The sequence below is a fragment of the Hibiscus syriacus genome, unplaced genomic scaffold (assembly GCF_006381635.1).
Source record: "Hibiscus syriacus cultivar Baekdansim isolate YM2019G1 unplaced genomic scaffold, ASM638163v2 tig00110627_pilon, whole genome shotgun sequence".
Taxonomy (NCBI): Eukaryota; Viridiplantae; Streptophyta; class Magnoliopsida; order Malvales; family Malvaceae; genus Hibiscus; species Hibiscus syriacus.
The window spans coordinates 272,342-344,430 of NW_024062804.1; the positions used below are offsets into that span (position 1 = coordinate 272,342).

Sequence of the window (72,089 nt, forward strand, 5' to 3'; positions counted from 1 at the left end):
TGTTAAGTGCATCGGTGCATGAAGCACAAAAATTTCAAAAATCCGTTTTAAATACTCAAAATGCTAAATTAATTAGCTATAGTGGTATTGACAACTCATATATTAAAAATTAATCATGTTCAATCAATCAAATTAATATTTATTTGAACATAATTAATTTTCATCAAGCAACAAAAACTCCCCCTAACTAATAGCAATGAATGCAATCAATGCAATCAAAAATTACCATTATAATCATTTTTCATTTATTCTTTAAAGTGCTAAAAACTATTTTAAACACTAAGTGAAGATAGGTCAGTTAAACCTAATTCTCTCCTAAGTGTCCAAAATCTTTCTTTGTCTAAAGGTTTTGTAAAGATATCCGCTAATTGGTGCAAAGTATCAACAAATTCTAGAACTACATCTTCCTTAGCGACATGGTCTCTAATGAAGTGATGTCTAATTTCAATATGCTAGTTCTAGAGTGTTGAATGGGATTTTTAGTGAGACAAATAGCACTAGTATTGTCACACTTGATAGGAATAGTACCTACTTTAATTCCATAATAAAAAAGTTGTTGTTTCATACATAAAACTTGTGCACAGCAACTACCGGTTGAAATGTATTCCGCTTCAGTGGTAGATAATGCAATATAATTTTGTTTCTTTCAAAACCACGAAATCACATATTTCCAAGAAATTGGCAAGTACCGGAGGTGCTTTTCCTATCTAATTTGCATCCTCCATAATACGCATCAGAAAAAGCATGCAAGCTAAAGCTAGAGTCTCTAGGATACCAAAGTCCTAAACTAGGAGTGTCCTTAAGGTATCTAAAGATTCTATTAATAGCTAGTAAATGTGATTCCTTAGGACATAATTGAAATCTAGCACATAAACAAACACTAAACATAATGTCTGGTCTACTTGCAGTTAGATAAAGCAAAGAGCCAATCATTGACCTATATACTTTAACATCTACACATTTACCTCCTTCATCTAAGTCAAGCTTTGTTGAAGAGCTCATTGGAGTGTCATGAGGTTTGCCATTTTCCAGTCCAAACTTCTTGAGCATATCTTTGACGTACTTAGCTTGATTGATGAAGATGCCATCTTTTATTTGCTTGATTTGGAGTCCCAAGAAAAATGAGAGCTCCCCCATCATGCTCATCTCAAACTCACTTTGCATTAACTTAGAAAATTATTGGCAAAGAACATCATTAGTAGAACCAAATATTATATCATCAACATAAATTTGAACTACTAATAAATCTTTACCTTTATGCTTTAAAAACAATGTAGTGTCAACCTTCCTTTTGAAAAACCTTTTTCAATTAAAAAGTTTGACAATCTTTCATACCAAGCTCTAGGAGCTTGTTTTAAACCATAAAGCACTTTTGTCAATTAAAGAACATGATCCGGAAATTTTGAATCTTCAAAACCTGGAGATTGTTCCACATACACTTCTTCTTTTATAAAACCATTTAAAAATGCACTTTTAACATCCATTTGATATAGTTTAAATTCATGAAAACATGCAAATGCTAATAACATTCTAATTACTTCCATCCTAGCTACGGGAGCATATGTTTCATCATAGTCTATGCCCTCTTCTTGAGTATACCCTTGAGCAACAAGTCTAGCCTTGTTTCTCACTATATTACCACTCTCATCAAGCTTATTCCTAAATACCCATCTAGTACCTATAGTAGATTTATTACTATGCCTTTCAACTAATGTTCATACTTTACTTCTCTCAAATTGATTTAACTCTTCTTGGATATCCATAATCCAATGTTCATCATTTAATGCTTCTTTAATATTCTTAGGCTCTATGCATGAGATAAATGCAACATAATTACAAATATTTCTAAGAAATGATCGAGTTGTTACCCCTTTGGATGGATCACCTATGATTTCACCATCCTTGACATAGTTGTACTCTCTTGGATAAGATACTTCCCTTTCTTCAATGATTGGATTCTCAAGAGGATCATGAGTTTCCTCATTTTTTGTTTCGTCCTTTGATGATGGTTCTCCAACATCATGTCTAACGTCATTTGTATTTATAACACCTACATCATCATTCACATAAGAATCCTTCCTTGGAAGGGGATTATCATCGAAAACAACATGTATAAACTCTTCTACAACTAAAGTTCTTTTATTAAATATCCGATAAGCTTTAGAATTTAAGGAATAACCCAGAAAAATTCCTTCATCACTTTTAGCATCAAATTTGCCAAGGTTTTCTTTACCGTTGTTTAAAACAAAAATATTAACATCCAAAAGGATGAAAATAGCTAATATTAGGCTTTTTATTTGTGAAAATTTCATATGGAGTTTTCTTTAAAATATGCCTAATTACTACTCGATTAATAACATAACAAGCGGTATTTGTGGCTTCCGCCCAAAAATATTTTGGCAAATTATTTTCACAAAGCATGGTTCTAGCCATTTCTTCTAAAGTTCGATTTTTCTCTCAATAACTCCATTTTGTTGAGGGGTTCTAGGTGCTGAAAAATTATGGCTAGTACCATTAGAATTACAAAACTCATTAAATCCAAGATTTTCAAATTCAGTACCATGATCACTTCTAACACTAGTGATAGAGTGACCTTTTTTCGTTTTGGATTTCTTTTGAAAATGTGTTGAAATTTTATAATGCTTCATCTTTAGTACTTAAGAAAAGAACCCAAGTATATCTAGAATAGTCATCTACCAAGACAAATGCATATTGTTTTCCACCCAAGCTAGTAGTCCTAGTTGGCCCAAAAAGATCTATATGAATCAATTGTAATACTCTACTAGTTGATACGTCATTAATGGATTTAAAATAAATTCACTTTTGTTTTCCTTTAGCACAAGCATCACAGATTTTATCATTATCAAATTTAAGCTTAGGCAACCCTCTTACTAAGTCTCCTCGAATTAGCCATTGCAAAACACTCATACTAGCATGTCCTAGTCTCCTATGCCATAACCAACTATCATGTTCATCCTTAGCAACTAGGCACAAATTAGTCATATCAATAGAATCTAAATGCACCATGTATATGTTTCCTATTCTATGACCAACAAGCATAATCCGATTAGATGCAATGTCAATGACTTTACAACCATTAATATCAAACATGACATTGAATCCCTTATCAAAAAATTGACTAATACTCAATAGATTATGCTTTAATCCATTCACATATAAAACATTCTTAATTTGTATAGAAGAGGTATTACCAATAGTACCAATACCTTCAATGTAACCTTTTGAATCATCACCAAAAGTCACTTCTCCTCCATTTTTGGCGTTAAGCTCAATGAACCGGCTTTTGTCTCCGGTCATGTGTCTTGAGCATCCACTATCAAGATACCATGAGTTTGAATTTGTTTCCCGTGCCTTGTAGCAATACTCCTTTTCCTACAAACATAGATTAATTTCTAATTTTTGGTACCCAAATCATTTTGGGTCCATATTCATTAGTTTCCAAAATCCTAGTCCCCTTAGGTATCTATTTGTGTAGGATATCCTTATCTTTAGTAGTAATGAGCTCTTTAGGAACCCATATACTTCTAACTATTTTTCCATTGGAGGTTCTTTGGGGACCTCTATAATTGTAGTTTTTAAAACTTTTTCTAACAAAGTTGGATTTTGAATTTTCTCCATTTTCAAAATGTTTTGTTCCAACTTTATCAAAAGAAGCTTTAAGATCATCAATTTTCTTTTGATGATCATCATTGACCTTTGAAAGTAAATTTTGCAAATCAAAATTTTTCTTTTCAAACTCTTCTAGTTTGATTTGCAAATCTTTGATTTTACTTTCAAGATTGTTGTTGGTTTTGGATATGAGTTTATTTTCATTTTTTCAATTTTGAAACATCATTTTTATATTTTAAAAATAATTTCTCATAATCCGAAGCCAACCCATTATATTCCTCTAATAACTCATCATAGGATAAATCATCAAAATCAGATGAGTTAGAGGTTACCTTAGAATCTTCCCCGAATGCCATCAAGCACAAGTTTGCTACTTCTTGTTCTTCTTCATCAGAACCTTCTTCATCGCTCCATGTAGCCACATGAGCCTTGTGCTTATTCTTTGATTGACCATTTCTCTTCAATTGTGGGCAATCATATTTGACATGCCCCGGCTTTTTGCATTCATAGCAAATGATCGAGTCATTCTCTTTTGGTTCAGTTTTTAGGCCTTCATTTCGTTTGAATTTTCTCCCTCGGTAAGGTCTCATCATTTTTCTGAACCGTTTGGCAAACAATGCCATTTCCTCGTCATTGTCATCTTCATCCGAATCACTTTCATTTTTTGTGGATTTGAGAGCAACTCCAATGTTTTTCTTCTTCTCCTTCTCCTTTGGTGTCTCTTCAATCTTATCAAGGTCCACCTCATCTTCAAGCATCATTTCATGAGTGAAGTGGAAACCGATTAGTTCTTTAAGAGTTAAGGACGTTAGGTCCTCAGACTCGATGATTGTCGTCTTCTTTGATTGTCATGATTTTGGAAGGGAGTAGACTAACTTCCTCACAAGCTTTTCATTTGAAATGATCTCTCCATATGATTTGAGACCATTGAGAATCGTTGAAAATTTATCTGTCATAGCTTTGATATCTTCATTTGGTTTTATCTTGAAATTTTCATAGCTATGCGTTAGAATACTAATTTTAGATTTCTTTACCTCATCGGTACCTTCATGAGTGACTTGAAGTTTGTCTCATATTTCTTTGGCGGTTGTACAAGATGAAACTCTTCCGTATTCATCTGGTCCAAGAGCACAAAATATGATATTGATGGCTTTGGAGTTTAGCTGGAACATTCTTGTCTCTCCTTCACTCCACAACCTTGGATGAGTGAGAGGCTTGATGTATCATTCTTCTACGGCATTCCATGCTCCCATGTCACTTGCTTGAATAAAGTACATCATCATATTTTTCCAATAGGCATAATTAGCTCCATTGAAGAAAGGAGGCTTGTTAACGGCATCGAATCGAGACCGGAGTCGTAATTTGAAGTGGAGGCCATTGATGACTTGATAATCGATGTAACTCTTCCCGAATTGACTCAAGAGGTGATTAAACCTTCAAATGAGTGAGGCTCTGATATGAATTGTTGAGTTAATCTATTGATGGAATTGGCCAAGAGGGGGTGAATTGGCAATAAAAATTTTGGTAGAAGCTTTTGCAGAAAATTGAAAGTAATTGCACAGCGATTTACAGTGGTTCGACTTTATCAACCAAATTCTACGTCCACTACCTTAGCTATCCACACTAAGGATTTTCCAACAAATTCACTAATTTGTTCTTTCTTTTGAGGTCAAAGAGATAACCTTACAACTCCCTCAAGAATATACCCCAATTCTTGAGAACACTCTTTTCTCAAAGAGAAGATTACAAATTTGCAAACTTACAAGAAAAACCTCACAAGGCAAATATGTTTGCACAATTCTAGAACAAAGAAAGAACACTCAAGAATAAATACAATTGAGCACAATAAGTGTTCTTGAAAGCAAAATGAATATTGAATGAAAAATATGCTTGAAATGCTCAAACTTGAGGTTTGATGCTTTCTCTTTGATTCTCTCTTGATTCTAGTTGCTTGATGTTTCTTGTTATTGATCAATGGCTTCTAAACTTGTTTAAATACACCTTCAATTGATTCTGAATGTTGGGGATGATTAGTGGAGTCAATAGAGCTGTTTAAGTGTGAAAACAATTAATAAATTCAGTTCGGAGTGTCTCATGCATCGATGCATACCCTAGGTGCATCAGTGTAAAATTTAAATATTTTGACCGTTGGACCCTCAATGCATCGGTGCACTAAGAGTGCATCGATGCATAAAATGCATTCGATGTTTTGAAAAAGCCTGAGTGCATCGATGCATGGTCTTGTGCATTGATGCATCAAATGCACTGAGTGCATCGATGGATGGTATGTGCATCGATGCATAAAATGCATTCGATGTTCAAGAAATTAATTGATGCATCGATGCATGGATTGGGGCATCGGTGCATGCCTTTGAAAAATTGATTTAAGGCTTGATTTTGGTTCAAAATACTTTGTGAAAATTGTTTCAAAAATAGTTTAAGTACAAATCACAATTTTACACATTTAGTAAGGATTAAAATTGATCTTGAAAGACTTGGAGTAATAATTTGATATCCATTAATTCAATCGAATATACTTAGAAAATCATTTGTAAAATCTTAAAATTTATTTAACTTAATTTGTTATATCGAAATATCAAAATGTTTTCAACACTTTTCCTAGCACTTCAGAGGTGCTAGAGTTCCTCATGTACACACGTTCACCTACGTTATCATCCTCGAATTCAGTGAAAAACTCATTCCTTGCGCATAAATGCTTTGAAGCGCCAGTGTCAAAAACCCATTCCAAATTTTTTTCCACCAGATTGACTTCTGAGACCACCACAACAATGATCTCATCATCTTATTCTATAACGTGCATCTGTGGCTTGTTGTCATTCTGGCGGTCTGAGCGGTGTTGGCATTGGTAAGCTTTGTGGCCGGGTAAACCGCAGACATAACACTTGAGCGTCTTTTCTTCAGGTTTGGCCTTTCCTGACTTCTTGAAGTTGGTAGCCTTATGAGGTTTCATCTTCTTGACTTGATTCCCACGTTTCATGATCTTCTTAAATTTAGACTCAACCAAGTTAGCTCTAAAAGATAAATTACTCATAGAATTAGTAAAGCTTATCTTTTAAACGGTTGTCTTCTTCAATCTTCATATGGTCCACGAGCTCTTCAAGCGAAATTTCTCTCTTCTTATGCTTAAGAGAGTTGCGGTAGTCGGACCATGACTTGGGCAGCTTATCAATGAGAACATTAGCTTGCAGCACCTCGCACATTTGCATTCCTTCGGTGATGATGTCAGCAACTAGGTTCTCATAGTCATGGACTTTATCCATTATCGGCTTGTCATCAGTCATCTGGAATTTGAACCATTCGCCGACAACGTACTTCTTGATGCCAACATCGTCCGCACCATACTTTTTATCGAAAGTATCCCATATTGTCTTGGCACTCCTTTCTCTAAGAAACATATCAAATAATTTATTTGACATGTGACTGAGCAGATGTCCTCGCACCGTTTTGTTGTCTTTCTCGTACCTCTCGTAGATAGCGAGTGCAGCAGCATCAGTTGCTAAGGCATCATCATTGAGGACCGCATCAGCATCATTACCGGTAGCTGGGGTTGGCGGCATGATAGGTTGTGGCTTGAGCAGCACGTAGTCAAGATCAAGTTGCTCGAAGAATATCAGGATTCTTTGGGACCACCTTGTATAATTCTTTCCATCAAGTGCATCGAGCTTGGAAAGATCGGGTATCAGTTTGCTCAAAGGTGTTGACATGATTACAGTATATAGAATTCGTGCACTGACTGAAAATATAAACAGTAATTAAAGGGAACATATTCGTAAACCGTGTTGTGGTATAACCATTACCTTAGAAACGAATTTGCCCCGATGTGTGTAATCGCTGCAGTAGTTGGACGTCCCCCGAGGTTAACACGGTCACTCTGAATTCCGTACACCCGAAATCGGAGTTGACTACCGGTGGTATTGCTCTTCTTATCGGAAAGCACACAGAGAGAATATTTAGAAAACACTTGGAGAGTGAATTCTGAATGTTGAGAGTGAGTTGAGAAGCTGAATATAGCCCTCTATTTATAGGCTAGAAATAGGGTTTACAAGCTTAACGCATTACCACGACCACGACCACGACCGAGCCGAGCCGAGACGATCGAACGGTAACAGTGGAGCGCGAGAGTCCCCTTGTTCTCTTTCACTCAACAAGAAGTGGGAAATCCAAACCATAAATACCCATTCCTAATAGTATTTCCAATACTATGTGGGATTGAGCATTACCAACAATAGTTTAATTATTTTTTCCTTTAAAAAATTTAAGACTTTCGACACCCTTATATAAAAAATAAATATACAAATGATTATAGATGTAACAGTAAAAGTTACTTATATAAAATTTATTAGTTATACGTTCAATTATAAAGAAATTATTTTTATTTAAATATTTATAAAAAATATTTATTAGAATTTGAGGTAAAAATATATTTATATTTTTCAACTAAGTTAATATCTTGTTTAACTCATGACATTAAACATAGTTAGAATATTTATAAATAATATAGATATAAATTGTTAACCGTAGCTATTAGACATTTGTTGCGATAGTTTATATAAAAAGTTTAAAATTGAAATTGTTTGTTAAGAAATATATTCTTTATCGTTTTAAATTCAAAAATGTATGCTCAAAATACTAAAAGAAGAAATGATTAAATAATTTTAGTGCACGTAGGCCCCAAATTAATTTGACCTATATGTATGAATATTTATCGTGATGGTAGTTGTACAAGGGTGAAACTAGAAAATCTTTTGAAATCAAAATTAGATTATAAATTTTAAGAGAAATGAAATATAATTTTAGTTTTATATTGAAATATTATTTTATAAATCCCATAATGATAAAATAATGGTATTGGTGCATCTACCTCCTAAATAATGATAAAATCAATGATGGATCTAAAAATATTTTTAGAGTGGATATATATATATATTAATAACATATTTTTTTAATATAGTATGTGTACAAATAAAATCTCAAGGGTGGACATTATCAATAAAATAAATCACTAGTCGAATTAGGGTGGACACGTGTCATACTCTTGACTACATATATATCTGCCACCGGACAAAATCCGAATTTCACATTAGTAGTCAAAATAAGATTAAAATTTTGGGAGAAAGATATAAATTTTGTATTGAAAAAAATAGAATTATAAGTTTTTGCAATGAGCATAACAACAATTGAATACAGGTAGCAAGGGTCTGAACTGTATATATGTTATGTTGTAAATTATGATGTCGAAAACATAGCATGACATCAGTATTGCTGGGGTTGGATAAGTCTGGGTGATCAATAGCTTGACAGCTTATCCATCACACTTAATTTTGGGTGTTTCCATTGTAAAATACAAAGCCTGCAATACAAACACAACAGCATAATTGTTGAAAGTCAAGCAATGCATCAAATTAAAAGTTCAAAGTTTGGTAATCAACTTTGTATAAATGGTTTTCAAAATTTGATAAATGTTTATTTGAAAATGGTTTTCAAAGTTTGGTAAATGTTTATTTGAAAAATAGTTTTTCAAAGTTTGGTAGATGTTTGTTGAAATATTGTAATCGGATAATCATAATTAGTCACTAGACTTTAGGGTATTTACATGATTAAGTCCTTAAGTTTCAACTATAAATACCCTAGCTCATTTAGCTTCAAAATCATCCCAAATCATTTCTTTCTCCCAATACTAGAGAGTTTTCTTGTGAGTAGTGAGTGTTTTGTAAACACCTGTAAAGTTTATCTCTTAGTAAAAGATCTGCAGCAGTCCGGAGACGTAAGCAAATTGACTGAACTCTGTTATCAATTTCGGGTATTATTTTTTCGTTATTATTTCACATTCTCACTAATCTGGTTATAGGAAATTACTCGGTACTCGGTTTATTTCCCAACAATAATTATATATGTTTTATTGAAAAGAAGAAGAAAAGGTTGAAAATTTGTGGAAGTTTGCATGGAAAGCAATGTCGATGAAATTGTTTTTTTTTTTGTGGTTATGGTTAAATAAGAGTTGTCATGGTATTAGTCGCAGGGATACTCATTAACATTTCCATTTCTTTGTGAGAAGACTGCCTCCAAACAATGTTTAAATTTTATTATTAAGTTTCAGGCTGCTAATCATATATCACACAAAGTGTATTTATTTGTTCCAATGAGAATGGAGCTCACCCGTTTTTGAATGGAGGTCGGTGAAGTCAGTATTATACTATTATTTGACTTCCAAACATATTAAATTATTAATTTGCTCATTTACGATACATATATATCCCATCACCGGAGACGCCTTAAAGCATTTCCTCCGCCGGCCTCACACTGATTTTCTTTTTCTGGATGCTTTTGAATTCATTCTTAGTTACAGCAATTTGTTTTTCACAATAAAGCTTTAGATTAAACCTTAACCTTTCGTTTTGTTACTTTTTTACATTGGGTTTGACTAGTTTGATAAGAATTAAAAATACAAGGGTTAAATAATGCGTAAAAACTTGTTAAGGACCAAAATGACAAAAATTATAAAGTTTAAGGGTGAAAAAACATTATACCTTATTGGTAGAAGATGGAACTGCTTGGATTCTCAAAGCTTGTTAATTTTTATGCTCCGACAGAGTCACATGAGGTTGTTGGTGAGATTTTTTTTATTTTTTTTATTATTAGATTAGAGAATCAGATCCGAACCCTAGATAACAAGTATTCATATTTTTTGTTCTTTTCAAAATGTCAATCAGTCAGTCCGTCGTACCAACCATGAGGATGAACCCTAGATAATTGGTTAATTAAACCAAAATCATAAAAGCGTTCGTTTGAGGTTTATATGCTTCAATTTTCATGCCGTATCCAGCAGTTCATGTCTTCTGATACTGTAATAACATACAATATGTGAAACTACTCATATATCTTCCCAACGATGTATTAATGGCATCTCCTGGCCATTAAAAACTGTGATGTCAGTACACGTAATAAAATAACCATGATTTGTTTGAAACAACTTTAGCTTCATGGTCACTTCAAAAAAAAAAAAAAACTTTAGCTTCATGGTATTAGGACTAATAAGATATTGTATCTCATGGTTTGTGCTGTGATTTTATATATGTAGTTTATTACATAAAAAAAAAAGATGTGTCGTAGCTTTTGCGAGAAAAGCCACTGATGCTGGGGCACCTTTTAAGGAATTATTAGTTGAATAGTGAGATTCTGGGTGTTGGTCGACTCCATGACATGCGCTCCCCGGTAAAATTCTGCAATTTTTTTCTTCAGAAGAGAAGGCACTGTAAAGCATATTCATTGTTTGTGCGAGATGGGAATTCAGAGGACCCTTTCAATTCCTTTTTTGAGTTTTATATTGAACATGAATTCCCGTGATGAAATTGTCGTTAAAGAATATTGTCAAAGCTATGTTTCTGGGTAAAAAAAGATTCTCATCCGACCCTATAACTGCTTGAAACTGAGTAATTGAAGATAGTGGAGAATATTTCCCCATTCAAGGGGACCGGATCAGACCAAACCAGTGCCTAAAAAAAAGAACGAAAAGAAGGTGAAATGAGAGAAGATGCCTTCGGGATTGCCGATAAAGCCTTGTTTTTTTCTTCTTCTTCTTTATTTCGAAAACTGGAACGCAATAATTCACGAGCATACATAGTTCAAGTTTATAAACTGGAACACGAATCCAAGTGTGCAAGGAGATTTGGCCTAACTACTTGCACACAAAAAAAAACTTTTTGTTAGATGAAAGATTATTTGTTACTGAAACAATTGTATTGTCGTTATCGAATATCGTTCCAGTGCATGGCTCTTTTCCGCCTGTATATTCCTGGCCGAGGGTTTCATCAAGTTAATTTACTTTGTTTTTGGCTTGCAGGCCGGTCCGCGATATGCCTCATACCTTATTTAATTAAGGATGGATATCTTTTTCTAATATAGAGCCTTTATATATATATATATATATATAAAGCAACAACAACATGCAGAATACACAATGTATCCATTTCATACTAAAGAGATGTGACATGAAATAAATAAAAAAGAAGAAGAAAAACCCTACTCTATCATTTTATCACCATTTATTAATTTTAACTGTCTGTTTTAAAAAATCATTTTTTTAGTAATGAAATTAATTTGCTCCAAAGCTTATACAGTATACGGATGCACTTATTAATTAATTGATGATTAAATTTATTTAAGCATTAATTCTTATGAGATTATTTACTCTTAGAGATCTTTATTTTTATAATGAATTTATATTTATTTCATCCGTAAAAACAGACAAAACTAAAACACGTTTAATCTCAACTTTTACATCAGCCTTATTATCTTATAATTTTTTCCCTGTTTCTTACTTCCATAACAAGATAAAAAAGTAAGAAAGATGGCAACAAGCCAACTTAGCTCCTTCGAACAACGTGAATATCAAATGTAGCAATTCATATCAATGCCATAATCATAAGTCTCATAAATTAAACATGATTCATGGAAGAAACATGTACACGAAATGTGAAATTCGTGTTTTGTTTCTAATAATGCCTTTTGAAAAAGGATATAAAAGCTACAACTCCTTTTGTTTTATATAGGTATGTGGATTGAGATTCTTGATTCAAATTAATATCTTAACTGATATTTTTTTCAAATTATTATTTATATATTTTTTAACCAATTTAAATAAAAATAAAGTTTAAAATATTAATTTAAATCAAAATAAAAATAAAAATTAAATCCAAGTACCCAAATATATATCACAAAAGTAACTTCTCCATCATTCATACGCTATAACACTCTTAAACAAATTGCATAACTTTTTATTGGGGGCGGAATGAAATATAAAAACAAATTTATTCATTAGCAATAATCAAGGTTACTATCTTAATTTGAATAGGCTTCACGATGAATCTCTTAACGCTAAATACGGGCCGTAATAACCATTGGATCAGGTCAAGGTTCTGTTGATATTGGGGCTTTGATTGGACCAAATGCCCAGCTGAGCGTTTAGCCGATTAACTTATTCGAGCAAGATCCTGTCCTAATAAGACACCTCCAAGATCTGTCAGTTTGGAACATACATATCTCACTAAATTAAATATATAAATTCTGAAAAAAGTTGTCTTTGATTGTTATGAGTGAATGTTTTTAACTTTGTACAAAATAAATATTATATATATATAAAGTTATGATTTGATACATTAGTAGAAAACATAGTTCTATAAATGATACTAATATGATGATAAGTGTTGGGATAGATATGTGTCTGATTAGATTTTGGTCCATTCTAATTCAGTTTGAGTATGACATTATTATACTTGTCACTTAATTTGATTAAAGTTTAAGAAAATTTATTTGATTTGAAACTCGATATGATGTTTTAAGTAAAAATTTGTATCATACACATATACTATTAGATCGAATCGAAATAAAACTCGTAAAATTTAGGTCAAACATATATCTTAAATAAGTGGCATATTTATTCTTTTACATTTTAAAAAATAATTTTAAAATACTTATAATTATCTTAAAACTTTTTATAATTTTTTCACCAACAATATTCCGATAATAATCCATATATATACACAATCTCACTAATCAGAATGGGTATATAATGATTTTTTTCCTTTTTTTTTATTTATTATCAGAATATTTTGCTCTCAGCCAAAAATGATTAATTTTAACAACCTAAGATAGAGGCTAAGAAGCTAAAATATAGTAAATAACCGAAAGTAAAAAGTAAAAAAAATCAGACTCAGATTCCATTTGGCTAAGCAAGTTGCACGAGCCGCAATTTTGTCGCTCACTAACAATAAACCAAGCACGAGAGAAGTTAAGAAAGCAAAGGCGACAAGTCAAGTATCTTTTGTGCCGGTGGTTAAGAAAGTAACTTTTTTAGAATGCTAGCTACACGATCATCTCAAGCCTCCATTTACAGCTCAATTTTATTTTATTCAAAGTAATGATGAATCCCTACCATAATTATAGTTGGAGAAATCACTGAAAATGAATTATGATAACACACCATTGATCAGATATTCTAGTTCTACACCTAACACATCATTACAAATTCACAAAAGCAGATATTAATTTCATCTCTTTCTACAATCATTACAGATAAACATATCAGCATGTTTTCATTTTTACCATAGACCTTTCCAACTGCTAGAAACGCTCAACTGATCGGAATTAGCCACCGACGACGACACTCCGTTCCCACACTTAGCCACCGTCCTCACGCTCTCTATCAGCGCCTCCGTTCTCGACTCATGCGCCAAGATTTCCGCTAACTGGTCCGGACTTATCACCAGCTTCACCTTCCATACACCGCTGCTGTTATACCTAGGTAACACCTCCGCCGCCTCGGCTCTCTTCAACACACTTTGCTGATCGAATGACATCCGATACGGTGTATTCATTGAAGAAGACGTTGGCGTAACATGGTTTGGATCGTTCCGTTTGGTGAAGCTGTTGTTGATAGGGAGGAGATAGTAGAGGTGGCCTGCATGGAGCTCCTCGTTGTGAAGGAGAGGCTGAGAGAGCAAACCAGGTGTTCGGTATATGGCGTGGCCCGGGAACTCGTTGGTTATGCACTCGGCGGTGATGGGTGCGAATAGCTCCATGATGCCACCACTGGATGTCACCACTCTCACCATGTCTTCGACTTGTGCGAATCCTTTGAAAACACAATTACCCATGTCTGGTCTTGGAGCTGCTGTTGTTTTTACTTATGGGATGGAATGTTGAAAAGTGTGGTGAAATATAAGAAGGATGAGGGAATGGGGTTTTTTCAGGATTTCGTTTCGTGGGTTGTAGCAGACACGAAGTATCCTTTCCTTTGCCATCCCCAAATCTAAAATTCCGCTGCCTTTTATTTTATACTGGAATGGCCCCACTTCGCTTTGCTTGTATGGTGAGAGAAAATATGCACCGTTGATATAGGAAAATTAAAATACCAAAATGTCTTATTGATATTATTATTAAATATATTATATAAAATTGTATGATTAAATGTATTATATTTAAATATTCAATATTCAATATTTATTGATTTATGATAAAAAATATAAAAAATATAAATATTGTATGAAAAAATTACATCTAATTATTATATGTTTTATATTCTAATTCTCACTTTACTTTATATATATTATTATTTTAATTTAGTACTTCATTATCATTATTTTAAAAAACTAAATATAATTTGAACATTAAATTATAATTTATAATTATTAAAGGGAAATATAAGTATTCGAGTAATTATATATGTAATTACGTATATAATTTTTTTTTATAAAAGCGACTAATTTATTAAAAATTAAAATATTTAAATTATAATAAAATTTTACAACCCTAGCTGTAAACCAAATAATAAGAATATTTTTTTATAATCATTAATACAAAAAAAACTAGTCACTTAAGATCACACAATGATCATTTAAGGAAATATTAAAAAATCTAACCAAATAATCTTAAACAAAAGGTAAATATGAACATATTTGATCACATCGATAAAATAAACCACAAAAAGTGATTAAACTATTGAAAGACTACTGGTAAACTACAAATTAGAGTCGAACGACGTGAAAAAAATTATTCACAAAAAAAAAACATGTATCCAAATCTAATCCGATGGTCTAAAGATAAAAAGATCAACATGATAACAAACTAATCCTAATAAAAATGATAAATAAAAACAACAATCAAACAACTAAAAACATTTAATAATGATAGTAAAAAATGTATCATAAAAACAGAGAAAAACATGACACAAAAATAGAGTTATTAATAATTAAAAACAAGAAAAAGAAAAGATACAATATTATAAAATAAAATAAAATAATAAATACCGGCAATAGAGTATTAACACCGAGACTAATGCCACCTTTACCCGTAAAAATGAAGAGTACCTAATAAAAAAAGGTAAAAGCACTGGACTCAAACGTGTTTCACTTTGAACGCCGTCATATAATTATTCTAACCAAACGTATATATATAGTATTGTAATTCTTAAAATGTAATTACTGTCTAAATACTAGCGTGAATAATATCAAAGTTTGGGTGCATATTAGTTTGAGTGTTAAGTAGAATATTAAGTCAAGCGTTGGGGATCATCATGATGGAAGGATTCATGGTCAAAAGCACCATCAACTGTGTTAATTCCTTTTGCCGCTTGCTTTTTAACATGAAAAGAAGAGAAGCGTTTGACTTATTAAACTCTGCTGAATCTTGAGAAATCATCAACATACACTCCTGCGTTTCCAACACAAGAAAAATAACCTTGTTATCGGTTTCATGTAAATTACATGGTTTGATATATTTGCTTAAGCCAAGTTGTTTTTTTAATAAGCCAACCCACCCCAGATTTTATATATTACTTAGGTCAAGGACAGGCGGGGACAGGCAGATTCTGATCGTTCTCACTGACAACGAAAGCTGATCTCAATCCTAATTTCCACGAGTTGCGCAATTAAACTCACCTCGCCTTTAATTAATATCTCTGCGTGTAACATTGTATTGCTAACGATTTAGCTTCCGAGGCTAACGTATATATCATAAAGGCTATTGATTAGATGAATCATTAAGGACGCCATAGCATTTACATGTTTACAGCTTTCGGCAAATGTCACACTCTTTGAACTTTATCTCAAGCCGGGGAAGTCTAAATATAAACCCCGATTTAAGGATAAATAACGGTAAAAATGAACGTAACTTAAGATGTTAGAAAAAAAAACATAATATTTTAAGTTGAATTAAACTTAAAATGTCATAAAAAAATGTAATATTTTTTATTGTACTTACTACCACCACTTTTTAGCCGCATTCTAACCCTACAACAAAATTCCCCCCCCCCATCATAGCGTCTAGGATCGTTGCTTCTTATTATTTCTCATTTTTGGTTCACATATGAACCCTACAACAAAACTTCCCCCTCAATCCTGGGTCTAGGATCGCCACTTATTATTTTCTCATTTTTGGTTCACACACAATGGCAATTAATATCGGGGTTAGTCACTGCCTGTCTATATTTTTTTTATCTCGTAATTTTATTTTTATTTTGTTTTTAATAACTCTATAATTATGATATATTTTTCTCTACCTTTTAGTACATTTTCAGTTTTCTTTTATCATTTGTTTGGTCATTCTTGTCGTTTATTTTTCTTATGATTGGATTTGACGTCGCATAACTGATCAATATGATATTCATTTGTTATCATGATGATCTTTCTAACTTTGGACTTTCAAATTAGATTTGGATACGTAATTTGTGTTCGTAGATAGTTTTCTCAATATGTTTGGTTTTGATTTGTATTTGTCGGTGGTATTTCAATTGTTTAATCTTTTGTTGTGGTTCATTTGTCGTTGCAAACAAATATGTTTGTATTTATCTTTTGTTCGAGTTTTTTTGAGTGAAATTTTCACCTTTTTATTGTATGATCTTAATATAATCTCAAATGACTAATTTCTTATAGTCATGATTACAAGAGAACATCTTAATTATGTATTTGATTTACTATTTTGGTTCTAATTTTTATTATAATTTTAGATTTTTTTAATGAAATTAATAACTTCTAATTCTGTGAAAGAAAAAATGTTTAGGGCTTAGAAAGTTTCTCATCTTAGGTACAAAACTACAATATACAACTTCAAAAAAAATAAACAGTTATGAGGTTGATATATTGATATCAAAACCATTGGTTAAAGCAATAATTCAACTTAAGTCCAAAAGATTTACCAGTAGAATTATACTTAACTCTAGAGTAATTTTTTGTTTTTTACTTTTTAAACTTCATTGGGGGTTTCAAACAGAATGATATTGTGGCAAAATTACTCAAAATTTGAAGCTAGGCAGGTAATATGAGCGGAGAAATGAAACACAAAATCATTATGCCGTACGTCAAGTCGTGAAAACTAATTATAACCAACGGTTCAAGCTTTCAACTTTGGGCATCAATTATAGTGACAACATTTTCGAACATTCAATTCACCTCTGGCCTTGGTTCTTTGATAATCTGTGCTTTGCAATCACTGTCAAAATACCTAATCTGGGTGGCTGACCTCATAAAATGGACAGTTCAGAATTCAATGCCATCGCAACAATCATTGCATGCTTCAACCTCAATAAATTCTCACTTCATGTAGTTTCATTTTGGGCTGCTTTGAGTGAACCAGTTTTAGTATGGGCCAAAATCATTGAGATAGCTCTGTCAAACATTGTGTTGGACCATCAATCCAAAGAGAAAGGGAGAAGCAATGTGTTGGGTGCAAATATTGATGTCGGCTCTCTGATTCTTTGATGAAGGGAAAAATCCGTGTTCATTAATCAAACATGATGGTATGAATTATGGGGGAAAATAAGGTATTTCATATTTAGGGGGTTTTACCTTAAGTGAAGAGATGTTTGAGACTTGGTGTGTCCATCACTTGCCACTGCCAACCCAGAGCGGCCTACCCTACTTCTTAGTGATTAGGAAATCACAGAGAATCTTCCAGGGAAATCTGGGTATAAGTCAGCTGGTTCTTTTAGGGTAGACTACCTTATTCATCGCTAAATTATGATTTTACTCTATTTTGGTACTAAAAAAATCAATTAAGTTTGAAAAATTATTGACCTTGTTGATGATAACAATGTGTATTATGTCAACTATAGATGATTCGTCTCTTTTGAATTTTAGAGAATCATAATCGATTACTTTATGGCGTATTCAAAAGATTTATCTTTCTTGAAAGGATAAAGAGTCCTAGAAAAGAAGAAAATAGAGGAAGTATATAGCCTTCTCTTAATGTTATCAACAACAACAACAACAAAACCCTATTCCCATATGTAATGGAGTTAGGGGGAGGTAGGGTAGTAGGCTGTCCCCAACGCCAGGTTGAGAGCAACTTCCGTGGAAGACCTCCGGCAGTCAGAAAAATTTAAAAATAAAGATAAAATACAATGCATGTATAAAAAGAAATAATAAATAATACATAGTTGAACAGTCTTCATATGCAGTTTTCATATGCGCGTCTGTAATGGGAAGTTATCCCTGCATACAAATCTCTGAATATAGACAAAAAAAAACGTGAGTCCCGAAATAAATTTAAAAGACGAAACATGATAAGGATATACAGAAGTCAGTTGTTGCAAGCTACGATAAAAGAAAAATATCAAATGGGTTAAAACCTAAACTATGCAACACTACTCCGCTATCCTAGTTTTAATCCTTCAAAATTCCCATGACAGAAGATCTCAAGCAGTCTACCCACTTCCTCCTTGGTCGTCCTCTCCTTCTGGCACCGTCGACTATAATCGACTCTACCCTCCTGACCGTATCCGACTGTTGTCTCCTAAGGACATGCCCAAACCACCGTAGTCTTCCCTCCCTCAATTTTCGGATACAGGCATCTCCTAAGGACATGCCCAAACCACCGTAGTCTTCCCTCCTCAATTTTTCGGATACAGGCATCACCCCCAAGGACATTCTAATTGCAGAGTTTGGAGTCATTTCCCACAGAGTCTTACCACATGTCCATCGAAGCATCCATCGAAGCATTCTTATTTCTACAGCTTTCATCCTCCTTACGTGATCTTTCTTGATTGCCCAACATTCTGATCCATACATTAGCGCTGGTCTTATTGCAACTCTATAAAATTTTCCCTTAAGTTTAGAGGCACCTTCTTGTCACAAAACTCCTAGCTGCCCTCCACTTTAGCCATCCCGCCTTTATACGGTGCGTTACATCATCATCTACACCCCCATCTTTATGTATCATAGACCCTAGATACTTGAAACAATCCTTAGAGGGGAGAACGTGTCCTTCGATGCATACGTCTACATCTTCATCGTTTTGGTTCCCACTGAAGTTTGAACATAAATACTCTGTCTTTTCAATATTGATCCTTAGACCTTTTTCTTCCAAAGCTTTCTTCCAGTTATCCAGTCTACTATTCAGCTTAGTTTTTGTTTCAGCAACTAGGACAATGTCGTCAGCGAAAAGCATACATCATGGAACACCGTCTGGTGCGCACAATAGATGTCGTTCATAATCAAGGCGAAGATGTAAGGGCTCAGAGCCGACCCCTGATGGAGTCTGATTTCTACTGGGAAAGCCTCTATGTCCCCAACTGTAGTCCTAACATATGTAGTAGATCGACAGTACATATCACGAATCGCCTAGATATAAGCAGTTGGGATCTGTCTCGTTTCCAAGGTCTTCCAGATCATATTGCGGGGAACGCTATCATACGCATTCTCTAGGTCAATGAACGCCATGTGAAGATCTCTATTTTTTTCCCTATATTTCTCCATAAGTCGTCGAAGTAGATGATCGCCTCCGTAGTAGACCTACCTGGCATAAAGCCAAATTGATTTTCCGAAACCGTAGTAACATGTCTCAACCTAGCCACTATCACCCTTTCCCATAGCTTCATGGTATGACTGAGTAGTTTAATACCTCTATAATTAACACAATGTTGGGGATCTCCTTTATTCTTATAGATTGGTATCACCGTAGACTCTCTCAACTCCTCTGGCATCTTGGTAGTCTCTAAAATAATATTAAAGATATTGATCGACCACTTTACTCCCTCTTCTCCTAGGGCTAGCCACACAGTGATGAGAATTTGATCTGGACCAACAGCTTTGTCCCTCCCCATCTTTCTAAGAGCCATTTTGACTTCCTTACTCCCAACCGTACAAGTAGGGCAGTTATTGGCCGTAGTATGATGATCGACTGACCCATCAACGGTACTATCTGTACAGGGAGAGGCACCGTCATTAAATAAGCCATAGATGTAACTACTCCAAACCCTTCTCTTAAGAGGTTTTTATATTGACTCTTAGTACGTAAGAACCTCATAATTCAATGGTAAATAAAGTAATTTAGGTTTGTTTATAGGTCTGTACAAATAGAGCGCTGCATTGCGGGATTGCGAATGGCATGGATTATAAGGATTGGCAGGTAGGACACGGTATTAGGTCCCTGATATTTTGTTATAGAGGTGACCGACTCGAAGGATGTTGGCGTTCGTCAAAAGCGTAATTTGAGGGCCTTTCCCACTTCGCAGGTTCTAACAGCTGGACCCCCAATTCCTCGCTGTTCACATTCTTGGTCGGCGCCTTATCCTTACATATTCATATTTTTGTGTATCCACAAATAACATAACATCATTTAAAAATCGTTTTTACTTTTATTACTTTTGACTAACAATACATTAATAGATAAAGTTGCATATATATTTCTGTTCATTTAGATTAACGGATCATGTTTCACTGCTTTTACGCATCCCAGTCCCCCAACAGTTTCAGCAATGAAACCATTCTTCTCTATCGACCCTACGATTTCCCCCATCCACGGTGTGTAATAATAAAAGAAAACGATGAAGCAAAAATCGAAGATCATAATAATGAAAGGTCTGGCCAGTTACATGTGCGAGACTCTGACTCTTGACCGCCTGCCGGTTTTTTTATAATCTATTTATTTTCGCAGCCTTCATGTGTGGATGGATAGTACGACAGTCTCCACTTGTTTTAGCTTATATTTTTTTACCAAATGTCGCAGCTCGGCTTCCTTGTTATTACACGATTCCTACGACTCGAATTTTTATGTTACTTTTTTATTTCTACTTTATGAACATAAAGGCTTTTTCTTTCGGAGAATCATTTACGAACCAGATCAGCCATTATTATGAAAATTAATTTGCCTTTGAGATTATATTAGCCCATCCATCCCATTTGCATGCTTTGTGTCACAGAAAGTGTTTCTTTACATAAAGTTCCAAATTTTGTATTTAAACATTTAAATTTAATTATTAATATTAAAATAAGAATACAAAACGAAAACCAATACAATCATTAAAGTATGTAGAAATTAGAGTACCGAAGATAAAAGTGGATTAAGCCTACAAGTTTATCTAAAATTGTCTTCATATACGGTTCTATAGTAGGGTTTTATTATCAGTCAATTCCCAACACTACTAGCCGCCGAGAGATTGGTCCACTGACAAAATTAAATATAGAATCAAATAAAATAAATCTCTTAAAAGAGAAAGATGGTGCTCAATAATATACAATATCTAGTTTTTTAACCTTAAAAAAATAATAAGAGATTCGACCAACCCCTACGGTAGTCCAAAGCAGTTAGTATGGGATCCACAGAAGAGTTTTATTTATACTTCTTAATGGTATTTTTACATTTGCTATTTTGGCCAGGTTAATTATTTACTTCTAATAAGATTTGGTCCATTTTATTTACATTTTTTTTATAACTTTTAGATTATTATAATATAAAAACTAGATTATTTAATATTCCCATTTTGCGTGTACACCATTCAATAGATATAATATTTTATATTTAGACCGTGGATTTTTAAAAATATTATATTAAAAATACAAAATGTTAAATTTTAAAAATATAAAAATTATTTAAATTATATAAAAATTTAAAATTCTTAACAAATATAATTATTCTAATAATCATTTTAGTTAAGAATGTATAAATACGCTACAAATATAATTACTTAAACTCAATAACTCATGGAAGAACAATATTTTTTAAACAATTCCTACATAAAAGAGGGGAAGATGATTTTTTATCTTAGTAAGTATTGAATCTACAACCTATAACTTATAAGAGAGAGAAAGTGTTAACTAAGAACTTTTAGTCACTTACTCTAAATATTATTAAAAAAAATAACACTCCCGTTAATAATTGAGATTACTTAATGAAATTTTCATCACATTATTTTAAATAACGTTTTACAGTATATTTTTATTTAAATTTTATGGTACATTTTAAAAAACAATCCCTAATTATAAGTTAAATCCAACGAATTTAATTACCTTATATTACACACAAATTAAATGATTCCGTAATAAATAAATTATCGTTATTTATTGAAAATATGAATTTAACCATCATAAATACTAAAGTTGTGAACGTTTAACGGCTAGAGGGAGAGTTATCTTTGAACTAAAAAAAATTACCTTATATTACTCTTCTATTTCTCGCTCCTCGCTTGGAACCCATAATTATCCTTTCCTTTTACCATTATAAACGCCGCTGACCACGCTTTGACGCTCACCATAGTTTTCTCTGTCTTCAACTCTGTTATTTAATTTTTAAATTTAAAATTTAAACAAAAAAATAGTATTTTAGACGAAATTATTATTATTTTATTGTTGAATTATACAGCAAAGCAAAGGGCAAATTTGGGAGTTTCATTCTGTTTATATAAAAGAAAAACAAATGGGTGGCCAAGGTGGTTAACCGTTTAACTGCTCCCCCTCAATAATTTATCCAAAATAATAAATTAAAGAAAAATAATAAGATTGAGGTAGAAAGTTTTGGCCCATCTATCAATACCTGTGCTGTTTTTTCGGTTAAGGGGAAAATAGCTGCAGACGAAGGCAAAGATGAACAGAAACAACAAGGGGAAAAAACCCAGAATTTCTCAGGGTTGTATGAATTAACGAATGGCATCTCAAATGGTTGAAACAGAACATGCAAATACTCGAGAAAGAGAGTGAAAATAATAAACTGATGGTTGGATACAGCGAAGCAGATGATAAAGAGTCCCCCACCCTTCTCCTCTTCAAGCGCGCTGATTTATAATAATAAATAATAATAATATATGTAAGTAAATGTTCGAGACAGAGAGAGAGTATTGAAAAAGAAAAGTTGGGTCTTTGATTTTTCATTGGACAACCTTGCCTACTACTGCCGTGGGCACCCACTAGCAGCTTTTTTGTTTTCCTTTTCTCATTCTGCAATTCATATTAATCATCCTTCTTTCCTTTTTCTCTCGCTCGGTTCTGTTATAGCTTGGCATAGGTAGGTGTATAATATATATTTATATGTAAAGTTTATTTTTTTTTTAAAAAAAAATCAGCTTTCTCAACAGTAATGATTTTCTCGTTAGGGGTATCGTTGCTGAGGAATCTGAGGCGTTTTGGTTGTGAAAAAGTGGCAGTTATCATTATTATAGCATTAGAAAAACAACAACAGCTAGAAGAAGAAGAAGAAGGTCATCACCAAAAGAACAAAAAGAGGATACACGCTATTGCTGCTGCACGAGTGCTTGAGTAAGAAGGGCAGAGACAAACAAGCCTTGGCCTTTGATTGATTTGATCACCTATCTTTTTCCCCGTTTTATTTGGAAGTCTGTGTCTGTATATTTTCTTCTATGTCTCAACCAAGACAATTCCATATGGTGGGCGGTAACAATCCAGGGCAGTTCAATGACACAACTTTTACGAAAATCTTTGTTGGTGGGTTGGCTTGGGAAACTCAAAGAGATACCATGAGGCGTTATTTTGAGCAATTTGGAGAGATTCTTGAGGCTGTTGTGATCACAGATAATAATACTGGGAGATCCAAGGGCTATGGCTTTGTAAGCTTATTTGATCCTTATTTTATTAACAAAGCTTTGTTTGTTTCCTTTGTTATTCATGCTATGAATTTTTCATCTTTTTTGTTTCCAGGTTACGTTTAAGGATCCAGAGGCAGCCATGAGAGCATGTCAAAACCCTTCACCTGTCATCGATGGAAGGCGAACCAACTGCAATCTTGCTGCATTGGGTGCTCAAAAGACTCGTCCACCAATTTCTCAACATGGTTTCTTTCCTCCCTTCACATTTCTTTGTTAGCAAATGTTGAAAAAAAACCATTTTGTCTTTTGCTATACTGTGGAGGCATTTTCATCTTGGTTAGGATCTAATGAAACGAAATGCAGATCTAAAACACCAGAGGTTTACAGTAAATTTAATTTAGGAAGACCAATTAAATGCAGGGGCAGGACGGTTTAGACCATCACATGGTCCTGGATTGACGGCACCACCTGGCTACCATGTTTCCTCCTCAAATTATATCCAACATCAACCTACTGGTCAATATTCAATTCCATACTCTGCTCATGGGTGAGTCACCGAGTCCAATATTGTAGAAATTGAAATTCAATAGAATTTGTTTTTAACCGGCAATATTCATTCTCCATTTGTTTACTTTCAGGTATACTGGATATTCACAAGAAGGCATTTATCCTCTGGTTAGTGTTTAAAAAATGACATCTCACCTCAGTTTCTTGACATTGCTTTAGCTGAATTTAATGTTGTTTTGTAGAACTATTATAACCTCTATGGAGGTCAACAGTTTTCACCTTACTACGCTGCCGGGGCATCGGTGACACCGGGGATGTTTCATAATTTGTACCCACTTTATGCTCAGTATGCACAAAGTAATCAAGCTCATGGTTTTGGAGCTCAATACCCGCAAATCGTACAATATCCATATTTGCCTCAGCAGTATAGCTCAACTGGTATGCTATCTCTTCCATCTTCAACGTCCATGGCAGCAACTACTACAGGTGATTGTTTTATACAACTTCTAAATACATTTATAGAGTACTTTTTTACTGTAGTTTGCAACCAGTTAAGCTTTTGGTTTATATGTGCCGATTGCAAGAAAACTTCAATGCAAAATGCGCTTATAGATGTTTATCATCAAACAATATCTGCAGCAGGTATTGCAGCAACAATTGCAGAAACCGCAGCATATTTGCCTCAGCAGTATAGCTCAACTGGTATGTTATCTGTTCCATCTTCAACGTCCATGGCAGCAACTACTACAGGTGATTGTTTTATACAACTTCTAAATACATTTATAGAGTACTTTTTTTACTGTAGTTTGCAATCAGTTAAGCTTTTGGTTTATATGTGCCTATTGCAAGAAAACTTCAATGCAAAATGCACTTATAGATGTTTATCATCAAACAATATCTGCAGCAGGTATTGCAGCAACAATTGCAGAAACCGCAGCATATTTGCCTCAGCAGTATAGCTCAACTGGTATGTTATCTGTTCCATCTTCAACGTCCATGGCAGCAACTACTACAGGTGATTGTTTTATACAACTTCTAAATACATTTATAGAGTACTTTTTTTACTGTAGTTTGCAACCAGTTAAGCTTTTGGTTTATATGTGCCGATTGCAAGAAAACTTCAATGCAAAATGCGCTTATAGATGTTTATCATCAAACAATATCTGCAGCAGGTATTGCAGCAACAATTGCAGAAACCGCAGCATATTTGCCTCAGCAGTATAGCTCAACTGGTATGTTATCTGTTCCATCTTCAACGTCCATGGCAGCAACTACTACGGGTGATTGTTTTATACAACTTCTAAATACATTTATAGAGTACTTTTTTTACTGTAGTTTGCAACCAGTTAAGCTTTTAGTTTATATGTTCCGATTTCAAGAAAACTTAAATGCAAAATGCGCTTATAGATGTTTATCATCAAACAATATCTGCAGCAGGTATTGCAGCAACAATTGCAGAAACCACAGCAGTAACAACGACAACACCTACAACAACAACAGCAACAACTGGGGTAGTGGCAGCAGTACCAGGTCCATCACAAGCTCCCGAGACACCAACCTAAAAGAAACCACCGTGTTAGTTTGCGATAGATTTTTGTTGTGTCTTTTACGAGGGAATTGATATCTTTCGAAAGGAACATAAGCAAAGAGGAAACATTTGTTGATCAACTAGCATAACAAGGAATGGAACTCAGGTAAATTCCAGACGGGATTGTTCAATCAAGGAACAGGCGTTTCATACATAAACCTAGTTCTACTAACCGTCTAGGATTCATTCTTCGTTCAAGTTCGGTAGGATTGTTCTATTACCATCATCATCATCTTCAGACATCAACTCATCACACACGTTTGGTCTTACGAGGATAGGGAGTCGTTTAATTACATTGTTTAGGTTAGGGAGAACAAAATCATATTATTCATGTATTTGCATGAGGTGGAAACCAAGTATTGGCTTTGGATTCCACCTTAGACGCTAATTACTAGATGATTCTGTCTCGGTTGCAGAGAGCATCCGATGTTCATATTCGTAGCAAAGTGGTTCAAAAGATTGAATTTTGTATCTTTGAACCCCAAGTTGATTTATTGGTCAAAGACAAAAGGGCGAGCTCGGATAGCTCACCTATTAACGTGTAATTGTTTTTCTCCTTTTTCATTATTCATGATTGGTATATTTATTGGTTTTCAAAGGCAGGGTTAGGATAATAAGACGGTATTAACACATAATCATCTATTTCGTGTTTCAACTTTCACTTTCGATGTGTTTCCTCTTTATTTGATGGATCAAATCTTTGCCTTTTCCACTTTTGGGGTTCGACGCCGTGTCATACATGCATGTGATTATGGAATCCAATGGGAATGGGATCTCTCATATGGCAAAAGGGTGTCAATGGTTCTTTCCTTCTTTGTTTCAGTCAAAACATGCATGCTGCTTGTCGGGTTCTATTCGGGTCGCTCGATAAATATCTCTGGCTATTTGTATATTTCTATGATTCTTTCTAAGATATAAACATATAACGTTTGTCAATGCACTCGATAATTATTAATATATTGATTATACATTGTATGCACACGATTTATTTTAAACGTCATTGTAAAATTTGGAACTTATTATTTGATTGCAAACATAAAATTAAATTTGTATTAATACTTGCATTGTCAATAAATTTAATAAAAGTAATTTTAATATATATATATATAAAATATAAACCAAATGAAATCAGATCAATGTTTTCCAAGATCAAAGAGGGTAATTACAATATTTAAACCAATATATGAAACCTGTATGGAATAAGATAAACCACTGTCTTATTTTACATGCCCCTCATTTTCTTTACAAATTAATTTAAATAAATAATAAAATATTAAATTTTATCATAATGACGATGAAAAATATATTTTATAATAAAATATTTCTGCAATTAAGTTTGTTTTCCTAACACTAACAAAGCTTGATATATATATAGTTTACGGTTTACCTGTGATGAACAGGCCTAATTTCCAATATTGGCCAGTTTGTTAACCGAATCTCTGAAATCTCGGGAGCGCATTTACACTTCCCCCCTTAAAATCCCATTTGAGAAGTGGAAATGAAACCCAGATTCCTAACAACCGTCGTTTTGAGACGAGCGCTGCACAGACTCAGCTTTCTGAATACCCATCGTTTCAAGTAGTAGGAAATTCTCAGGTAATTCTTTGCCATTGTTTATTTGTTCGGGGAATTTTTGCCTTGGTGAGATTTCTTGGAAATTCGTTTTCGGTCATAGTCTTGAATTATTTTTAATCTTTATATCGATTGGGTTTTAATTGTTTTATTCATTTATTTTACTGTTAGAAGTAGGAAAGATGTCGACGGCTGGCGAAGCTGCTTGCTCTTACGCTGCGTTGATTCTCTACGATGATGGCATCCCAATCACTGTATCCTTTATGCATATTTCGATTTTTATGATACGATTACGGAATGAACAAATGTTTTTTTTTTTGGAATTTGATTATTTTTATTGAATGAATGGTATATTTCTCATATGAATTGGAATAATAGGGTTGGTTTGTTTCCTTAACTGTAGCTAATATAGGCTGAGAAGATTGCAACGCTAGTTAAAGCTGCAAATGTCTCCGTTGAATCTTATTGGCCAAGTTTGTTTGCCAAGCTTTTCGAGAAATGCAACATTGGGGATTTCGTAACCAATGTTGGTTCTGCCGGTGCTGGTGCCCCGGTTGCCGTAGCTGCACCTGATGCAGCCGCTGCCGGAGGTGGTTTCGCCGCCGCCGCTCCTCCTCCTGCCGAGGAAAAGAAGAAGGTGGGACTAAAAATTACAAATTAATCAGTGAATCTTATCACATTGTCTCTACTATTCCGTTTTGATATTTGAATTCTTTGGTCATTTTGCAGGAAGAATCAGAGGAATCGAGTGATGGAGATATGGGATTCGGATTGTTCGATTAGGATGGGTTGATTACTGGTTCATTGCACTAAACTACGATAGTATCACGGTTTTGGTATATGCACTTCTGTTTCAGAGAAGTCACAATAAGCAGTTGTATAGTTGAATCTTCTTATATAAATAAGCATTAGCACTTGCGTTCTTTTATGCTATCGTTGACATCTCTTAATTTGATTCGACTGAGTCTTGAACCAACTTACAAAAAAGATAATAGATTTGCCCGGGTAATTAAAGATCAAAGTTGAGTGAAACTGCAGTAATTCTCGATCACATTGTACTGCCAAGAGAAACTACGCTTTGAAAAGGACATTGAACTCATCCATAGCCAACTCCTGCCAGGTTGGGATTGGCCTTATCAAGTTGAAACCGATGGAACATATTGAACCCTACGCCCACTTCCCAAGGGTCGTATCTCTTTATTGAATCGAATCAAATTTAACTCGTTTTACTGTTTTTTGTTTAGACGACTAATAATCCTTATTTACAAAAGCATAAAAAGCTGTCGATGTCACCAAACTGAAAATTTTACTAAGACCCATCAATGACCATGACCTTAAATTTAGAAAATCGGTTTTATTCGGATTACACTAAACGGCATCGTTTAAGGCATCAATTCCGTCCCAAAAAGAATAACAATTTTAACTGTCTTGCTTGCAGTTTAACTTTCTTTATTTCCTTCACATTCCTATTTCTTCTTCTTCCCGAGCTCTTTCCGTATCAGAACAAAAATGTCTACTGCTTTTTCTGCAGCCAAGTTCAGTACCCAACCTTTCTCCACTATATCTCACGATAGCCCCCTCGTTTTCGCCAAACCCACTTCCCAATTCTTCGGATCTACCCGCAAACTCCGCCTCACTTCGTCCTCAAAATTCAATCTCAGCCGTCGATCCGGGACCGTCGTCGCCGTCTCCGATTATGTTAAGCAGAAGACATCCAAATCCACCACCAGTCTGGTAAAATCCCATTTTTTTCACAATCAAATTAAGTCATGGTTCATATCTGTTTCCCTAACAAATCTAGATTTTTGTTAAGTTTTGCTTCTATTTCGTTTTCAGTTGATAACGAAAGAAGAAGGGTTGGAATTATACGAGGATATGGTATTTGGAAGAGCATTTGAGGATATGTGTGCTCAGATGTATTACAGAGGCAAAATGTTTGGTTTTGTTCATCTTTACAACGGCCAAGAAGCTGTTTCCACTGGTTTTATTAAGCTCTTGAAGCAGCAGGATTCTGTGGTGAGCACATACCGTGATCACGTGCACGCCTTGAGCAAAGGAGTCCCGGCACGTGCCGTCATGAGCGAACTCTTCGGTAAGACCACCGGCTGCTGCCGCGGCCAAGGTGGGTCGATGCATATGTTTTCCCGTGAACACAATCTGCTCGGTGGGTTTGCTTTTATCGGTGAAGGGATTCCCATTGCCACGGGGGCGGCTTTTACCTCCAAATACAAGAGGGAGGTTTTAAAAGAAGCTGACTGCGATCATGTTACCTTGGCGTTTTTCGGGGATGGGACTTGCAATAATGGGCAGTTCTTTGAGTGCTTGAATATGGCGGCGTTGTGGAAATTGCCCATTGTGTTTGTTGTTGAGAATAATTTGTGGGCTATTGGGATGTCCCATTCGAGGGCTACTTCTGATCCTCAGATTTATAAGAAAGGACCTGCCTTTGGGATGCCTGGCATCCATGTTGATGGAATGGATGTTTTGAAGGTCAGAGAAGTTGCTAAGGAGGCAATTGGCCGGGCTAGGCGAGGTGAAGGTCCAACATTGGTGGAATGCGAGACTTATAGGTTTAGAGGACACTCTTTGGCTGACCCTGACGAGCTTCGTGACCCTGGTAACCATTCGATTGTTTTTATAGCCTCATGCTATTATTACGTTGCAACTTTGAATGATAAAACAAGAACAATTTGCATGAATGTCTGTTGTACTGATCCTGTTATATTCTCTTAAAGTTGTAGTGATTTACTCTCTTTATGTTACAGTTTAAGCATACTAATTGAAAGATAAATGATTTGTGTTTTTAGATTCTTAGGGATGAAGTTATGAGTTTCGACTGATCCTGAGCAATATTGTACATGATTCTGTTCGTAATTAGGGTGTTCTTTTTCCCTAGAAATGTGATCTTTGTCAATGTCTTGCTACTTCTTTGGCAGCTGAAAAAGATCACTATGCTGCAAGAGATCCTATCAGAGCCCTGAAGAAGTACCTCATTGAGAACAGTCTGGCCAGTGAAGCCGAGTTAAAGGCCATAGATAAGAAGATAGATGAAGTGGTAGAGGATGCTGTTGAGTTTGCAGATGAAAGCCCCATTCCTGCTAGGAGCCAACTGCTCGAAAATGTCTTTGCCGATCCAAGAGGTTTTGGAATAGGACCTGATGGTCGATATAGATGCGAGGATCCTAAATTCACTGAAGGCACTGCTCGTGTCTAAGATTTCAAAGCAGGACAGCAATCAATCCATTTATGCACACCTTTTGTTATTGCATGATCTCTTATATTTAATTCTTGCTAGCAATCCCTTCATTTTTTTATGTTTCTCTTGAAACTGATGGAGTAGCATGTTTTGTTGTTTTTGGATAAGAGCAAATTGTGAATCCTTATCTTAGAAATAGTGGAAGTGGATGAGCAAAGCTTTTCATGCTTTAGTTATTGTGTATTTGCATGTGGACGAGTTGGCTTTCCCTGTTTGGTGTTTTGTTGTTTACCAAAGAGGCTTGCCACTTCAAAGCCAACACGTGGGAGATTTTTTTCTTCAACAAAATGGGCTTCTGTTTTGATGGTCTCTTTCAGTTTTGCTCAATGGGCTTTGCTTGAAGTAGGTGGCTTAAGTTGACCGACTGTTTTCCCCTGTCTCTTCGTTTGAGCTCGCTCCACTCCATGGAAACTAATAAATGGCTGCAGATTTCATCAATATTTAGTTTACATATTCATGCTGTACTTTATTTTTAAAATGAACAATTATTTATCCTTTAACTGAATCCAAATCAAACTCAATAATATGTTTCAAATTTGATATCAATATCTTGGATAGATTTATATTTCTTTTGAATTTGTCATATAATTATGAGATTTAAAATTAAAATTTGAAAGTACTGGAAAACAATGAACAAACACTCTTCACATCAACCAAAACGTAACTTCAAAGCCACAGTATCGCATTTTGAGCCATGAGGTCCCAATTGTGATCAAGCCGTGACACGTTGTGGAAATTTCAGAGAATATATTGCCTCGACTACCGAACCAGTCAACACGTGTCCTTTGCGGCCCCCACCTCACAGCGTGGAGGGTTACTAGATTTCACCAATCCCATCACACCAAATCATGTGAAAGAACTGTGGCTCGTGTTGCGCAATCAGCTTCACCAACCAGTAGCCAATGGCGGCCCACCTTTTGATCCAACTCCTCCCCCAACCGGTGTTTTGATCCGCATGAAAAACAAAAAATAAATCACAGTCTTCGCTTCGCTTTGCTTTCTTTTTCGTTTATTCAAAGAAGAGGAAAATATTTTATGTGGTTTTCGCGGCCATAAACGAAAGTTTGATATCAAAATACATTCAGGCTGTTTTCGATTCTCTCAAAATTTCAGATATTTCTTCACTTATATTGTTCCCCCCCCCCCTTTTATTAAGGATGAGGTTAATTGGATAATTGCACTGCTAACAAATTCCCTTTCTTCCTTTCCACTGAATAGGGTATCCGAAAATAGTTGAGATGGAAGTTGACGTGGAGGTAGGTGCGGCGGAGAAGAAGAGTAACGAAGAAAACGATGGATCCTTATGGGAAAGATTCTTACCGCGAATGGTTCTCAGAGTGCTTCTAGTCGAAGCCGATGATTCAACTCGTCAGATTATCGCCGCTCTTTTTCGTAAATGCAGTTACATAGGTTTCTTATTTACCTTTCCTTTCTTCATTTTGTTAAATCGTTATTATTCTATTTATCTAGATCTACCAATTAAATTATATTACTTGTTTGATTCCCCTTCTTTTTTTTAATGCCTAATTTTTGGTTTTTTCTCTCTCAATAGTTGCGGCTGTTCCTGATGGTTTAATGGCGTGGGAGACTTTAAAGGATCGACCTCATAGCATTGATCTTATATTGACTGAAGTAGAGTTGCCTTCAATATCTGGATACGCGCTTCTTACTTTGGTCATGGAACATGATATCTGCAAAAATATTCCAGTTATAAGTACGCAATTTCAACTAAAATTTTATTGATGCTTTACCATCTTTGATTTATGTTTGAAGTTTTATTAATTGGACTTGATTAGGAATGAAGCTAAAATCTTTTTGTTTATGTATAATTATACCAGTGATGTCATCGGAAGCTTCATTTAGCATGGTTCTGAAGTGTATGTTAAAATGTGCAGCTGACTTTCTTATCAAGCCTGTTCGGAGGAATGAGTTGAGGAATCTGTGGCAGCATGTTTGGAGAAGACATATGGTATGCACTTTGCTCACATTTTGTTACGTTGTTTCTTGGTTGAAATCAAGCATTTAACTCGGGTTGATTTTTTCCCTGGTATTTGCGTTACATTTTATCAGCTAGCTGGTGGATGTTCTCCTCATAATCTACCTGCGACAGAGCATAAAGTTGAAGCCACGGCTGAGAACAATGATGAGAGTAACCAATCCAGTGATTATGGATCATCTACAGAGAAAATCAAAGACGAAAGTGATACCCAAGTGAGCATTTTCTTATCTTTTGATATTGGGTTTAATAAGGGCATCCATGAAGTGTTCTTTGAATGTCTGACAGCCAAGGGAATGAATAATTGGTTAGATGTTTGCACTATGACAAGTATCAGTCGAGAATTGTTTGTTTTTATGAGGGGTCATAATGATACTGCAATTTACTTGACAAGTGTTGATTCTATGGGTCTGTCTATGTGAGCGAAAATTCTTTGCCAGAGTAGATTGGCTTCATGTAGTACCACATAGAGACTGCATGTGCTGCCACCACTTGTGCACAACTCCTGTAGAACACCTTACTTGGAAGCTTAGAGTACATACATGTGAAATATGCAGGGTCTTTCACAATGGAAGTGTATGAGTTCAAATATTAGCTATCCAGGCAGAGAGCAGCAAGGAAATGTTGTCAAACTGGGTCAAGAGTCACTTAAAAATGAGGGTCAAGCTGAAGGTATGATACAATATCTTTTTACCATGTTTTAATACTTCTTAATTTTTCCTTTTCTAATTTCTGCTAAAAGAAAAGCCTTTTCCTCTTCACGAGCAGGGATATCTGGCAAGCAATTTGTCTCTGAAAATTCAAAGAGATTTGTAAAGGAGGTTGCTCATTGCAGTGACACTGGTGAATCCATTGAGTCAAAATTAGAAGAAAGCTTTGTTTTCCTTGAAGGGATGACACATGATATTATTGGACTACAAAGTGAAGGAAGAACTGGGAATGTTACCATGGGAGTTGGCTGCAACCAAAAATTAATGGAATCTTCCACTGGAGCTATTGATTTTAATTGCTTCATTTGATAAACACCCCAAGGGCACCTCTGCAATAAGTGATTGTGCAAACAAGTCTGAATTTTCTCCACAGTTAGAGCTTTCTTTGAGAAGATCTTGTTTAGTGAGCAAAAAGAATCAAGGTACCGGTGAAAAGCATAAACAAGTCATTCTGATGCATAGGCTTTTTCATGGTAAACATTTTGTTTCCTTTCTTTAGGCAAAAATTAGATGCTATCTTATTGTTCACTTGCTCGTTGAATTAGCAAAAAGAGTTGTTCGATCTTATGCTTTAATAATGTTTTGTTCTTTCTCCATATTTTATTATTCTTAATGAAAGATTTCTTTGGTTATTCTTGAAAATTTTGTTTCTTGAACCACTATTTATTTGAAACATTTTCTGGAAAATTAGAGATTAGGTAAAGGTGAGGTATATATATTCAATGTAAATCTGCTGCCTTCTATTACGACATCCTGAACCTTGTTTTATAGAACTGGCGAGGTATATATATATTTCAGGGGGCTGACATCCTTCATGATCTGTAGTGAGCATTCTTTATTTTGCCTGCACCAAGTATCTGACTTAGTGGACCATAATAAAGTAATTGGATTCCATAATTTGATGTGAACGGCAATTGAATTCGGAATGAAGTAAACTTTAGGATCAAATAAATTCTATCGATATTCTCTGTACAGAATTCATTCAATTTTGAAGGAAATATGGCCGTGTGCTTAATCTCTATTTATTGAAATGCAGGTATAAGAATAGGAAGTCACTACAGCCCATTTTCCCTACCGTAGATGGCAACCATGCTGCATTGAAGGAGAATGACAATAAACCCATACGAGACCTGGAAAGTAGCAACTGTATTTCTGAACCTCATGTTATTACACCGAGTGATAGTTGGGAGATTCTTCCTAGTCCAGTGAAGGGTCAATCTGACAGAACATCTTCAAACGCTTCAATTGGGCTGTTTTCTGTTACAGGGGTGAGGCTGGATGTTGGATGTAATAATGTTTTTTCCACACGTTTATCATGCACCATCAGGTTTGCCCTCTTCATGTAGTCCCAAACAAGCAGCAAAGCAAGAACATTCTCCCCATCCTGTGAGCACCTCAGTGCATTCAGATCCTGATGTTCATGACTCAGAACAGGGTTACACAACTGGTCTGATGAAGCTACCAACTCTACTGTTGTTCAAACTGCTCGAGGGCAGGACAAGCAGGTGCCCGTTGAGGAACTAAGGTGCAGTTCTCTCGTTGATGATCAGAGTTCTTGCAGTCATTTATGCAATGATGTATCAAATCATGAAAACAGCTGCGTTCATGGAGGTGGTATGAGTAGGGGCAATGCAAGTGCTATTGCTGCAGCAATTAATGACAGCACAACCACGGATATTTCCAGTTGTCGCAATTGCTTTGTTCAAGATGATTTGAAAAGGATGGATGCTCATCACTCCAGCCAAAGAGAAGCCGCTTTGACAAAGTTCCGAAAGCAGAAAGATCAATGCTTTGGGAAAAAGGTACATTACTATTACTACTAGTATATTCTTTTTGGTAAAGTACAAGGATGAGACCTATAGTTGTATGCTTACGACGGTGTACCCTTCTTTTAACCTAAACAGGTTCAATATCAGAACCGGAAGCGACTGGCAGAGCAGCGTCCCCGAGTAAAAGGACAGTTTGCCCTTCAAGTGCAACATGACACACCTGTTTGCAATGGCAAGTAACTTAAGTCTTGTTGAAAATATGAAGCCATATTATTGCTGTTGCAAGCATCTCCAAGAAGTTTGATCTGTAAGGGGAAAAAAAAGGGTCATACGACAACCGGAATATTTTGCAAGCTCCTCAAGTAATATGGCATGTATGATGACTGGATTTTTGCGTCCAACTCAAGTAGGCAGTATTGTTGTTATACCGTGAGTAGTGAGGTAGTCTCGTTCTTTTTCCTGGTATATCACGTGTCTGAATATACATTAGACAACTGACTTATTGTAGTTAGGCAGGTTAGTTGTATATATAAAATGTAATTTGCTTCAATATACGAGTTAAAATACGCTTTACGTGTTAGAATATTTTCTTTAAAACTTAATGCTCTTTCAACCAAATGTAATTGTACATGAAATTGTTGAATGTCAGATTATTGTTTTAAATTTCCTGTGATGTAAAATAGTGGGGTGGGTCAAAGGAGAGAAACAAAGTAATTTGTGAGAGAAAGTGGGGTCCTGTTTCACGCGGAGGAAAGGACAAAAAGCATGGAACTCTAACGTGTGCATGTGCACATATGAATATGGGTCCTGTAGAGGGGGTCCAACTGCCCAGCAAGCAGCCACATATGCATGCAGTCGGGTAAAAACTAATCCATTTTGTCGGTGTTTCTTGCAAATGCTGCTGCTTCTGTTCCACCACTCATCTGCTTACCGTCCACATTAAATTTTATTTTAATATGTTTTGAGTTAAATCAAATTTATAAAATTTTGTTTGAGTTTTTGTTTAAATTTAATTATATTTATTTATAATATTATTGTATTATTTGATATCAATTTAAATAATTTTTATAACCATATATTATATATATGTATATTTATTCATATTTTTTCATATGTAATGTACATATATCTGCAGAGTTAGGATTCAATTTGAACATTAAAATCAATCTACGTATTATTATATTTTGAGTTATTTAGTTTTATTATTAAAATCAATCTACGAATTTTTTTTTAAATCAAGTCGAATTTAATTTTTTTTAAATTAAGTCGAATTTATAAAATTACAAATCAAATTAAATTGAGTTATATTTTCAACATCGAATCTAAAAAATTAACTTTTATGAATCAAATTGAGTTTTATTCATCCTTATTGGACAGAAAATCTGTTGCAAAGAAACCTCTTTCCTCCATCATTCTTGTAGACACTAAATTTTTAGCTGCAGCAGCCCTTCCACGTTGCAAATTCCAGCAGCTTCCAACTGCAGCAGCCCCTCCACGTTTCAGCTCTACTACAACACCCTTTCCAACAGCTTCCAGAAGCCAGCTGCCCTTCCACGTTGAAGCTATAGGGTGAGTCACCACCATAGTTTGGTGACTCACCGGAAAATCGCCCTATTAACTGGTCCATAGCGATCCAGCCACCAAATCTGCAAAATCAAAAAAAAAATAAAAAAAGGAACCACCACCAAAACCACGAGCAAGCAACGACGACCAACAACGAAAAGAAGAGAAGAGATAGAGGGAACTTACCTCATCGGAGCCTCCCTACACCGCGAAAAGAATCAAAATACCCGAAGGTATTTTTTAGATCTACGTAAATTAAAGGTTTTAAGGGAGAACGGGGTCGGAATCGGTCTTAGAATGGTCCGATCTATATTTTGAGAAGATTTTGTATTTTCCGGCCACCGCATACGGTGGCCGGCGGTGGTGACCGGAGCCATAGCTCCCTTCGGTCGGAGGCTCTAAAGAGAAGGGGGAGAGAAAATTTTTTATCTCTTCTAGAGAGAGAGAAGAAAATGAAAAAAAATGAAAAGAATTTGGCCTTTAGGGCCATTTAAAGAGTATTTATACCCTCACCAAAACGACGTAGTTTTGATGAGGGGCTTGCCTGTAATTTGATAAGGGTAAAACCCTTTCCGCAACACTCATACTTTTGTAACTTTGCAATTTAGTCACTAAAAGTAATTTTTGATCATTTTAATTCAGCCTTTTAATTTTATGTACTTTATAATTTAATCATTAATATGTTTATATAAATATTTTAGGTAAATTACTGATTTAATCCTTTAATTTTAAAATTAATATTTTAATCCTGAACATTATGTTCTAAGTTATTTTAATTTGATATTAAAATTTTATATAATTTTATTTTAGTCACTAAATTAATAAATGGGCAAAATAGCATGTCTAATCCCTGTAATTTTAAATAATTAATTACAAATTAGGTATTTAATTTTATTAGATTATAATTTAGTCCTTAAGTTTAATATTTTCATTTATTTTACAAGCTTTATTACTTTTTATTTTTTTCATACCATGTTTTAATTTTATTTTAAACATTATTTAATCATATGTTACTTTTATATATTTATGTTCATATATATATTTAATTATCATTATTATTACTATTATTCTTTATTAATTATGTCAATATATATAGTCTTATAAATATATATAATATTTATTTATTTATTCTATTTTCCTATTTATAAATTTAATTTTATAAATCACTTTTAAGAAAAATAATCATATTTTGATATTTATTTATTTTTAATATCGAAGAAAAGAGCTGTCTTAAGGCACCTAGAAGCCATTTTCTGATATTTTTAAATAAATAAATATCTTATTAAAATAAATTTTTATTTTAAGAAAATGTTTTGGTTATTTATTTATTTTTCAATATCAAAGAAAAGAGCTGTCTTAAGGTACCTAGAAGCTCTTTTCTGATATTTTTGAATAAATAAATATCTTACTATATTAAAATAAAATGTTTTTGATATTTATTTATTTTTTAATATCAAAGAAAAGAGCTGTCTTAAAGAACCTAGAAGCCCTTTTCTGATATTTCTAAATAAGTAAATATCTTATTTATGTATATTAATATATTTTCTTAAAATTATTTGAAATAATAGAATTATGAATTAAATATATCTTTGAATTTTTAAATTTCCAATAATAGAGACAATTTATAATTAAAAAGTACCAATTTTGGGCGTTGTAGGGGTGCTAATCCTTCCCTAAACGTAACCGACCACGAATCCCTTTTTATTATTAAAAAGAACAAATTTTTGGTTATAAACGCAGATCAGTTCATCTTTTAACTGATGTTTTCTTAAAACTCTTTTAAAAGATAATTTTTAGGTATTCGACCTACTTAACCCAAAAGGCCGATGGCGACTCCCAAATTATTTTAAAAACCATTTATTCACATCACTTTTCCCGCCAAGTAAGTACAAAATTCGTGCCCGGGCGAAAACCGGTTACGACAGCTTGGCGACTCCACTGGGGATGACTAGTCATGCTTTGAAATTAATTATAAATTGTCTCTATTAATTAGAAATTAAAAATTTATTTATTTAATTTTTAATTCTTTTTTTTTCAAAATTTTTATTACTTATGATTTTCATAATATTTTTATATTTTTTTATTTTTACTTTATTTTCAAATATTAAATTTTTCATTTAATTGTTTGTCAGAGGTTTGAACATTTCTCCTCACACACAACACTTGCATTGCATAACATAAAGCTTTCTAATCAAGCTTGTCCCTTTTTAAGTGGGAGTGAAAGCGACGTCTTCGTGAGAATTTATTCTCCGTGTCAGACCTAGCAAGTAGCTTTCGGGGTTCATATGCTCTATGTCTTCGTGAGAATTTATTCTCCGTGTCAGGCATAAAGAAATGTGTCCCCTCAAATTGAACTTGATCCGCTTAAGTCTGTGATGGACTAGGATTGAGGGTTTGACAGCCCGATCTGAAACCATGCCAAAATTTTGTCAGTAAGTATACACAAAGGAGAAATAAGTTCTAGCTTTTATTTCCTTTTCTTTTTTCTGAATAAATGTATGCAAACTAGAAATCATGCGGTTAAGCTAATTTTTCCAAACAAAGCATGGAACTAGAAAGCATGAGGTTAGGATTTATACCTTGATAAATAGATTTTTTCCATTAATTGGTACTAACTATTCTATTTTTTCTTATTTCTTTTGCTTGCATTGTATGATCATGGCATAATCAAAAGGTGTTGACTTGAAAGACTGTTCATCAAATTGGAAAGAAATCGTAAATGGACAAAAAGTTTTATGATCAAACAAAATATGATGCGGCCAAGGAAAAACATCCTGAAGAAACTACGACGATCGAGGGAAGTTTTGTACATAGAGAACCGGTTATATTAATACCAAAAGTGTTACACAAAGATCCTACCAGATTGATACCAAAAGCAGCCTATGGTAAGAACAACAGTCAGGGCATTCAGAGTAGTGGAGGTTTTTATGAAGCTCAAGCATGTTATTTAAAGGACTTGAACGACCAAAACAAGAAATTGAGCACAGAAATGAAAACCATGCATGAAGATTTTCAGAAGATCAATCAAGCCTTTCGAAATGCTGGCATAGGAAACACCCCAGAAGAGTGGATCACAGGGGTCACCAAGTTGAAAAAGAACTGCAACATATATGAAGATCTTATTCAAGAACTTCTTGGACAGAAAGGTTCTCTTACAAGGGAAAATGAGCAACTCCGAGAAGTGACACAGAAGATGAAAGAGAATGTCGTGGAAGAAGTTACAGTCCATACAAGCAATATGGTTCTTAAATGATAGATTTAGCTGACTTTACAAGGAGATGAAGCAGACTGAAGACTCAACTTTTGAGCATGAATGGAAACTATTTGGGCTTTGGAGAAGTTAGAAGTGAAAGATATCCCTATATGTAAAGTTTTGTTTGATGTACCGAAACTTTTGTGTTCAATGAAATCTGTTCTAAGATGATCACTCTTGAGTAACACCTTTCCATACATACATTTGCATTTTGTATCCTTGCATTTTTCATTTTGCATTTATACTTTTATGTTTGCTTTTGTATTGCACAATTTACATTTTTATGGTTACATTCACATTTTTATATTTGCATTTTTACGTTCGTATTCATATTTTCATTTTTTGCGTTTGCATCTTTACATATATGCATTTTGTTTAAAAATATTTTGCATACATTTAAACATGTGGAATAATTCGGGGAAGATTCCATGACAGAATTTTTGAAATCAAAGTGGAGCTAACTTGGTCTTCCTAAAGAGAGATAATAGCTATGAATGATATTTTAGCAAGGGTTGGTAGAATTGAGAAATTGCAATAGCAACTTATCAAGACTCAACAAGAGATGACTGATCATGCAAAAAAGTTTCAGGATGATTCAAAAGAGCAAATGACCAAGCTGATGAATCTGATGAATGTTGTGATCCATGGAGAGAAACCCTTGGAGGATCCTGTTGTAAAAGATTTGAATGGAATTAGGAAGTATGTAGCTGATACAATGAAAACAAATGACCAGAATTTTGTCAGGGAATGTGGAAATCCAATAAGCCACCAAAAGTCGGGTATAACCCTAGAAAATGTGACAAAGATCAAGTTGAAGAGAAGCATGGAAGAAGTTTCAGTGCCATTGAAGAAAGCTAAAGAAAGCAAAGTAAACAGTTGTAATGAGACAGTGATGTCTGGAGAAATTTTACCCAAGTTTCCTTCAGTTTCATGCAGCAAGATATATTACAAGTTGCTTCAGGCCCAAATTATTGCTACATGTCGAGCTAAGCCTTTGTTGCTTCCATATCCAAGTTGGTATAATGAGAAAGTCTTTTGTGACTATCATGCTGGAGCCCGAGGATACTCCATTGAGAATTGTGGTCGCTTCAAACGACGAGTTCAAGACCTTTTGGTTCAGGGAATCATAGAAGTGGAGGATCATTCTGTTTTGATCAAACAATCGGGAATCAAATCCCAAAATGGAGTTGGTAGTATCAAAACAAATGAAGTACATACTGCAGGGGAAGAAGAAAATGAAGTATTTGAGGCAAAGATAAAGCGTTCAATTTTCAATACCTCCCTAATTATAAATGATAAAGAAGTAAAAGGAGAGGTAATTCGAGATTGGCCTATAGGTCTAAGAATGAATGAAAAAGATACAAGTCTGAAGAAACCTCAAACACCTGTATCAGATTTTATGAGAACAAGTGAGGCAGTGTACAATACAAAGAGTCTAGTGAATACTACTCCAATTACAGCCGAAATATATAATCAGAATCAGGACAAAGCTGTCATCCTTAGTAAAAGTTGTTCTGGATCTAGAAATGAGCTCAATCTCCAGTCAGGGGAGAAAAAGATGATGATGGAAACTATTCAGGAAGAAGGAAAGAGTTGTGTATCTGAATGTTTATCCAAAGAAGTTGACACAAGAAATGATCAAGAAATGAGGGGCAAATAAGGATGAAAATCATGGACCAGTTACGGAAAATATGTGGCATAATAAATAAATAAGTGGAAGTTGTTATCTACCACTGTAGTACCTTTCTATTTTCAGCAGTCTGTTTGAACTTGTTTTTGTTCCTTTCTCCGTTTTTTACAATAAATAAATTTGTGTTGCTTTTAAGGTTATGAGCATTGAATCAATTTTGTAATCTTGCAGTTCTTTGAATATCAACTGGATTAAAAATTTTGCATGATTAGAGTCGTAATCTTTGACAAAATATCAAGATTGAAAACCAGAAAAACAAGGACCATTGATCTTACCTCAGAAGAAATACACCCAAACAATATCCTATTACAAATATGAGATAGCCTACTCCTATTGAAAGGAATTACAAAAATGCTTGGTATTTATATATAGGAGCGTACAACATGGGGCATCATTGGTGTATTACATTACAAAACTGACTAGAGTACTTTTCTATTGATGACATTCGATGATGAACATAATTTTTACAAATAGGTAAATCTAGTTTAAATAAGTTTCTTGGGAATTGAACTCTAATGAAGAGATTTTCTGACTTCCTCCAAAACACCTAGACTATAACAGGTTCTTCTTAACAAGCTTAAGAAGTTTGAGATGTATACTCATATTATTATTATATACAATAAAGCTTGAGTTATCCCCCTAAAGCAATTGGTTAATAGCCCCGGCTTTATGGATAATATTCAGCTAACCCATTATATTATTATATGCAATAAAACTGTTCCTCTAGAGCAATTGGTTAATAGCCCTGGCTTTATGGATAAGTTTCAATTAGCCTGATAAAGGTGATTATTTTACTATATACAATAAAGCTGAATTCAGCTTGCCAAAATGGCAAATGTGTTAAGAGATTGACTAAGGAAGTTGTGAAACACCTGTTATAGTCAACTTCACACAAGCACTCAGAAATTTCATTGTTAGACCGATATTTTTCGCACTAATTTGGTTAGATAAGTCTAAATGAAGGATTTCAGAGAATTGAAATGGAAACGTTCTGAAAGGTCTAGTAATTGGTAATCCTAGTTGCGTCATTTTGTATGCATCCAGTTAAAATATCAAGTCCTTAAAGTAAGGGATGTGACAAAGTTCACAGAGAGAGAGGAGTGACATCTTAAATAGATGTAAACATAGAAAATAGGAAAGCCATCCTGAAATCAAACCAAATTTTGATACTTGTCAAAGAGCTATAATTCTCAAACATTAAAGAATTGTTGATTCTTTTAATATTCTTTGAATTCATGCTTATGATTTGATTCTATTATGAACCTGAGAAGGGCATTACTTTGAAAAATTCTTTCATTCTTCGATAAAGAAAGGATAAAAAACATTTTCAAACAGGATAGTCTCAAATGAGAAAAGTCCTTGAAGCAATTGTTGCTTATTCTACCTCTGTTGTAGAAAAAGAATAAACGAGGCCAGAATGATAAAGCATTTCACTTTCTTGAAAGTAAATGGTCCAAGAAGCCGGAAAAGTCTGGAGAATGGAACTTGTAACACTCTCCTATGACATTATTAGCAATCCATCAAGAAAGATTATCGCTTATTTCATGCTAAGGTCGATAAGCATCACCAAACAAATTATTTTCCCCAGCCATCAATCCATGTTTATGGTAGATTACATCACAGAGATATAAGTCCCAGTAAGATGTATTATGGGAATGAACAAATCACTACATGCACTCTGGTTATACCGTGATGCTGGCTCAAGTCTTGATACATCATTGCTACTTCTTTTAGGCCGATCATTTTTTTTTCAAGATGATATTCATTATGTCCTTCAGAAGATTGTTGAATTCGAATTTGAGAAAATATGGCACAGAATAAGACATTGGAACAAATTCTATATTTGTATGCCTTTTATATAGGGTAACATTGGTTACAGGATTCCAAAAGTTGAAGATGACCAGTTTTACTGTCAACTAAACCGTTCCATGATTCGAAAAGAGTGGGATATATTGGAGCAGCTGAAGAGAGAGTTGTCGTAGCAGTCATTGCAAGAAAATGCACCAACAAAAAATCTTCTAGTTTATCCTGATGATGTTTATTTCTTCCAGTAAGGTTGTTACGCTTGATGCCACCGACAACAAGGTCGAGTCCGTTAAATCTACTCATCAATTGCTCCAACTGATTATCATTCAGTTCTTGCACATCTGTTTACAAAGATATGCCAAGACAGTAGAAGACGACCTTTGCATCACTGATCCCAGAAAAAAGACAGGACATTGATACCACCATGGAATATGTCTCTATACAGATCCTCGTGTATGGTTTTTAGGGAAACCTAGAAGCATTTCCACCTCATCAGGTTCAAGTGGAACCATTTTATTCTTTCCAACCCATACCAGATTCCATTTTCAGCACTCATCAAGAATATACTTCTGGACACTCGAAGGTGGCTCATTGTCATAAGCTTCAAGAGCCTTACAGATCATTTCTGTCAATTTGGCACTTCATGTACATGTTTATAAATAGTTCAACTTTATTCTTGGATCCAAGGAAAGCCATCATTTCTTTGTCAATGGAAAAATATCATGTATAGTGCGTGGAAAAAACAAGATAAGAGGAAATCTGTTCTCAATTGGCAGATTATGAATATAGCCTATTTTCAGTGTAACAGCATGAAAATGCTTCGAATCTACAAATTCTGGATCTACATCGAATAAGTATTGTGATATCCCAGTCCAAACATTAACTGGAGCAATTGTCACGTTCTCGTAGTAGAAATAAGGAGACCTAATAGCATCTTCTGGAAGTGTTCTTAAAGTTATCTGATCTGATTTGGTATGAACCCCAAAACCAATCATTAGATTTGGAAAAATGAATTTGCTCATAGTAGAAATAAGGAGACCCAATAGCATCTTCTGGAAGTGTTCTTTGAGTTATCTGATCTGGTTCGGTAGGAACCCCAGAACCAATCATTGGAATTGAAAGATGAACTGCATGATCGTCTTCATTAAGAAGCTTCTTTTCAAGCTTCCTCTGCTTCTTCCTTTTCAAAAACATAGCTCAAGTTTCGCCTTTGTTTGTAATTGGGGTCATTGTATAATGAATTCCTACCTTCTACTGGAAGAAGTACGTCAGCAACCTTAGCCATTTGATCAGCACATATAAAATCTGTCAACTCTGCAATTGATGAATCTGGACCACATCTCTCCATGGCTATTGAAGCCTCAGCCTCTGAGAATCCCATTTTTGTCAAGTATAACAATTTACTCTCCTCATTAGAATCAGAATTCAGGATTTCCTCAATATCAGAAGAACTATCAATATATGTGAAATCATCCTGAAATATTGCTTCATAATCAGATGAGTTGTTATCAGAATCAACATGTTGTATGGATGCAGATTTTTCAAAAACCTGTACCACTGTATATGTAGTCTTGCTGTTGCATCAGATTACTGTTCACATAAATTGGTTTCTCGCCCACAGAAAAGTATATTCCAGAAATAGCCTTCACTGAAAACAAGGTTCACTATGTCAGCTTGGAATAAATTACCAAGCAATTTATACTAATCTGTCTGACTAGACCCCTCCAGATACATAAAATGGTCACCTCATTCAGAAGACACATATCTCAGACGTTTTTGTCAGAATGATTGAGTACTTCTTAAATTTGTGACAACATGAAGAGAATTTCTCCAGTTACTTGAAATATACTGTTTAGTGACACCAGAATGAGAGTATTCAAGATAAACAAATTTGGGGCACGAATAAAGCTACAAGTACCTACAACAGTTCATTGTCAAAATTGGACCTCGTGGGGATCATGACATTTCAGTCAAACAGACATTGAGAGTGAATCAGACAAATCTAGAGGGACATCTTGAGGGCCCATTTCAATCAGAAATAGAATATTGGGGCATTTTGAAGGCTCACAACAATATGAATATTTGGGCATTCTTAGAGGCTCATTTCAATAAGAAGTAATGTTGAGCACACTTTTAACATCTGTATCAACAAATGTTGGGGCATTTTAAAGGTTCCTTCAGACAGATCCATGTGGGGCATTTTGAAGGCTCAGATTAACAAGAAGCAAATATTGAGGCATGCTGAAAGCCCATTTCAATCAGAATTAGGACTGTTGATGCATTTTTGAACGATCGTATCAGAAAATGCTGGGGCATGCTGAAGGCCCACATCATAATGTGCTAAAAATCATTGACTTGAGCAGATATTTCCAATGAGACAGAAAAATATGAAGAATGAAAATGGTGAAACAATAACAATCAATCTGACTACACATAATTTCTTCGTTCATCAGGCAGTTGCATTAGGGTCCTGTTGCTGAACAAATATTTATTCAGCAAGTATGGTTTCAAATACCCAATCTTCTTAAACCATGTGTCACATGACAGTGTATTCTTTGTTAAGCTACATCATGGTTGCATGAATAAAGATGGTCTTTTTGTAGACCATTCGATCCAAGGATCAGTTCCTCGAGACCTCGAAATCTAAATTTGGCCTTTTGTGTGTCGGTGATAATTGAAAATATTTCTTTGAGATTCCTGTCAGTTAGTTTTAGCCATACTGTTGAGGTTACGAATCTGTTTTTCATATCAGTTTTGTTTACTTGATGACATTGAAAAGAGAAGCTCATGTATATTGCTCTTTCCCGAAGTTATTGGGGTTATCATTGCCAGCTAGACTGAACCGAGTTTTCATCTATTTGGTTTATCATGTGCGTTTCATCCCCAGCATCAAGAATTCTACGGATATCTTTCCATACATGGCTCTTATAGTGGGTGTGTTTCTAATTCCTACAACGCTCATTATAGAAGAAAACGTGATCAGTATTACACTTGCCCTTGCCCGAGATGATATCGAGATCAATTAGTGTCTCCTATTCAATTCGACACTAGCACATTTTGTGAATTTAACCAACTTTTTGATCATACCAGTATTTCACTTGTATTCCCATTGAGTTTTGTTCTCAAGTGGTTTTGTGACATCATACAAAAACTTTGAACACCAAGCAAAGAGCTTCATTGACCAATAATTCGAGCAGAAACCACAAGAAATGATGAATGTGTTGTCAAATGTTTTACGAACTAGTTATTCCGATGCTAAACCAATGTTGTTATCATATGGTTTTCCTTTATTGATCCAAGATAAATTTTGTCTTCTTCAACCCCAAGATTAGAAATGAGATATGATGAAGATTTCTTTCCACATAAAGAGAACTGAAATTTTAAACAAGAAACTAGTGGCGCCAACTAAGGTTGAACGACAGGTTGTTGTTAAGCATCTCGGCGTGATATGGTCCAAGTTGTCGTATTCGAGATTGGATTAGATGTGGAGACATGAAAGGAATTAGGATAAATCCTCCTTGTGATATGTTTCAAGAGTCAAATCAGAACATACTCTACTCTCCTAATTAATCCCTGCTGAGTCAGGTATATCTACATCTACACTCTTCAAAGATGATAGATTCTATTTTTAAAGATGATAGATTCTCTTTTCAAAGATGAAAGCTTTATTGGATTTCTACACAAGTCCAGACAAAGAAAGCCGGTGTTACCAAAGACAAAATGGGGCATCAAAGTCATAGTTCTGACTACGGCAAGAGTTCCATAAATGAAACAATTCTTATGAGACTTAAATGAAGCAAAAAAGACACAAAGATACAAGTTGATCAGATGATTCTGCAGAAATGCAAGCTTGATAGCATAAGTTTCTACACTGATATCCAGAGGTAACCCTGGCAATAAATGATGAAGTGAAGGAAGACCAAGTTCACCACTTTGAAGTCAAATAAAGATTGCATCAATATTCATGCATTCATAAGAATATCATTTACACAATAGATAATACATTACATTGATACATATGATTGCATTCAAACATAAGGTTTTGCAGATCTTCATATGAAAAAGAAGATTCATGATGAACAATACCTTACAAGAAGAATGTAGAATTCAAAACTTCGAATGCAGGAATCACGCCAATATCTGAAGAATAGATGGACGCAATCCACAAGAATGAACATTATTTTGAGGTTGGGTCATGTTACCCAATCAACATGTTATTTTGAAAAATAATGAGAAAATGATTTCCATAGTTTCTCATTCAATCTTTTCTAAAAATAAAATTGTTGAAAAGTAAGAAAACGATTTTCATAGTTTCTTACTTAGTAAACTATTTCCCACATCTGTAAGTCCTACAGTGTATGATGTTTCCAAAAAGCCTTCGGGAGCTTTTTGATGTTTTCAAAGCCTTAGGGTCATCTATAAGTCCTACAGTGCATGATGTTTCCAAAAAGCCTTTGGGAGCTTTTTGATGTTTTCAAAACCTTCGAGTCAGCTGTAAGCCCTACAGTGCAAAATGTTTTTTTATTATTAAAACATTTCCAGGTAGAGTTCATAATGAGAAAAACTCATCTGAAGAAGGAAGAAGAAGTTCATAATGAGAAGAACTTGTTCAACTTTTCGCTTGAATTCATCATTCGATGGATCAACATTACCAGGTCGAGTTCATAATGAGAAGAACTCATCTGAAGAAGGAAGAAGAAGTTCATAATGAGAAGAACTTGTTCAACTTTTCGCTTGAATTCATCATTCGATGGATCAGCATTACCAGGTCAAGTTCATAATGAGAAGAACTCATCTGAAGAAGGAAGAAGGAGTTCATAATGAGAAGAACTCATCTGAAGAAGGAAGAAGAAGTTCATAATGAGAAGAACTTGTTCAACTTTTCGCTTGAATTCATCATTCGATGGATCAGCATTACCAGGTCGAGTTCATAATGAGAAGAACTCATCTGAAGAAGGAATAAGAAGTTCATAATGAGAAGAACTTGTTCAACTTTTCGCTTGAATTCATCATTCGATGGATCAGCATTACCAGGTCGAGTTCATAATGAGAAGAACTCATCTGAAGAAGGAAGAAGGAGTTCATAATGAGAAGAACTCATCTGAAGAAGGAAGAAGAAGTTCATAATGAGAAGAACTTGTTCAACTTTTCGCTTGAATTCATCATTCGATGGATCAGCATTACGAAGGTAAAGTTCATAATGAGAAGAACTCATCTGAAGAAGAAGAAAAAGTTCATAATGAGAAGAACTTGTTCAACCTTTTGCTTGAATTCATCATTCGATGGATCAACATTGCCAGGTAGAGTTCATAATGAGAAGAACTCATCTGAAGAAAGAAGAAGAAGTTCATAATAAGAAGAACTTGTTAAACCTTTTGCTCGACTCTATCCAGAAGGAGATAGATCAGCATCAACATTTTAGAGAAAGTTCATAATGAGAAGAACTCATCTGAAGAGGAAGAAGAAGTTCATAATGAGAAGAGCTTGTTCAACCTTTTGCTCGACTCTATCGCAAAGATAGATCAACATCAACATTTCCAGAGACAGCTCATAATGAGAAGAACTCATCTGAAGAGGAAGAAGAAGTTCATAATGAGAAGAACTTGTTCAACCTTTTGCTTGATTCTATCACATAAGGTAGATCAACATCAACTTTGCCAGAAGAAGTTCATAATGAGAAGAACTCATCTGAAGAAGAAGAAGTTCGTAATTTTTCAATATTTTATTCTCTATCGTAGAAGGATATAGAGCAATATCAATGTTCAACCTTTTGCTATTTCAGTGGAAGAAGTTCATAATGAGAAGAATTTGTTCAACATTTATGTCCTAATCAAGAGAAGTCAAATGAGCAAAAATTTATTGTCTTTTCGTCTTTGCCCTATTCTTGTTAACACAAGAATGAGCAAAGAGGGGCAGCTGTAGACACTAAATTTTTAGCTGCAGTAGCCCTTCCACGTTGCAAATTCCAGCAGCTTCTAACTGCAGCAGCCCCTCCACGTTTCAGCTCTACTACAGCACCCTTTCTAGCAGCTTCCGGAAGCCAGCTGCCCTTCCACGTTGAAGCTATAGGGTGAGTCACCACCATAGTTTGGTGACTTATCGGAAAATCGCCCTATTAACTGGTCCATAGCGAGCCTTGGTGGTGGCTATAAAGCCACCAAATCTGCAAAATCAAAAAAAAAAAAGAAAAAAAAGGAACCACCACCAAAACCACGAGCAAGCAATGAGAGCAAGCAACGACGACCAACAACGAAAAGAAGAGAAGAGATAGAGGGAACTTACCTCATCGGAGCCTCCCTACACCGCGAAAAGAATCAAAATACCCGAAGGTATTTTTTAGATCTACGTAAATTAAAGGTTTTAAGGGAGAACGGTGTCGGAATCGGTCTTAGAATGGTCTGATCTATATTTTGAGAAGATTTTGTATTTTTCGGCCACCGTATGCGATGGCCGGCGGTGGTGACTGGAGCCATAGCTCCCTTCGGTCAGAGGCTCTAGAGAGAAGGGGGAGAGAATTTTTTTTCTCTCTTCTAGAGAGAGAGAAGAAAATGAAAAAAAATGAAAAGAATTTGGCCTTTAGGGCCATTTAAAGGGTATTTATACCCTCACCAAAACGACGTAGTTTTGATGAGGGGCTTGCCTGTAATTTGATAAGGGTAAAATCCTTTCTGCAACACTCATACTTTTGTAACTTTGCAATTTAGTCACTAAAAGTAATTTTTGATCATTTTAATTCAGCCTTTTAATTTTATGTACTTTATAATTTAATCATTAATATGTTTATATAAATATTTTAGGTAAATTACTGATTTAATCCTTTAATTTTAATAATTAATATTTTAATCCTGAACATTATGTTCTAAGTTATTTTAATTTGATATTAAAATTTTATATAATTTTATTTTAGTCACTAAATTAATAAATGGGCAAATAGCATGTCTAATCCCTTAATTTTAAATAATTAATTACAAATTAGGTATTTAATTTTATTAGATTATAATTTAGTCCCTAAGTTTAATATTTTCATTTATTTTACAAGCTTTATTACTTTTTATTTTTTTTCATACCATGTTTTAAATTTATTTTAAACATTATTTAATCATATGTTACTTTTATATTTATGTTCATATATATTTAATTATCATTACTATTACTATTATTCTTTATTAATTATGTCAATATATAGTCTTATAAATATATAATATTTATTTATTTATTCTATTTTCCTATTTATAAATTTAATTTTATAAATTACTTTTAAGAAAAATAATCATATTTGATATTTATTTATTTTAATATCGAAGAAAAGAGTTGTCTTAAGGCACCTAGAAGCCATTTTCTGATATTTTTAAATAAATAAATATCTTATTAAAATAAATTTTTATTTAAGAAAATGTTTTGGTTATTTATTTATTTTTCAATATCAAAGAAAACAGCTGTCTTAAGGTACCTAGAAGCTTTTTCTGATATTTTTGAATAAATAAATAACTTACTATATTAAAATAAAATGTTTTTGATATTTATTTATTTTTTAATATCAAAGAAAAGAGCTGTCTTAAAGCACCTAGAAGCCTTTTTCTGATATTTCTAAATAAGTAAATATTATTTTATGTATATTAATATATTTTCTTAAAATTATTTGAAATAATAGAATTATGAATTAAATATATCTTTGAATTTTTAAATTTCCAATAATAGAGACAATTTATAATTAAAAAGTACCAATTTTGGGCGTTGTAGGGGTGCTAATCCTTCCCTAAACGTAACCGACCACGAATCCCTTTTTATTATTAAAAGGAACGAATTTTTGGTTATAAACGCAGATCAGTTCATCTTTTAACTGATGTTTTCTTAAAACTCTTTTAAAAGATAATTTTTAGGTATTCGACCTACTTAACCCAAAAGGCCGATGGCGACTCCCAAATTATTTTAAAAACCATTTATTCACATCACTTTTCCCGCCAAGTAAGTACAAAATTCGTGCCCGGGCGAAAACCGATTACGACAATTCTCTTACTAGGCTCTTCTCTGTTTGGAAACTCAAATTATTTTCCTGTACAAAACATTTTTTTTATATAAAATGGTCTCCAGACGATAGAGAGTTATTTTATTGAGTGTTTCGACTGTTAAAAATTACAAAATGATCATTCGACTATTCATTATGTTTCAAATTCGTTCTTATTGGTTAAAAAATTGGATGTAGTTTGAGCTAAATATTATCATTCTGACTTAGATATGATAGTCATTTGAGATTATGAGATCATATTTTATCATATCTCAATCAACGTATCAAAATTTTAACGGAAAAATACGAGTTTGAAAAATAATAAAAATCAAATGATTATTTTGTAACTTTTAATAGTCGAATGACTCAACAAATAAACTTTCTATTATAGAAGGACCATTATAACTTTTGATAATCAATAATCTGTACTTTATCATTAAAAAACTGTAATAATTAACTTTGCGATTCATAAACATTAATTTATGTTAAAAATTATATAAAATTACGAAAACCCAACGTGGTTAATGTTGGATAAGGCGAGAAATTACGAAGTTGGGACAAATAATATAACCATAATAATTTGTATTAGTAGGTTTATATTGTCCTACAACGACTCAAGCTACCACTCAGCTTCGCAGCTCTATCCAACTTTGAATAGCGTAATTTAAGATATTTATGTTTTCTATTCAACTTTCTGCATCCATATCTCATTCATGTGGATTTTTTTAAAATCTTGGTGAATCTTTTACGGGGTTTTCCTTGATCAGATGAATAATTTCTTTTATTTTTTTGGAAATAGAAGAGACGAAATCTCGAAATAAAAATTGAACATTAATATTTTAAGAGCACAGAATGGATCCATCTTTAGAGTTTGAACGCCTATTTAGTGAACAATATTTCACAAGTATCTCACCAAACTGTGAAATAAATTAAACTATTAATAATGCTATCAAGGGTGAGATTCTCTGAAATAAAATCAAAGTGCCTAATTAACTTTACAAAGGAGTCTTGGATTCGGAACTCCAGTGTGTGAATAGGAACTTACAGTCGATTTTCATTACTAAATCATGTCCTAATTTGCATTCTTTCTTTTTTCCAACCCCACTCCCTCCGTATGTGTTAGAAATGAGAAAAGCAATGGAGCTTAATATATGAGAATTGAAAAGAAAAAGCACCCACAACCGCAAGCTTGATTTGCTTTTATCAAAACACAAAGCATCATCATCATCATCCAATCCTTCCTGTTTTGTTCCATTTCTTACGCGTAACATATTATTCCTTCTTTCTTCTCAAATTTGTCATTCGGCCGACCATAACCTTTCTTTATTTTCACTTTCCATCCATTTTGCACTACAAATACCTTCGCATTTTCCATGACAGACCAAGATAACCCAAAAGACAAAATGCCAAAACAAAGTAAACCCAAACCACCACAACAAAGCCATGGAGGAGGAGGAGGAGGCGCAGGCCGCTCTTGTGGCTTATGTCTTTTCATTTCCTTCCTCTTCTTAGGAGTCACAGCACTTACTCTATGGCTCATCTACCGTCCCCACAAGCCTCGTTTCACAGTCGTAAGCGCCGCCATCTACCAGCTCAACGCTACCTCCCAACCCTTCATTTCCACCTCCATGCAATTCACCATAGTCACACGAAACCCCAACAGGAGAGTCTCCATCCTTTACGATAAGTTGCAAGCTTATGTTTTGTACAAAAACCAACAGATAACTCCCCCACTGGACTTACCACCACTGTTCCACGAGACGAAGACCACGGTGGCGTTTTCTCCGGTGCTCGGTAGCGCGACGGTGCCGGCTTCGGCGGAGGTGGTGAATGGACTGATGATGGATGAGACATACGGAGTGGTGGCGCTGAGGGTGGTGGTATTGGGGAGTTGAGATGGAAGACCGGTGCTGTAAAGACGGGAAGTACGACGTTTATGTGAAATGTGATGTTTGGGTTGGTTTGAAGAAGGGGTGACAGGACCGGTGCCTTTGGTCGGAGCTCCTCCATGTAAAGTGGATATATGAAGCATAAGTAAATGGTTTTTACTTTAAAAGCTGATTCCGGCTTCTTTCTTCTGGTTTTCTGTCATGAATTTTAGTGTAGGCTGTAGCTTTGGTGCTTGTACTTTTTCATACTTCTGTAAGCTTATTTTGTTTTTATTACTATACAATTATCTGCAGACAAAAAAAAAATCTAATTCAGGCGTAGAGGAAATGTATGGAATGTAAGCAACGTATTATGCAAACGGGGTCGGTCTTCTTCATCTTCATGTTGCTGTCTCAATTTCAGTGCAGAGTGTAATTAGTAAAGTAATAGTGAAGTAAATTGTGTTATGTCGGTGCAGTGTTTCGGAATTGGCACAAGGCGTCAGCTAAAGTCGGCCACTACCCTACCGTCTGATATTTCATTTTGGCTTTTATATCATCTGTGGTCATTGCTCCCGATCTTAAGTAACTCACTTGTTACCTTTTTCATGGCTCGGCGTCTTACTATAATATACGCTAACTACTTATTTAGTCACTTAATTATTCATGTAATTTTGTTTTGATCACTTAATTATTCTTTTAGAAAATTATATCTAATTCTACATTTTAGTTTTGTTTTAATCATCCGTAGTTAAAAAACTAATAATAATGTTGACATGTTGTCATAACATAATATCATGCCATCATTGAAAAAAATAAAAATATCATATTAACAGTTATATTAAATTTTACAATTGTGAGTAGTCAAAATATAACATTAGATATAATTTTGAAAAAAAAATAGTTGAGTGACTAAAATTAAATTGTACGAATAATTGAGTGACTAAATATAGTTTACCTTATAATATATTTCAATAAAATAGTTTGGGTAAACTATGTATTTAGTCACTCATCTATTCCTGCAGTTTCGTTTTGATCATTCAACTATTTATTTTCAAAGTTTTACCCGATGTTACATTTTGAATTCATTTTAATCATGTCGCTGGAAAATAAAAAGAGTTGCTTATGTGACAATTATTTTACTTTTTTCGATGACGACGTGATATCGTCTTATGGTGACATGTCAGCATCATTGTTAATTTTTTGACAATGGATGATCAAAATGAAACGTTGTACATGATTCTAAAAAAGAATTGTTGAATGACTAAAACGAAACCGTAAGAATAGACGGGTGACTAAATAATATGATTTATTTAAATAATTTTAATATCTTATCGTGGTTTGAAATTTTCAAATAAAATATTTTTAATATTTATTTGTATTTGTGATATTGGAATAGGAGGAAAGAAACTTCCGTCCTTTAATTTCTTCTTTTACTTTGATAGAGTAACGAGTTGAGGAGTATTGTATAGAATACAGAGTCCTTTTAAGAAAAAGGTCAGACAAAGCATGGTGTGGATACTCAGACAGACTCCTTTAACAATTTCGGTGTTGTTCCTTAATCATCACCTGCCGAACTGGACCGACCACTTCACCCACAAAATATCTCTTTAATTACATCATAGGATTTCATTTTCTTCTTTTTAATATTCTCTTTTCTTCCCTCATTAATTGCCCAATTATTTATGTGCGTTCAGCAAATATACAAGAATGTTAACGTTTTATTCACATTCAAATTATAATCTTCACTACTTATATAAGTTTGTTCATCTAATGTCGATCTAATTGCTAAATGTCTACAGGTTCAATGGGTGATGATAAAAAAGATTGATCAATAATTTGTCCTTTTAATATGTACGAAAATCATTTATCAATGGTTTATAGCTTACCTTTTATGACCTGGATGAACAATATAGATATGTGATATATTAACTGCGAACATAAGATGAACCTATTGGTCCTACCTTCTTCCGGTCATATATTAGTTTTACGGAGCATTAATTAAATTTGGACACTATCGCATAAAAAACAACCTATTAACCTTGTGAACGATGAATAATGTTGGAAGTTACAGAAAAACTTAGTTGCCGAGATAGACTGGTGGATTGTGTTTAAAGAAGTGGGCCAAATAAAGGCAAAGCCAGAAGACAATTGGCACAAAAGGATATAAGTTTGGAGGACCAAAACAACCCATTCATAGCCAATTGGCTCAGTCACCATAACTAATTTATGTCTATATATGGGTAGTTACCTATTGTTTAAAGAAACATTGTATTTACTAGTGTAATTATATAAAATTCCTACCTTTGATGAAACTTGCCTACTAACTTTGGACCAATATGCAATTATGACAGTTTTCATTCTCTCAGTAGGCCTAAAAGATTTACAAGTGCCTACATTTTCAGCTTTGCACGCTGTTGGAGGTTTATTCACAAAAAACATATCAGATAAGGATATTTAGTGATATATCCATAACTACAACACATTGTAATTTAACATATGAATTCATAAATTATTTGAATTACCATCCCAAGTTAGTCTGTGTATAGTGTTCACTGTATGGGTTTATTGTACGGGGACTAAATATGCAATTTAAAACAAAAAAATTGATTAGTTGGTGCATGACGGTTCCAACAAAGCTGAAAGGAGTGGTGTAGGGGGTAGTTCTGCGGTGCGGCGCCTAAAAAACGTTATATAACGGCGTGACCGGTTAAACAAGTGACCCGGTTAAATTTAGACCGGTTATGTTATATTATTTAACCGGAAATATTATAAAGTACATAACATACTAGGTAGCGCTTATATAATGTAATAGGTAGCGCTTATTGACCTATTTTTATAAGTAAACCGATATATTTACGATAGCATTGCAAATTTACCTATTACATTATATATGTTGAAAGTGTCTATACTTTTTTATAAAAAAGATCGTACTTTTTTAAAGTTATGTAATTTATGTTTCAATTTTTAATAGTGTTTCTGTTTTCCACCTACAATATTAATTTAATAATTTTATTTGCACAAAAAATTATTTGATTGTTTTGATATTTTATAAAATAATTTAGAATTTAAATTTAACAATATTAACCAAAGATAATAATATATAATATATATGTTTTTGTTTTTAATTTATAATAATATATATCGTAACGTAAAAAATAAATCATTAGACGCCTATAATTACTAAATTAATATCTTAAAACTCATCAAAATAACCTTAAATTAATATTTTCCACGGTGAAAAAAGTATGGACACTTTTATAAAAAGGATAAACTTTACAATATAAGCACTACCTATTACTTATATAAACTACCTATTACATTATATTAACGCTACTTATTATCATTTTTACCTATTATATTGAAAGTGTCTATACTTTTTATAAAAATGATCGATACTTTTTTTAAAGTTATGTAATTTATGTTTCAATTTTTTTAATAGTGTTTCATGTTTTTCCACCTACAATATTAATTTAATAATTTCATTTGCACAAAAAATTATTTGATTGTTTTGATATTTTTTAAAAATAATATTTAGAATTTAAATTTAACAATATTAACAAAGATAATAATAAATATAATATATATGTTTATTGTTTTTAATTTAATAATAATATATCGTAACGTAAAAATAAATCATTAGACGCCTATAATTACTAAATAATATCTTAAAACTCACTCAAAGATAACATTAAATTAATGTTTTCCACAGTGAAAAAAGTATGGACACTTTTATAAAAGGATAGATTTACAATATACTACTATTATATTACTACCTATTACATTATATAAGCGCTACCTATTACATCATATTTTACCTATTATATTGAAAGTGTTATACTTTTATAAAAATGATCGATACTTTTTTTAAAGTTATGTAATTTATGTTTCAATTTTTTTAATAGTGTTTCATGTTTTCCACCTACAATATTAATTTAATAATTTCATTTGCACAAAAAATTATTATTATTTTGATATTTTATAAAATATATTTAGAATTTAAATTTAACAATATTAACCAAAGATAATAATAAATATGTAATATATATGTTTATTGTTTTAATTTAATAATAATATACCGTAACGTAAAAAATAAATCATTAGACGCCTATAATTACTAAATTAATATCTTAAAACTCACTCAAAAGATAACCTTAAATTAATGTTTTCCACAGTGAAAAAAGTATGGACACTTTTATAAAAAGGATAGATACTTTACAATATAAGCACTACCTATTACATTATATAAACGCTACCTATTACATTATAAGCACTACCTATTACATCATATTTTACCTATTATATTGAAAGTGTCTATACTTTTTATAAAATCGATACTTTTTTTTAAAGTTATGTAATTATATTTCAATTTTTTTTATAGTGTTTCATGTTTCCACCTACAATATTAATTTAATAATTTCATTTGCACAAAAAATTATTTGATTGTTTTGATATTTTATAAAATATATTTAGATTTAAATTTAACAATATTAACCAAAGATAATAAATATGTAATATATGTTTATTGTTTTTAGTTTAATAATAATATACCGTAACGTAAAAATAAATCATTAGACGCCTATAATTACTAAATTAATATCTTAAAACTCACTCAAAAGAGTACATACCTAAATATGTAGTTATTGTACATACATAAATTTAATGATAATATATACTTGTAGTTATTGTACATACCATTACGAATTTAATGTTGTACCCCCCCTTTACTACCAACCACCATACCAATACCACATCCTATGAAAACAGCACGACTGAAAACGTGTTCAAAATGAACCTTGCTTACATCTCCATCAACCCCTGGACAAAACTTGCACAACAATTTTTGCCAGGATAATACTGATGTAGACAATGTTAAGCCAACCGAGGAATGCCATGAAGTACATAATGTTGATGAATTGACAGATTGGATTCGCACGGGAACATGGGTTTAGTGCACGTAAGGGAACAACACGGCTTGAGTGGAAGGGAATGTGAAGACACAAGATTTTTGTTGTTCCAAAGAAGGGTTTCGAGTATCAAAAGTCAATATTGTGATCGTCAACGTGCTCATACGCCAGTCACAAGAACAGGATGTAAGGCTAGAGTCGTAGTTACAGCAACAAATACAAACGATCAGTGGGTTTAAGTAAGTCTGATCAGAAACCTAATCATGCATTGTGCACACCTGCTATGGACACCATTTATGCGTTCTAATAGAGTTGTAATAAGGCTGATATCGATGAGGCAACAACATTGAAAGAGGTCGGTGTTGGCACATCACAAGTAATGAACTATTTAACGCAACAGGCAGGGGGCTATCATAATATGGATTTACACATAAAGACCTCTACAATGCACTTCAAAGAGGTTAAAGCAAAAGAAACGTCGATGGGGATGTGAATGCGCTTATTGCCTACTTTGATTATAAGAACATGATGATCCCGGGTTTTTATGACATACTCGGTAGACGAATCGGGGGCATTGTATAATATATTTGGTCGGATTCTACATCGAGATCGGATTACACATGCTTCGGTGATGTAATTGTGTTCGACACAAAGTCAAAGATAATTTGTATGGTCGACCAATTATGCTTATTGTTGGTGTCAATCATCACCATAACACAATTGTGTTTGCCACTGCATAATCGCTGACGATACGTCTCAATCTTTCGAGGGGTGCTACAGAATTTTTTAGAAGCCATGATGAATAATAACATATTTCCGTTGTAACCGATGGGGATAAGGCAATGCAGAGGGCTATCAAATATGTTATCCCTTATGCTAAGCACAGATTATGTTCTTGGCATCTTTCTCGTAATGCACAAGCTAACATTGGTGACCCAAAGTTTACAGCAGCATTCTCAAAATGCATGGCTTCCTGGTGGACAACCAAGGAATTTGATATTCAATGGCATTCGGTTGTTTCGAATTCAACGTCCAAAAGCATCCATGGGTGATTGAGAGGGAAATACACGATACTTATGGGCACAAGCATATCTAACCGGTCATTTCTTTGCCAATATTCGCTCAACACAAGGTGCGAGTCTATGAATGCTTCACTAGCTATTGCACTGAAACACAAGAAGAATATTAGATGTTGTTGTGCAATTGAAGATGGAATTAATAGAATGCGTATGAACGAGTTGAAAAGCGGATTACTTAAGTTCCCATACGAAGCCCTTCCAGATCACAAAACTGGTCGACCTTGAAAGCCATGCCGCTGCGATTTTTACCCACGAATCTTTTCGTGTGTTCCAAGATGAACTTATACGGGAGACATTGTACCGGATTGAGGCAGAGATTAAGTCTTATCAGATGATGTCAACATTATATTTTGTCAAAGTACGCAGAAAAAAATAGGAATTGAAATTAGTTTTGATTCTCGTACGAAAACTCTAATTTGCTCCTGCAAAAATTCGAGACCGTTGGACTTCCGTGTCGCCATCAACTTCACATTTTGAAGCAATTGGACTACACTATTTGCCCGGGACTTTGATTCAAAGTAGGTGGACTAATGATGCGAAGGCTTCTGCACCCAGCTATGTTGATTTGAATGTGTCTCCAGAAGTGATGCAATGGCAAGGTTCGCTGCTCTACGTTCAACGTCAAGTAGGTTAGCTACATTGCATCAAAGACATACGAGTCTTTCAAAACCGCAAGAGATGAGATGAAAAAACTAATAGAGAATTAGAAAACTCGTTTGGTTGAATAATTCAGCCATGAGATGAAAAAACTAATAGAGAATTAGAAAACTCGTTTGGTTTGAATAATTCAGCCAACCAGAGCATTGTAGTAAACAATGTTCGTGACCCTCAACGAAAACAACGCAAGCGAAAAGAAGTGCTGAAGAACAAGGTCGAGAAGAAAATTAGGAGATGTGGGTACTGCAACGGTGAGGGACATAACAAACTAACATGTCCTCAAGTCAAGCTCAGTTTGAGTACAAGCACACAGCCTACATCAACTGATTTTTTGAAGACGGAATGGAATGACAACGATCTCCATATATCGTAAGTATCAACATGACTCCTATTGATGTACATATAAATATTTTGAATGAAGGAAGAAAAAACGCGTTACTTAAAATTACCGACACAATATTAAAAAGTGTCGATATAGGTTGTAGACCTATTCGCTCATAAAACCGGTATATTTATACCGGTTATATTACAAAATTATCTATTACATTATAATTCTGGGTTCCGATGTGTAAATGTCGACACTTTTTTACAATGTATCGACACATTTTTCTTCCAATCTGGACATAAGTTCCGACAATATTAGAAAGTGTCGATATAGGTTGTAGACCTATTCGCTCATAAAACGGTATATTTATACCGGTTATATTACAAACCAAACTGGACATAAAGTTCCGACACAATATTAAAAAGTGTCATATAGGGTAGACCTATTCGCTCATAAAACGGTATATTTATACCGTTATATTACAAATTATCTATTACATTATAATTGGGTTCCGATGTTTTTTCAATCGACACTTTTTTAAATGGTATCGACACATTTTTCTTCCATTCTGGACATAAAGTACAGACACAATATTAAAAAGTGTGAAAACTTTTTTGTGGATATCATCGAAAACAATGCTATAGTCATGTGTTTCGATACATTTGCAAGCAGATGTAAAATAATTATAACTAGTATTGATATTTCAACAATCCTCAAATGTATATGTATACATAGCAAATATGGAATAATTAATGAAAATATACACACAATATAATCACAACCAAAATAAATACACAAGAATGTTCAAATAATGTACCGACAAACAAAATTAATCCGATGAAAAGGGTTATTTCTAACGAAGTCCGGAACATTAGAGGCCTTCAACAAATTTTCCAAATACTCTCGTATGTTTCCGCCTTTTTCTGAGGACATACATAAATAATTTCAATTATCAAACTAATGAGGTGCAATTTTACTAACAACTAAATTCGCATAAGCATGAATAAATTTGTGTCATACCTAGCATTGTTGTTCGAATGGGAAGCAGCGTCAAAGGTATTGGACATATGTAATTGTATTTCTATATAACACATAGTTGTTAAAATAATCAATGTCTGAACACCTGTTCAACTGGAAAAACATATTGCATAAATGCAACTTACCGGATTATAAATCATTTTTTCCGCTGAATCATCGACCAAAAGTGTATTTAGCTCGTTAAAATCTGGACATGCGTTCCAAACATCATTGAGATCTTTACAGTAGTAACAGAATCGTATGTTTTGCATTTTTTTTGATCCTGTTCACAAACAGTCAAACATAAATATGTAGGAATCATAGACAACGAAAAGTCAGCAAACTGTAATGACATTCATCTTACCACACGAATAGAAATGCTCAGAAAATAAAGGTAGTTTCTCAAGGGTCGACGTTATGCCTGAGATTGTAATCAGTTTGAATGTTAACATTCAAATGTATATTAACGATTTTGACTACAGTAATTCAATTGCTCCAAACATGTTCTAACCTCATCTTTGAAGACCAAAGGGCAACAACAAAATTGTCGACACAAAATTGCATAAATTCAAATAATCCTCTTCTGAGGACAACATCTACAACATGAAGAAATGAGATTAAAGTTCTACGCTTATATGTTAAAATAATGGATACAAAAGAATAGAATTAAACCTGCAGGCAGTCTTGGGATGTAGGCAAGGACACCATTGAGATAAAAAATTAAAAGTTTTCTTGAAGGCGGCGTTGCAGACACGATATACTTGTTTGGATCATCATCATCATCATCATCATCGTCGTCGTCGTCATCGTCATCATCATCGTCATCTTCATCATCATCTTCATCGTCAGCTTCATCTTCATTGACCGCTTGGTTGTCCACATCTGTTAAAAGAAAATAAAATACAGTTCAGAACGTGTAAATGTTTAGAAACATAAATAATGAATTACCTAACTCGTTTGATGTCGTTGACGTAATTCGTTACGCAACATGGAGACTTCATGTTGCAATGATGAAATATCGGATCACATTCCACTCACAAGGGAATCAATATGCTCCCGAAAATTGACCATGTATTCCATCACGGTCTTAATTGTGACATCCTCTGCAACTGGAGCTTCTTTCATCATTGCGTCTCCACTTGGTTTCTTTTCTTCATGGCCAACGGGGTCCATTTCCTCCCTCTCTTGATCTAATCCGACCTCCTTGACACGCTTCCAACCGAGTTTTTCAACAAAATCATATCCCGCTTTTTTAATAAATACCATGTCAATCTTGCGGGTTAATCGAACAGGGGCATCATGCGAAAAATCAACTTCCTTCTTCTTCAACAGATGGGTGATAACACATCCATATGGTAGTGTAGTTGAAATTGTTGCTCCCTTTGTGACCATATATACAATTGTATTAAATATGAGTTTTGCAATGTTTGGAGCCGTTTTGGATTTATACTTTGCTATCCACCAATAATCGCTGTCTCGAAGCGTTGAATGTTTTCCCCCACTAGGCCGGATATACTATGTGAGCATTTTCTGAAACACTCTCGACTCTACATCGAGGTGAATTGGGCTATTTCTAGCAACCTGTTTAATTGTAGACCAATCTACACCATTTTCATCTGAATCCCCTTTATTCGCTACACCTAAACCCTTCGTAATAGTTTCTGGAGATATATATATATATATATATATCCTTCCCCATGACATGTGTATTAATTTCTATTATATTAGTCTTATTAGGCTCGTGCTGTAAGGAAGCATTGTTGTAGAAGACTCTAACTAGGTTGGGATAATATCTTGGTTCTACACCAAGGAATTCAAGCCAACCCCAAGATGTAATGTGGATTTAAAACTAATGCATATTTATCATCAAACAAGAAACCCAGGTCAATGACACGTTCGGACGAATCTTCCTTACTTTAAAACTCATCTGCCATCTTTGTTTCTCCATATCGGATCTAAAGTTCAGAGTTTCGAAGGACCTGATTTCCTCAGAAGAATCGTTTGTTACGGAAGGAGGTTGTGGTTGAGAAGAACTGGGTTGAGAAGAGCTTTGAGAAAGACCGCGCTTCTGACGCTGACGTTTTGGAGCCATTTTGGTTGGATGCTATTACAATGGAACACAAACACATTCAGGAAAAAAACTCCAATATAAATCATCAAAACCCATAAAATATCGATAAATTTACCTGAATCTGATCGTCACTTATGATAATGCTAGAAGAAAGAGGAAGAGTTATCTTCTGCCTGTTTGCCTTTATGTTTAGGGTTTTTCGATTTAGAGTACTATATATAGTGAACGATGGAAAAACACTTGATATTTAAATTAGTATCGACAAAACATTAAACAGTGTCGATACATATTATATACCAATTCTCTCATAAAACCGGTATACTTGTACCGATTAGATTGAAAAATTACATATTACATTGTACTTTTGGTTTTCGATGTTTATGGGATCGACACTTTTTATATGGATCGACACTTTATGGTTGCAGCCTGTTTTGCCATTCATTCTGGACCAAAAATATCGACACAAACTAAAAAAGTGTCGACACATTATTTAGACCTATTATCTCATAAAACCGGTATAATTGTACCGGTTAGATTGAAAAATTACATATTACATTATACTTTTGGTTTTCGATGTTTTTGGGATCGACACTTTTTATATATGGATCGACACTTTATGGTTGCACCCTGTTTTCCATTCATTCTGGACCAAAAATATCGACACAAACTAAAAAAGTGTCGACACATTATTTAGACATATTCTCTCATAAAACTGGTATACTTGTACCGGTTAGATTGAAAATTACATATTACATTATACTTTTGGTTTTCGATGTTTTGGGATCGACACTTTTTATATGGATCGACACTTTATGGTTGCACCCTGTTTTCCATTCATTCTGGACCAAAATATCGACACAAACTAAAAATGTCGACACATTATTTAGACATATTCTCTCATAAAACCGGTATACTTGTACCGGTTAGATTGAAAAATTACATATTACATTATACTTTTGGTTTTCGATGTTTTTGGGATCGACACTTTTTATATATGGATCGACACTTTATGGTTGCACCCTGTTTTCCATTCATTCTGGACCAAAAATATCGACACAAACTAAAAAAGTGTCGACACATTATTTAGACATATTCTCTCATAAACCGTATACTTGTACCGGTTAGATTGAAAATTACATATTACATTATACTTTTGGTTTTCGATGTTTTTGGGATCGACACTTTTTAGATATGGTTCGACACTTTATGGTTGCACCCTGTTGGCCATATTGTAAATTTGCCTTTTACTTTAAAGTATCAACATGACCCTTAATGTGTATAAGAAACATGTACAACAACATACTGCTAACTTTTCTCATCTCATTCATATATTCACATACAAAATTATAAATCGTATACAAAATTATAAATCTTATACAAAATTAACCCTACATTTACATCATTGCATCCTTTTGTTATTCTTATGTATCATGGCAGCTTTTGTTATCTCCCGTCTTCGTTCATTTTGATTGTGGCTTACGAGATCGTTTAATATTCGCGATCGATCCCACTCTCCAACAACCTATATTCAAATTGTCAGAATGTTAAGTATTGTAAACTACAGCATTCAATCTACGACTTTTAACAATTTTACCACAAACGAATTTTTCTTTCCACTTACAAAATCACCAGTTGCCCCTGTAGAACCGATCGATTCCATCCACATCATCACATATATGCCGCAATCATGTCTGTTACAAAATTTGAAAACCATACATGCAATTATGATGAATACTGCATAAATTAAGCTTTCTATTTGTGATAACATCTCATACCCATTTCAATTGCTTATTCTTCTTATGCTCCACAAATTTGAAATTTTTCAAGGGATACTTTCCTAGAGATCCACAGGATTCAACCCAAATGTTTCTTATTATAAGAATCTAATATTTTAATCTGCATTAAAATAGAAGAAGTTATGATCCAAAAAAATTATGCATTATAATTTACATAATGTCCTTTCATACATACATACATACATACATATCAATCTCTTAGCATCCTTCACTCTCTGTTTAGCTGCTTCAGTTGTAAACATACTATCATATATTATTGCAACATGATCTACCATATCCAACACCAACAGATACCAATGTGAATTATGGTAGTTTATTGTGATCATGATCTGCAACAAATTTCACACCCAATTTGACAAAATTCAACATTCTATATCCGAAAACATCATTGCAATTGGTATGGTGTCTTACCTTCTCACAGTCGGTGAATTTCACATAGTTATTCAGTATGGGACCCAGAAGGTAGCAATACTCTCAACACTTTCTTGTTGTTGGCATCCAACGCCTGCTGCTGCAATTACGCAACAAACATTATTAATTTACCGTCTATAACACTACTTATCTCCATTTATTAATTTAACTCACCGCTAAGTCGTATGGAAGGTAGCCAATCCTCCGGAGTGACTTCTGAGAATCGTAGCATACTGTCCAGGCGAGCAAATCAATAACAACAAATTAATTACACAATCAGAACATATTCAATAAGTTTTAACATTTTCTACTTTCTACTTACCACACCGCCAACCCATTCCGTAGGCTTCAACGTTGCAACGTCGTATACACTAGCGAATTGATTTCCCATTGAGATTACAGAATCTGTATGAATCATTAGGATTAATATGTTTTCATGAAATATTTAAATATAACTCACAAAGTAATATATTTCACTTACTTACTCTCCGATTCTAACTCACTATTCCATAAATAATCACAATTGCAGCTTCGATGTCATCAATTCCGCTTGGAATATCCGCTTTTTCAACCTACAATTTTGCATACAAATTTTTGTCACAACAACATAATAAAAATCAATTAAGTTTTCTTTTATTCACCTTACCTTCTGCTTCTTCTTCTGGGGTGCAGGACATTCCGAATCCAATCTGCTGCTATAACACTCTCCGTGTATAATGACATCGACTTCCTTTCTCATCATTTCTTCCATCTCTTCTTCTTCCTCCTCCCTCTTTTCTTCTTCATATTTTTTTCAGTTCATCGTATTTTTTTTACATAGCTCTTCATCTCTTTTATTTCACCCTTCAATTGATCTCCTTCATCCAAGTATTTATCAACCACCCCCTTCACCCCCGTAAGTTCACTCCTCAATTCCACAACCTCCTTCACCACTCCCTCAAATTTTTCACCCGTCACCATCTTAATATCACCCCTTAACACCCCAACTTCTTTCACCACTTCACCCCTCAACCTCTACTTCTTTCACACTCCATCTATTTTTCCTTCCACTACCCCCTTATGCCTCTCAAGTGTATCTTCGACTCTCTCAAGTTTCTCTTCGACTCTATCAAGTTTCTCTTCGACTCTTGATTGTCTTTGCATGATATCAAATTGGATTTTTTGATAGCCAATTCAGACATCAAAATGTCGAAGTTACTATGTTTTCCCTCACCGTCGTCCCACTCACCGTCATCCCCCAATACAACCATCCCTCATTTCTTCTCCTCTGCCTCCTCTACATCCTTGCCAATAACCTTCAAAATTAATTACAATATTAAGACATTGATTATATTCTTAATATTATTTAATTACATTTATTACCCTTTCTTTCTTCTTCGCTCTATCCAACTTCAACTTCACCATCACTCTAACCACCTCTTCCTTCCCCCATGCACGGATGTGTGCCACTCCGGTTCTTTCATAAGCCGGCACTGCTCCTCATAGCCCGACCAAAAATCGAACAGCAACCTGCATTTATAATAAAATTATATTTTTATATAAAAACACAAAAAGTTCTTCAACTCATTTACCTCTAAGATTGCTATACACCCTTTGAGGTATCTCTGGCTGCCCTTTTTAAAGGTGATTATTGATTCAATCAATCTCGAATGGATATATTCAGCCCAATTGAATTCACCCTTCAAGCCTTCATCGCAAATGAGCTTCATATGTTCCTTGTTCGTTGACGTATTACCCGTTGGACAAAGAAAGATACCGACAAGGTATAATAGAACTCTGGCCCTCAGCTCATCCCCAACGTAAGATCCACTTTTTATTTCCTCTTCAATTTCAGCATATGTCACCTTATGCTTCAAACAATATTTGGAGGCAAGTGTTTTCCAGTCCTTACTCTTACAGACTTCTACAACACTTTTGCCTTCATTTTCTACCCCCAATACGGCTGCAGCACATGGGATCCCGAGAGGAAATGAAAAATCACCATACTTAGCAATACATTGTCTGACATCAAATTGCACCATCAAGGATCGACAAAATTCCCTCCGAATAGGTCGATCCCTTACTCCTACCAACGATCCAAAACCTATTTCTCCCAGCACATTCAACTGACCCTTCTCCTTAAGGTGTTTAATTAATGAATTCACCCTTTTAATGATGCATCTTGTCGACCTTCTACATTTTTTAACAATATAATGTTATAGTTCTTATATATTTTGTATCAACGTATTTACAAGTTTAATGAATACCTTATTTTCATGTGCTTTCCTCCGTTCTTTGTATTCTTTACTATCATTCCTTGACTGTGTGATGTAAAGTTCCTTTTCAGCATCACTCATTGAATTCCATTTGGACCTCACATCTTTTGTCACCTAATATTAAACATAAACGTTTCTTAATCAATACATTAACACTAAATACTACTCAATGTCAATTTCATTTTACATACCGAACCGCTCTGTGTGCCATCTTCCTTCATCCTTTTGCATTCGGCCATACTGTCAACATTTAAAATTTGTAATCAATTTAAAGTTTATCGATACTTTAATCCAATTACCATTTCAACAATAATAACAAAGACATTGATACTTACTAGAGTACATATATCCACCCTTTGACTGCTTTCGAGTCTCGGCCTCAATTTCAAAGTCATCTGCTCCACCAACAATTTTCCAACCCATTGACTCCATTTTTCCTTCATATATCAGTTTACGCAATCAAATTATTTTGTTACATACACTTTATTCAATATACAAATATAGATAACTACTCTTGTGGTAAAACGGTTTTATTTAAAAGAATTTGAATGGCCACACCAAAATGTGTCGGCACATTTATACAACCTATAATATCATTTTCTACCTATAATATTTAATAAAAGTATCGACATTTATTTTTTCCTTGAATATCACTTTCTACCTGCAATCGGTCACAAATGCTTCTTTACTCCAACCCCAAACAACACATAAAACCCTATCGCGATTACTGTAATAATAAAAAATTAGGGTTTCGACAACATACTTTTCGATTCGACTGCAGCAACAAACAAACAAACTTCGCTTTAGAAACGTCTTCTGAAATGCAGCAACAATTACGCTTTGATTTCAAAAACTCGTCCGTTCTATCTATTTTCAGAGGATATTTAGCTTATATTTTCATCGGATATGTTATTTATATTTAATCGATACAAATACAAAAGTGTCGATACTTTTATGTCAGGTGTCGATACTTTCGAAAGGATAATTACCTATTTCTTTGAAAGTGTCGATAATTTGAAAGTATCGACACTTTCAATATATTCGGTATCATTTTACCGGTTTTATCATTTTGATACCGGTTTTATCATATTTTTACCTGTTATATCATTGTGGATCGATATATTTTTTTAAAGTATCGACATATTATAGGCACTAAAACTGCTTCTCTTTTAAATTCACAAAGTGTCGATCCTTATATAAAGTATCGACACTTTCAATATATCCGGTAACGTTTTACCGGTTTTATCATTTTGTTACCGGTTTTATCATATTTTTACCTGGTATATCGTTTTGGATCGATACATTTTTTAAAAGTATCGATACTTTATAGGATTTAAAACTGCTTCTCTTTTAAATTCACGAAGTGTCGATCCTTATATTAAAGTACCGACATTTTAAATGTATTCGGTAGCGCTTTACCGGTTTTATCATTTCAATACTGGTTTTGTCATAGTTTTACCTGTTATATCGTTTTGGATCGACATATTTTTAATTTGGATCGACACGAACCTACAAGTTAAGTTTGCCGGTTGCACAATTTTTTAATATTTATTCATGACTTAGACCTACTACATTATTATTAGACAACATTTCCGATAGCGCTAAACCGAATTTGTTAAATATCTTTTAATGTATCCGGTAATACCGTATATTAATCGTATATTAACCCGTCTTTCCTGAGACATCCCGTGTAGGAGATGGGATGTGATGGCCATTAACGACCTCAATATATGGGCCATTACTATGGGGAAGACATTGTTGACTTGTCAATATCAAAACAGGGCCAGAAACAATGTAATAATAAAGTTTAGTCATCTTACGGAAGAATTTAGACCATTTGCTTGGGGGCTCATTATCCTCTCTTTTCAAAGCCTTTTACATCCATCACTACCTTTAAACTATATTATTATATAGCTGATTAGCACATTCTTTTCAGCTTACCAGTCTCTATCCAAGACTTAATCAGTAGTTATCAAGCATACAAGTTTGGTCTTAAGGAATCATCTCTTTCGGTCCATTTCACGTTTATTTCCATTTTAGTTTGATAAATTCGTGTTTATCTCTTCTTAAAGGAACACTTATCCTCATGCCTTCGAAAGAAAATTTAGCAGATTTTACCAATCCTTGGGGTCTACCACCTCCCAAGGATCATATGAAAGGAGACCTAGTCCGCAGCTGCTATGGGGGCACCGCCATCCAACACCACTTTACATCCATAACCAGGAGCTGAAGAAACCGGTTTAACCCAAAGTGAAGGATGAAAGAAAGATTCAACTTTCAAGAAGAGATAAGATTCCTTTCAATCTTGGGGCTTTGGTTTAACCTTGAAGATATTTGATGAGATGAATGACCAGCTCTGTAGGTAATGACAATACTTCTTACTGACTCTGCTCTAGGTATGGGTATAATCTATTAACTACAAGACAAAGTTTGCAGTTATGTTTTGGCAAGAGATTGCGCCCCCCCCCCCCCGTTGTGTGGCTGAAGACTTGAAAATGGATAAACCTCAGTTCATAGGGATAAGGTTTTTCAAGACAATATCATGTGTCCACAATTCTCAGGCTCACCAATTTTATAACTGCTTTTGCTGGTAATAATAAATTAAATACAAAGGCAGATACACCCCCCCCCCCCAAAAAAGAAGAAGCAAGAACCTTATTTCTATACAAATTTATAAGTAGGGTAAAAGGTTATGGAGAGTTGAAATTTGTTACCACCGTGACATGATTGATTAAACAAACTTGTACGAAAAATATAAGACCCCTGAAATCATTAGACGTTTTTTTCAAAAATTATCGGTCATCGGTATATTTATGGATCTAACATCGATCATATTATATTTCTCGATCTAACACCCGTAGCAGTAAAGCGTCTCCTGCCCCACGCTATATGTTGATTTGGCGCCACGTGGGGTATAGCGTGCCCCCTATACCGCGCTATACGCTGACATGGGTTACACGTGTGTATAGCGCGACCTCTAATCCGCGCTATACGCCACGTAGGGGTATAGCACAGATCAGGGGTCGCGCTATACCTAGTTATCTGACACGTGAGATATAGCGCGGTACAGGGGGCGCGCTATACCTTTAATTACCCACCCGTTCACACCCCAATCCTCCCTATAAATACCTCCATCCTCAATCACTTTCATCACATCAAATTCTCTCAAATTTTCTCAATTTCTCTCAAATATTCTCTCTGTTTAAGGTATATTTTATAATATTTTTAATATTATGTATTTAATTTATTTAAGTATTTTACTTTATTTAATATTTTACTAATATAATTTTTTTACAGATATATAATGGAAGACAGTCTACTTCGCTTGGATGTAAATCATATATCTCGACACTTTGCTGATACGATAACATTTTAACGTTTTAATTTAATTTAAATTATTAGTAATAATTAGTTAATTTATTTAATGCATGATTATTAGATTAAGAATTAATTTTTGTAATTATTTATTTTTAGGAGAATGACCGTGTATTAGATCATTTTATTAGGAATCTTAAGTTATTGATACCCTAGCCGTGTCTTGACGTATTTAGTAGAGGTTGGATTTGGTTACATAGGTAGATATCAGGGTCACTGTAAGATAGAACCAGACCTTATTTCTGCCTTAGTAGAGCGGTGGAGGCCGGAGACCCACACATTCCATCTTTCGTGCGGAGAGTGCACGATCACGCTTGAGGATGTTTCTATGCACCTGGGGCTTTCGGTGGATGGAGATGTGATATCAGGGATAGCTTCCGGTTCTTGGACTACTTTGTGCCGGGAAAATCTAGGACGTGTCTCGGAAAGTTTTATCGGATGTAGGATACCGTTAAATTGGTTAGATGCCAATTTTCGAGAGTTGAGCGTAGACGCCTCTGAGGATGAGGTTAAGATGTATGCACGGGCATGCATATTGCAGTTGATAGGAGGGTTGCTGATGCCGGACAAATCGCGCAACCTAGTTCACTGCATGTGGTTGCGACATCTTAGCGACTTTCGTCTCGTCGGATCATTCAGTTGGGGCTCGACAGT

At 34.2% G+C, this 72,089-nt stretch overlaps 3 protein-coding genes and 3 pseudogenes across 7 annotated transcripts; 5 read left to right on the forward strand and 1 right to left on the reverse strand.

Moving 5' to 3' along the window:
- Nucleotides 1–13,706: 13,706 nt before the first annotated feature.
- Nucleotides 13,707–14,389, reverse strand: LOC120136359. Its single transcript, XM_039152415.1, has one exon. It carries the CDS (start codon nucleotides 14,301–14,303, stop codon nucleotides 13,749–13,751), a length of 555 nt encoding a protein of 184 aa, XP_039008346.1. The 5' UTR covers nucleotides 14,304–14,389; the 3' UTR covers nucleotides 13,707–13,748.
- Nucleotides 14,390–20,020: 5,631 nt separating this feature from the next.
- Nucleotides 20,021–26,599, forward strand: LOC120136353 (RNA-binding protein 24-like). 5 transcript variants are annotated; one of them, XM_039152403.1, is made up of 10 exons: nucleotides 20,021–20,031; nucleotides 23,422–23,980; nucleotides 24,072–24,204; nucleotides 24,380–24,506; nucleotides 24,598–24,634; nucleotides 24,709–24,952; nucleotides 25,106–25,216; nucleotides 25,371–25,481; nucleotides 25,636–25,698; nucleotides 25,901–26,599. In XM_039152403.1, the coding sequence occupies exons 2-10, from the start codon at nucleotides 23,774–23,776 to the stop codon at nucleotides 26,026–26,028; spliced, it is 1,161 nt and encodes a 386-aa protein (XP_039008334.1). In that variant the 5' UTR covers nucleotides 20,021–20,031; nucleotides 23,422–23,773; the 3' UTR covers nucleotides 26,029–26,599. The 5 variants fall into 5 exon arrangements, with proteins under 5 accessions (XP_039008334.1, XP_039008335.1, XP_039008337.1 ...); XM_039152404.1 differs by lacking the exon at nucleotides 20,021–20,031 and adding an exon at nucleotides 23,355–23,421 and having other exon boundaries at nucleotides 23,510–23,980; XM_039152406.1 differs by lacking the exon at nucleotides 20,021–20,031 and having other exon boundaries at nucleotides 23,366–23,980; nucleotides 25,639–25,698.
- A 1,065-nt stretch (nucleotides 26,600–27,664) lies between these two features.
- LOC120136354 (60S acidic ribosomal protein P1-like) lies at nucleotides 27,665–28,462 on the forward strand. Its single transcript, XM_039152408.1, has 4 exons — nucleotides 27,665–27,705; nucleotides 27,773–27,880; nucleotides 28,039–28,263; nucleotides 28,356–28,462. Exons 2-4 carry the CDS (start codon nucleotides 27,809–27,811, stop codon nucleotides 28,407–28,409), a joined length of 351 nt encoding a protein of 116 aa, XP_039008339.1. The 5' UTR covers nucleotides 27,665–27,705; nucleotides 27,773–27,808; the 3' UTR covers nucleotides 28,410–28,462.
- A 658-nt stretch (nucleotides 28,463–29,120) lies between these two features.
- Nucleotides 29,121–30,945, forward strand: LOC120136352 (annotated as a pseudogene).
- Nucleotides 30,946–31,856: 911 nt separating this feature from the next.
- LOC120136340 lies at nucleotides 31,857–35,954 on the forward strand (annotated as a pseudogene).
- Nucleotides 35,955–52,977: 17,023 nt separating this feature from the next.
- On the forward strand, nucleotides 52,978–53,716 carry LOC120136389 (annotated as a pseudogene).
- The last annotated feature ends 18,373 nt before the right edge of the window (nucleotides 53,717–72,089 follow it).

What these genes read in the sequence shown, in the direction of transcription:
- LOC120136359 (XM_039152415.1), bottom strand. Translation starts at nt 14,303, where the DNA reads ATGGGTAATTGTGTTTTCAAAGGATTCGCACAAGTCGAAGACATGGTG.
- LOC120136353 (XM_039152403.1), top strand. Translation starts at nt 23,774, where the DNA reads ATGTCTCAACCAAGACAATTCCATATGGTGGGCGGTAACAATCCAGGG. An exon ending in TCCACCAATTTCTCAACATG is followed by an intron (nt 24,205 to 24,379) that starts GTTTCTTTCCTC and finishes AATTAAATGCAG; the next exon opens with GGGCAGGACGGTTTAGACCA. An exon ending in CATGGCAGCAACTACTACAG is followed by an intron (nt 25,217 to 25,370) that starts GTGATTGTTTTA and finishes CAATATCTGCAG; the next exon opens with CAGGTATTGCAGCAACAATT.
- LOC120136354 (XM_039152408.1), top strand. Translation starts at nt 27,809, where the DNA reads ATGTCGACGGCTGGCGAAGCTGCTTGCTCTTACGCTGCGTTGATTCTC. An exon ending in ATGATGGCATCCCAATCACT is followed by an intron (nt 27,881 to 28,038) that starts GTATCCTTTATG and finishes TAGCTAATATAG; the next exon opens with GCTGAGAAGATTGCAACGCT. An exon ending in CTGCCGAGGAAAAGAAGAAG is followed by an intron (nt 28,264 to 28,355) that starts GTGGGACTAAAA and finishes GTCATTTTGCAG; the next exon opens with GAAGAATCAGAGGAATCGAG.